Source organism: Myodes glareolus, chromosome 1 (assembly GCF_982192425.1).
Source record: "Myodes glareolus chromosome 1, mMyoGla1.1, whole genome shotgun sequence".
Lineage (NCBI taxonomy): Eukaryota > Metazoa > Chordata > Mammalia > Rodentia > Cricetidae > Myodes > Myodes glareolus.
The window spans coordinates 111,059,902-111,131,990 of NC_142026.1; the positions used below are offsets into that span (position 1 = coordinate 111,059,902).

General features: G+C 41.0%; 1 protein-coding gene across 1 annotated transcript; it reads right to left on the reverse strand.

The window, feature by feature from the left end:
* Positions 1-19,596: 19,596 nt before the first annotated feature.
* Stx7 (syntaxin 7) lies at positions 19,597-59,316 on the reverse strand. Its single transcript, XM_048425111.3, has 10 exons — positions 59,205-59,316; positions 53,213-53,362; positions 32,115-32,184; positions 29,979-30,072; positions 29,155-29,292; positions 28,191-28,243; positions 27,048-27,144; positions 25,777-25,849; positions 23,531-23,613; positions 19,597-20,840 (listed from the first exon to the last, which is right to left on the reverse strand). The coding sequence occupies exons 2-10, from the start codon at positions 53,295-53,297 to the stop codon at positions 20,748-20,750; spliced, it is 786 nt and encodes a 261-aa protein (XP_048281068.2). The 5' UTR covers positions 53,298-53,362; positions 59,205-59,316; the 3' UTR covers positions 19,597-20,747.
* Positions 59,317-72,089: the final 12,773 nt, after the last annotated feature.

Below are 72,089 nucleotides of genomic sequence, written 5' to 3' on the forward strand. Positions count from 1 at the left end.
CTGTGTTTCATTTTTGGCAATTTTAAAATGTGGGTAAAAGAAATAAATATCTCAGAGACTGTTAGGAGAAAGTAAAGTTATCCACAAAATTCTCAGAGTATGGCACACACTAGGAAATAATATAGCATGTAGTCAACAAATTAACAACTAACCCTAAAGACAAAATTCATATTCACTGTTAGAAATAGTTTTCCTAGAAGAGAGACATGGAAAGTTCCTGAAGACACCAGATTTTTCCACTGGCCCACCCATACTACTCCCCTTCTTGCACAACAAATACATTGTTTCTAGAAGCTGAAGTTAATTTCTTTTTATCTGTTGAATTCACGTTTGTACAAGTTCCAAAAATTGCCTACTGCTTCCGTTGATAGGTCATTACTGAGAGGCAGGGCTTCTTCTCAAATTAGATGGAATGAGAGACGGATACACCAGGGGTACCTTAAGGTACAAGCAAAAACAAATTAATTACAAGCGCTGTAATTAAAAGCATTCAGCGTCCTGTTAACCTTGGCTGGTTCTGATCACATGGCTAGAAGAGAAATGTCTGCTTTTCTGTGTCATAAGCCATAAATAAAGAGGTGAAGAGTCGCAGAGTGAATGATATCAAAAGCAAAGGGAAAGTGTCATGGGCCAAGGGGCCCCACCCTCTCCCCCTGGCCCAGTTAGATGTTACTAACCAATTCCACAGCTTTGATGCTAAGTGTGAATTTTTCTGAGCAGCCCTGCCACATGAGCATGCAAGAGGCTTTTATAAAAAGTCACTCCTGGGGACCAACTAAGAAATCCTTGATATTATATACCAGATGTCATGTGAGCCATGAGACTGCTGTGTGGGAGCCTTGAATGAGGCCCCCTCAGACTGGGAGACTCCCCTGCGGGCTTTGACATCACTCACAGAACACTCACCCTCTATGGGCTGCACCAAGCTGACCTTTGACCAAATGGAAAGATCTAGTTCCTGGGAATTCTGAGATAGCCATTCATTAGTAAGGAAGGGAAAACACAAGCCCGAGAAAATCATCTGGAACTGGTCAGCAATCCTGAGCGTTTCAAGTGGGTATTGTTGTTTCGTCACTGATAAAATTACATGTCACTATGCAGTATCTTTCTCTTTCAAGAACAGAGAAAAGAAAGGAATGGTCAAATGTGAAGACATAGAGCAAGGCTAGCTGTTTTTATTTAAATGTGTCAGTGGGAGAACAGCAGGTTTTCACAATCAGAGCTGTATTCTGTGTGACAGAAGAAAAGGCTTCTTGGGGGCTATTCTGGGGACTGAGTCATTCGTCCGCAAGCAAAGAGGACCACTGGGCTTACCCTGACTCTACCTATTTATAAGCACAGGAGTTTCCAGCAAATTAATTTAATTTACAGAAGTTTTCCGGCATGTAAAAAGATGTGGTGTATAGGATCACGCCTCGGGATGGAGGTGACAGGTTGAGTCACCTCTGGATTCGCTCGCTCTACCTGGATTCCCTCCATAACCTCACAAAACTGACTTTGTGGAGCCTGAAACCCATGAAGAAAAGGGCAACAAACTCTGGACATCTATGATGCCTGTAGAGCGGTGTTCACTTGTTCCACTAAGCTGGGGAAACAAGCCCGCCAGAAGAAAGATGACTTAAATCAATCACACATTCTCCAAGTCATGCTTCAGGTAGTTCTTCAAGAGATGATGAGTGGAGAGAACCATCAAAACAGAGCATCCATGAAAACTCAGGGGAAAGCCAACCAAAGCCTCACCCCAGCCCACTAAGCTACACCTTTAGACTCCTTGTCCCCAACTGAAGCTTATTCTTCAGAAAGGATAACAGCGAAACTGATGGGCCCAGAGGCAGCTTTGAGAAAAGAAGGCCTGAGAGGAAAAGAATAGGCAAAGTGTTGAATGTTATAGATTTTTGCCTTGATTTCTGGTAGTGAACTTAAGCCCTGGGAGATGAAGATTCCTCATTGGAGGACTCACTCAGTCTGAAGACTGGATTTAGGGCCCCTCTTTAAAACTGCCACCTTAGACTTCTGACACCATGACGACTCTTTAGCCTAAGTCCCTCCAGGTCCCTGGGATTCCCATTCCCCCAGCTCTGAGAATGGTTAAATGCAAGGAGTACACGGTGCTGGAGGAAATTCAGCGACCTCAAAATGAAAAGGAGAGAGGGAAATAACAGCAAAACCAACTAAAGGAGAGCCAGGGAGTGATTGTTTGATTTGTTGACCGAGTGTCCAACATGGTGTTGAACACAGTAACAGCACTAGCTCACCCTGATGTGGAGGTGACTTTAAGAAGAATCATCCAGTCATTCACAGTCAGGCTGCTACATAGACATCTTCACAGGTGCATTTTATCTCTTCCAGAAGTTTCTTCTTATCTCTGTCTCACTGAGGTATTTTTACTGTAATGAGGACTGGTCTTGTCAAATGCTTTTCTACACTTACTGAAACAAATAGATGTTCTGCCCAGCTTCACAGGGAAAGAGTTTATTTTCTCATTCTCACATGTTAAGAGTAGGGTGTCCCTGCTAGATGACCATATTGATTATATTACTTATTACTAGTGTTTTACTCTTTCTGTTTGTGCTCTTTCCTAAATTGAGTGATCTTTTTTGTATGTGTTTATTTTATTTTTATTTTTGACTATTTTGTACAGTTACATTATATTATTATTTTAATAATTACTAATTCCAATTTTCTACTGTTTGATTCTGTCACTTACTATTCCTGGGATTCTCACTCAGAATGCCTTGTTTGTTGATGTGTTCCGTGACTTGTTCTCAGGTTTACTAAGTATGTGCTGCATAGGAATCATGGAAGCCATGACCAAAAAACTTGCTCCTTGTGGTCTGAGAGAGACACGGGCCCCATGAACTCGTGTATTTAAACACGTGGTCCCCGGTTAGTGACACTGGGAAGGTGCAGGAAGTCAACCTTGCTGGAGGATGTGCATCACTGGAAAGTGCTTATAGCTTCACTGCACTTCCAAGTCACTCTCGGCTTCCTGCCTACGGTCAAGATGTGATTGCTCTCCCAGCTTCCTGCTTCTACTACCATGCTGTCCACTTGTCACGCCTGCCACCACAACAGACTCAACCCTCTGAAACCAGGAGTCAAAATAAACTCTTCCTTTCCTTAGTTACTTTTAGTCACGGTATATCATTGCAGCAACAGAAATTATACTAATACTTTACTCCAACAGAGATGTCTGGCTACTGGTGCTTCCATGTATCTCAAAGCAATCAACTCAGGACCACTTTACAGACTTTTTTTTAGCACTGGGTTTTTGAATTCTTCAGGAAGTGTAATTACAAACCCAGAGTCATGTGAAAGTCTAACTATGGGACCAAGTCCTTAAAGAACATTCCCACCTACCAGTACCCAAGGCAGTAAAGGTGATAGCCCACTGGGATCTTTTCACGTTCTTTTCCTTTCTCGATTGTCATGTGTTTCAAGCCCTCATTTTTCTATGGATTCATCATTTTGAGGTTCTCATCACATTGCTTGTCTTGTTCCAAATTATTGTCTTTCTGGGGTTATTAATGTGATATTATTTGTAAGTTCAGTGATATGCTGTCTATGCTTTAGACCCAAGAGATGGTAATTATTTATTCCATGATATTTCTACAAAGTTTTTCTAGGCTTTCCTTACTTCTTGAATGCACACCTATCCAGGTATCAGTATTGCACATAGTTTTGAATAGTCTTTAATGGTCTTTTCCTGTTGGTACTCAGATCTTGCTTAACTCCTTCCACTTTGAATAGCTGACCCCTGTGACCATTTGGGTAATGTGGAAATGACAGTCTGATTTCCAAGATAGGTCATCTTACAGCTTTGTTTTCGCCTGGCTCTTGTGCTCCTGTTTCTAAATTTTCAATCTTCCTTTCCCCTTACTCTCCTTCCCTGATTCCTTTCACAGATTTTTATCACTACTAAAGATAGTAATGGCTTTCAACCGTCTGTATTTTACTAGAACATATATGTTACAGAGGCTCAGACTTTGGTCTGATAAGTTTACTGCTATGCTTTGTAACATAAAGTGGTACCTGGAAAATGGTAAGAATCCAATAATGTGTCCAGAATGAGTAAGTGAATAGAAGAAATTTTAACATGAGCCTCATTCAAGTTATTGTGATAGATCTCTCTCCTGGGAACTCTGATCTAACCCCAAAGATTTCCAGAAAGATCGAGTGTGAGGCCCCTGGTCTCCAAATCCAGGGTTGTGTGCACTCTGCTATCTCTCATATTCATTCCTACAACTCTCAATGCCTATAATGTTCCCTGGGCTCACAATCACTGAAAATGTTCAGCTATTCGGTTTCCCCGAGTTTCCTCTTTCGCTTTGGCTTGTTTGATAATACCTTCTTTGCTTCTTAAATCTTGTTTATATGTACCAGTCACCCAGTATTGGAACTAACCCTTTTCAGATCAGAAAGGGAATTAGTCACATAACTTTTATCAGGGTTCAGCATTTCTTCCATATAATTTCAAAAAAATTAAATGTAGACAGTATAAACCCCACTGTCCATGATATTCAATTTTAAAATCTATGCAAAATAACACTGGAAAATTCCACGGAGGAAATGATTATAAATGGTTTTTAGGAATCTCACTTCTCCTTGAATTCTGAACCAAGATGATCTTTTTGCTTTGGCATAAATACCAAATAAAAGTATGTTGATTTGATTGCCCACTAGAAGAAAAAGAAGACAAAGAGAAGGAAAAGGAGGAGAAAATGAGGAGGAGAAGGAGGAAGGAAAGGAGGAAGAGGAGATGAAGAAGAAGGAAAGCAAAGCTGTGATTGTTATAAATACTGGCGAATGGAAGAATGTTGGTTACCAAATAAGACTATAACCTAATTAGACTCATTCCTCGCTCTCCCCTTACAGATTTCTGTTACACCAGCAGAACATGATCAAAGCATGGCCACTTCTGCATTAAAAGCTATACAAAGGAACAGTTGTTTTAACTTAAGCAGTCCTCTCTTAGAAATACCACTCGGAAATATTTACTTGGACAGACTATGGAAGAGAAGTTATTTCTGGTTCTTCGGAGCATATGGATGTTTGAGGTATACCATCAGTCTGCCATTCTGCTGACTAAAGTCAGATCTCCACATGAGAAATGAACTGAGCCAATTGCTTATGGAATGTGCATTGTTTTGAGGTTAATTCAGCTGTCACAGAGATGAGGCACTACAGGAGGAGAACCAAAAGACAAGCAAATTAGCTGTGTATCTACCAACACTGGGGGGAACTTTCTGGGTGAATTGTCATGATCACAAGAGAATTTAAGGAGGAAGTATCGGTCAATTTCCCATTCTATAATCTAAAGATGAGGTGACCAATATCATTGCCATCAAGTTAAATAGAATCATGTATATATTTGTACTATTCATGATTATATACAAAATATCCAAAATTTTCCTTTCTTTGGCATAACTATGATGTTATTTTGTGGTGATGTACACTGAATGACTCTAGACTGTCCCTAACTTACTAGAGATCTATGGCGGGTGTGCAATGGCAACTAGGAACATGTGTGTGACTGTGCTTGTGGCTGAGGAGAGAATACATAAGGACACACCTGTCCTCCATGACTCTTTTTTGCTGCCCTGAGATTAAGTTGTTAGGGCCCCATTTCTTGCAGTTCATGAACCACTTCCAGTGAGGTCGTTCAAAAGCTGTGGCTGTGGAACTGCTCCGGAGAAACCAGTGCATTTATGACCAAATATGCTATTCTAGTAGGTTTTCTGGGAAACCAAAACCATGTTAGTTTAGGATGAGCTCATATTAAAATCTCAATATAGACACGAATCAGTGATTGTTTTGAGATCAGTGATTTGTTTTGAGCCAGTGAGAAATCCCAGATTCAGGTCTCAGAGTTGGGGGAAGGAAAGACTGTTAATCATTCGACCATTCAGATATCAGTTGGGGAGGGGGTGGAGAACTGCAATGAATGTGGGAACATCTGTAAGACAGGATCTGATTCAAGGGGAACCCCAAATCATCACATGAAAATAACTGACTATTGCACTTTGTAGACTCCTCCTACCAAACATAACCCTAAGGGGAACTCAAGATGTTTTCTTGTTTGGAAAACTTTCCAGTATAAGATAAGGGAATTGATGCTTTTTTCAATGCCTGAGAGTACCCTGTGCCTATTCATAAATGCATCTCATAGATACTTACTCCTGGTTCTGTCCCTCTTCTCAATTGGGACTTACTGTCATTTGAATATGAAGTGTACTCCATGTGTTTGTTTTAGGCACTTGGTTCCCAGCCCTTGTCATCATTTAGAACAGGCATTCTCAACCTGTGACTTATAACCTCTTTGAAGGTCAAACAATCCTTTCAAAGGGGTTGCATAGCAGATATCCTGCATATCTGATATTTACATTACGATTCATAACAGTAGTAAAATTAGAGTTATGAAATAGCAACAAAAGTAATTTTATGGTTGGGGTCACCACAAGATGGGGGATTGTATTAAAGGGTCACAGCATCAGAAAGGTTGAAAAACACTGGTTTAGAAGGGTATAGGACCTTCAGATACTGGAGCTCTAGTGGAAGCAACAGATCACTGGTACCTCAAGGTTTATGGACAAGATCCACTTCCTGTCTTGTCTCTGCTTCCTGTTCTCTTAGCAAGAGAGGAGATAAGATGTTGTAGCTGCATCTTCCCGCTGCCCTGGAGCCACCAGCTGCCCATGTCTTCACCATAATAGTCTGACTCTACTCCTTCAAACTGTGAGCCAAAGTAAAGTCTTCCTCCCTTATATTACTATAGGCAGGAATTTTATCATGGCCAAGAGAAAAATGACTAACTTGGGGGCGGGGCTGGATATAACTACGCAAGGCATTTCTTTGTTGATTATAGTACCTCAACTATTCTCTCAAAGCTGAAGACAATAAATATATATATCAACTAATTGCAAATTACTAACTCCACAATTTGGGGGATTGCAAGAAAGCCATGGCTGAAAATGAAAAACACAAGCATAAAATTCAAACTCTAACTGAATTGCTTCTCATTCTGCTTAACTTTTTAAAAGTTCTCTGGCTAAAATGGTAAGAGATTTGCACACATAATGTGTTGTGTTGTAGATATTTAGTGCCACGTCAATTTCCTTTCTTTGAATATCCTGGATATAAATTTTCAATTCATAGCTTTCTTTATAACTATGGACCTGGTATCTTTTCACCTTTGTGTTAAGTTGTAAAATCATCTTGCTTCTGAAGAGAGGCTTCGAACTTAAGTATACCACAGAAGAGAATTACAATCATTGACTGCCATGCACAGATGGTTTCATGTATGCTGTTTACAGTTATTGAACTTTAGGAAGAATATAATTAAGGATGGTAATACGAACATACAGTGCAAATTACCAAAGTGTTTATAAATCTCTTTAAATTTGTGGGAGCAAAACTTCAGGCAGATTATCTTAAATGTAAACAGTATTGATTTTTAAATGTCAAAAGTTGCTACTCAGTCAAGATCTTTGTTCAGAAAGAGTCAAATAAAACAGTTACTGCCACTGACAAAATCAGTTTAAACAAAACACAAGGCTGGAAACAGGAACAGCCCCTTTGCTCTCTTCCTTCTAAATTGTAGGAACATTTAATAGCTTCTGGCATCTTACGTCTGTGCTACGTCAGATACTTAACATCTGTCATTTATCAGGGATGATCTTCAATGATATTAGATGTATAATTCACTTGATTAATCTTACTAATTTCCCCTTTGCAGAACATGTCTACCCATCTTTGTCTCATCTCTAGAGAACTGATTCAAATTAGATGCCAAGTAATATGAACTATTCGATTGTTAAACAGTAAATTTCCTAACTGAGAAAAAAACAAACATGTTCAATCTTTCAAGTTCTGTCTTAAGAAAAATATGTGATAGTATGCTTGAATATATATATATATATATATATATATATATATATATATATATATATATATATATATTCTGTTTCAGAGTTATTTATCCTTTATACATGAATGCTAAAGAACCATAACACCACACAAATACCCTCAAAACTATAAACCAGTTAATGCAAGTTTTATTGGATAACACCCATAAGATTGTAATAGAATCTCTGTAAGCACAGCTAAATGAAGCAAGAGCCACATGCAAGCACAGCTAAATGAAGCAAGAGCCACATGCACCCACAACATTGAAATACATACTTCCAAGGGACCAAAACAAACATGTCCAGTGTAACACAGAGCCTGATCAACTAATTTTACTAATGGACCTCCAATAAGAAGAAGAGTCATCTACTCGCTGATACTTTCCATTAAACACACAATCTGTTTAATTCTAGAGAGACCACTCCTGAAACTCAGAGGAGAAAGTGACCCTTTTCTATGCCAATCACAGGACCTTCTGTCAAGTGAGAGAGCTTGCTCTACAGAGGAAGTTCTGATTCTGAAGCAAAGGGAACCACATGCTCCAATCTGATTAAGGTGTTGAGTTTTTCAAATTACTTTTTTTTTGTAGAATCATACAATGTATTTCTTTATGACACTCTCAGATATCAACGATTATATTATGCCCATCTTCACCTCCTCACGTTGTCCCTCCACATCTCTCTTCTCACTCTCTGTCTCCCTTCCTTCTCCCAAACAGTCCTCTCTCTGCTTTCATGTCAGAGAGAGAGAGAGAGAGAGAGAGAGAACTTTCATAAGAAAGATAATATATATTTCTGTTTCCCATTCTCTTTCCCAATCCCCCTCTCTTTAGCCCTTGTCCTCCCTCATAATCGTAGGGGTTAGATTCCATGTATGAGAGAAAGTGTATTTGTCTGAGTCCGACTTATTTTGCTTACCATGATAATCTTCAGTTCCATACTTGTTTTGGTCACTGTTCTATTGCTGGGAAGAGATGCCATGACCACAGCATCTCTTCTAATGGGAAGTATTTCATTGGGGGCTCACCTACAGATTTAAAGGGTTAGTCCATTAATTATCATCATCATGGCAGAGAGCATGGCAGCATTCAGGCAGGTACTGGAGAGGGAGAGAGAGAGAGAGAGAAAGAGAGAGAGAGAGAGAGAGAGAGAGAGAGAGAGAGAGAGAGAGAGACTCTGGCTTGGGCTTTTAGAAACCTGAAACCCCACAACTAGAGACACACTTACTTTAACAAAACCAAATGTAACCTCTTAATACTTATAATCTTTTCAAATAATGTCATTCCTTGGTGACTAAGCATTCAAATATTTGAGTCTTCCGGGGTGATTTTTATTCAAACAGTCCTTTTAATTGCAAATGACATAATTTCATTTTCTTTTATTGCTGAATAAAACATTGTGTATGTATCCCATTGTGCTTGCATCTGTTGGCAAGCAGCTACTTTCTACTTTGTTCCCACACCTTAGCTCTTGTGAATTCAACCCCTGTTTTAAAAGCTGCTACACTGCCATTGTAAGGGAGATGATGGACTCATGTGACCCATGAAGACTTCAAGTGTTGACACTTGGATATCCATAGAAGATGAAGATGGGAAAGCTATGTCATAAAACCTAGGTGTTTCCAACTGGCAAGAGAACAACAGGAACAGTTTGGCTTTGGGCAAAGAACATGAAAGGTACCCAGGAAGATATTTTAGAGAAATGAAAAATAAAAAACTCAGTTCATCTCATTTCTAGGTATCAAATTGGTAGAGAAATATGATCTCTAACCAGCCATTTAGTTCCTAGAGTCTTGAGCTATGTGTGGTGGATATATGCCCACAGATTGCAGACTTTGCTAGAGCAGAATCCAAACTTGTATTTATAAGTGGTATGCATAGTGGATGCTCACTTGCTTCATCAATATGTACCTTCATGCGTGGACATATGTGTTAACTGATTCTTTTGTTTCAGGTAAGATCTTGTGTAGCACTGACTTGTCTTGTTTTTATTATATAGCACAGGCTTCCATCACACTTGCTGGAATCTTTCTATTTCTGCTTCCCAAATGTTAGGATATAGGCATGTAATATCACTTCTGACATTATCTTGATTTAAAATTTAAATTTTTTAAAATTTTTCTTCTCCCAAAAGTATAGACAATAAATGTAAAAACACAACACCCAAATTTTTATAGCTTATAGTTCATTTTCTTATAAGAGCTAATTAACAATAAATTTTTCCTACAAAAACTATAGCTATAAGAACAAACTGGAATTTGTGATATGTAATTAAAATTATCTTTGATTCTGGTATTGCTCATTTGTCCTCAATGTGAACAAAAGAAAAGCTTTCTTTTCTAGATGTTATATAAATCTACCAAGTATTTTAACAAATTAATAATAAAAGACAACTTTGAATTACTTTCTTCTGAACTCTATAAAGTAAGAGTGTTGACGGAGTTTTTCTGCCCCACCCAGACCCTCAGTCATTCAGTCTCAAAGAAACACACAGAGGTCTACATTAACTATAAACTGATTGGCCTAGTAGATCAGGCTTCTTATTAACTCTTATAACTTATATTAGCTCATAATTCTTGTCTGTGTTAGCCATGTGGCTTGGTACCTTTTTCAGCGAGGCAGTCATATCTTGCTTGCTCTGTGTATGGGTAACAACTGCAGACTGACTCTTTCTTCCTCTTAAAAATATCCTGTTCTCCTTGCTCCACCTCTACTTCCTGCCTGATCGCCCCGCCTTTACTTCCTACCTAGCTACTGGCCTATCAGCATTTATTTAAAATACAAGTGACAGGGTAGAGACCATTGTCCCACAGCACTTCCCCCCTTTTTTAAAACAAGAACTCTGAATTGAATCTCCTTTGTTTAGCTTTTCTCCTAACAATTATCCATAACAATTTGTAACTAACATTCTAAACAAAGATAAATATCCATAATCCATTTTTTTTGTGAATGTGGCTGTAGTATTCCAGGCTACTTCCTCCTGATTGGGGGTGCTGATAATCTTATGGGAACCTAAAAAAAATTTGAGTTATGGTCAAGTCCTGAATGGAATATTCAGTGAGGCTTGGTCATTGTAGCCAGCAGTCTAGAAATTGTTCTGGATGTAGAACTCAGGGAAACTCCAACAGAGGTCCTCTGTGATGCTGGATCATCTGAACTCTATTGGAGATTTTTCAGAAGGTCTTCCTTGATCAAACCTGATTTTTCTTAGCCCAGAATGAATCAACAACCTCTCATTTCTTGTGGAAACAAAAGCAAAATCTTCTCTCTAAAGTAACATATCTTTTGACTTAAATTTTGAAGTCAAGTCATATTCAAAATATATGCGTTAGATTTATCCAGCAGCCTTTGTAACCAAATATCTTTGAGCAACTTTTGTTCCTTCCTCAGCCATCAAACAATTTAAAGACAACACAATAACATAAAGTATCCAGACTCTCTGGTATTTTTCATCTTTATGTTGCTTTATTTTGAACTCTATTTCTTTTATTTTTATTTTTAATTCTGATCTTTTTGAGACAGTGTTTCTCTGTGTATCTTTGGCTGTCCTAAAATTCACTCTGTAGACCAGGTTGTCCTTGAACTCACAGAGATCCACCTGCCTCTGCCTCCCAAGTGTTGGGATTAAAGGTGTGTGCCACCATACCCAACTACTCTCTTTCTTTCTTTTTTATTTAAAGGACTTTATCCTTTTACTTTTCTTTCACAAACATACATATATTTTTAAACATACTTGTAAACCATTTAGAGGTTTTCTTCAACTGAATCTATCTTTACTGTATATCTAACTTTTTCTGATCATAAGTCTTTATCTGCGGGATCCAACCCATTCCTTAGCTTTCTGAGAACCTAGCTTCATGGTGGAGGTACTGGCTGGAACCACGTTTATTGCCACAATGCTATGGAGTTTCAAGGTCCCTGACACCACCAAGAAGTATGCTGTTAGCAATTCATAAACACCATTTAAGTGCCAGTATTTGTGTGAGTTTTATAACATTTTGAATTTCAGTGGAGTTTTCATAGCCTTTACAATGTTGGACTTTCTAAAATTCTCAACCTAAGCCCTAGACAACTCTATATCTGGAGGGCAAAGGCATCACAGGTGAAAGCAAGCTCCTTTACAACTATCTTTATTGTGAGAGCTTTGCCGGTCTCCAAGAACATGTAGTCTCCCAACCCCAGCCTCCCCTCACAGGGTTATGCTGATTCGCTGATCCACAGCTCAATAGCAACACTGTTCATCTTTGCTTCGATTCAGACTGCAATTTCTTTTTAAACTACCTGACCCTTATAATCAGATGGCGAGTGCATCTAGTCATTCATCTTCTCAGGGTCAAGTACCCGGCCTGAACACAGTGTCATTTGTGTTTCTGAGGCCTCTCTGCATCGTGAGGGGCAGAGCAGGAAAACTGCCGATTGGAAAGGTTTGAAAGGAACTTTTCATGCGCTGTTTTTATTGTCTTATTTTTACCTCTGGAACTAAGATACCCAGTAGGGAAACACATCTTCCTTGGTACAAGGATGAAATTTAAAAAGATATTCTTTGTTTCTAAATTAAGTATGAAAAAATGGTCAATCACTGTATTACTGCCAGTATTAGAAATTCATGTGTGAGATTTTGCTCTCATTCAGGGACCAGCATTCACGAAGCACCCAGCAAATGCTTTCTGGATGAATAAAGGAAGAGCTCTACACATTTATGCCTTTGTCTGGAAGATGTCTTTCACCATGAGGATGAAAATGTTTCCTTAAGTTCTTGCTTCACCATCACAGAATGCTGTCTAAATCTTGCTCAATTTGCATCACAGGTTGGAGGGAAAGCCATAAGCCGACTTATGAGTCGGCTTATGAGACCTGGCTTCTGCCTATCTCTGATTCATCACTGAAACAAAATATGATTAGACTGACTGGTTCAAGTAAAGCGGAGCCTGTAGTCTTGTCAGTTAGGATGATGTCAACTACACTTATAGCCTTCTAGATAATTATCTACTCACCAAAAGGAAGAATAGAGTTCCAAAAAAGAAGCCGGGATGCCATTAAGAACTGACAAGCAGTAGCTGGAGAGATGGCTTAGTGAGGAAATAACTTGACCCAGAAGCATGAATCTGGAGTTTGGATGTCAGCATTCATGTGAACACTATAGGCAGGCATAGTGGCAGCCTGCAAGCCCAGTGCTCCAGAGGCAGAGACTGCTGAGGCCCACAACAAGCTGGCTCACTAGATTAGCCCAATCAGAGAACTCTGGGCTCTGAGGGACCCTGTGACATTACATAGGTGAAGGAAGATTGAGGAAGACACTCAGTGTTGACCTCCAACCTCCACAGGTACCTACACCTATGTGCGTGTGCACTCACACACATGTGAACACTCGTACGCACCCATGCACTCACACACATGTGAACATTCATACCCATGGACTCACACACATGTGAACACTTATACACACCCATGCACTCAAACATGTGAACACTCATACACTCCCATGCACTCACACATGTGAACATTCATACACATCCATGCATTCACACACATGTGAACACTCATACACTCCCATGCACTCACACATGTGAACACTCATACACACCCATGCACTCACACACATGTGAACACTCATACACACCCATGCACTCACACACACATGAAGAGAACCAGAGCTGAAAGCATGCTATGGATGCTGCATAGGCCACCAAGAAATACTGGCAATGCAATATGTTTTATGACTCAATGTAAAATTAAGGATGTGACATGAATTAGAAATAATCCCACATTTCTTAAGTTTTAATGAAAATCTCCTTCACATTGGTAAGAAGAAAACACTACAGGACTTTTATGACATTTAACACCACATTTCTGTTCTTAAGAAGGGACCCTCAGATAGTGTGGTATCTTTATATAAAAGAAATGCTTTAGATTAAATTGATGTTAATTAACTGATCGAATTGTTACTTAACCAATTAACATTATTTACAGAGAAATTTTTAAGAAAACTGTCTGATTTTTGTGCAGATGATGTTTGCTGTCTTTTGCATATTTTCTAAGAAATCTTTCTGAATTCCGAGGGCTATATACACTGCTATGGCCATTCTTGGTTGTCAACTCGACTACATTTGGAAAGAACTACAATCCAGAAATGGAGGGCACACCTGTGGAGATTTCCTGTCTTGTTTGAAGTAGACGAATCCACTTCTAGTATGGACCTTTGAGGTGGGAAGACACACCTCTGACGGGAATCTTGAGGTTGGAAGACACACTTTCAAACTGGGCCACACCTTCTGCTGGAAGCCTATATAAGGGCGTGGAAGAAGGGAAGTTGTGCTCTTTGCCTGTTTGCCCTCACTGTGCTAGTACATGCATTCTTCCACTGGCACTGGAGCGTCCTTCTTTGGGATTCCAGCATATACGGAAGACCAGCTGAGACGGTTCCCAGCACCTAGATATGGTGGCTCACAACCATCTGTAACTTCAGTTCCATAGGCTTCTGTGTCATATTCTGGCTTCCATAGACATCAGGCATGCATGTAGTACACAGACATAGATACACAGACAAAATACATATTCACATTAATATAATAAAAGTAAAATAATAGAAAATAAGTGTTCAACTAGCACATGATATAACAATTGTACTGTGATACATTTGTCTCATAGAAAGGAAAATTTTATTAATATAAAACCTGCATGTGCATGTTCATAACTATTTCACTCATAATAACACAAAAGGTCAGATGTTTCCTAGCCGGTAAAAAAACCAGGGTAAATGCATACTATGGAACCATAGTCACATTCCAAAAAAGCGCTGGCTGAGTCAATGTACTACCTGGGGTCAATCGTCTAAGAAATTAAATGAAAAATAAAGGCCATATGCTATTATATTATACATATATCAACAACAATAAAAATCTCAATGCATCTCAGGTAGAACTAGGCAAACATCAAAGGTTGTATTATTAAACCATGAACTGAACACCACTGCATATTAAATCACATATTAAAACATGGTAACTGCCAGGCGGTGTTGGTACATGCCTTTAATCCCAGCACTTGGGAGGCAGAGGCAGGCAGATCTTTGTGAGTTCAAGGTCAGCCTGGTCTACAAGAACTAGTTCCAGGATAGGCTCCAAAGCTACAGGGAAACCTTGTCTCAACAAACAAAACAAAAAGCAAACAAAAAAACATGGTAACCATTTTGGAAGTTACAACATTAAATCTGGCCTTAGAATGAGGTCAGATGTGGTCAGGCACATCCAAAATAAACCAAGGCGCTGGGTAATGGTGGCGCATGCCTTTAATCCCAGCACTTGGGAGGCAGAGGCAGGCAGATCTTTGTGAGTTCAAGGCCAGCCTGGTCTACAAGAACTAGTTCCAGGATAGGCTCCAAAGCTGCAGAGAAACCCTGTCTTGAAAAACCGAAACCAAAACCAAAAAAAAAAAAAAAAGTAAAAAGAAAAAGAAAAAAAGCTGAGGTACCTTCATACCCAACCCAAAAGGGCCATAGCGCCCAATTTTTGGAAAATGAACTAAGTCATGATACATTCCTCTTTAAAACATGCTATATTTCCTGAATCCCTACTGATGGAAAGACTGGCTTAGACTGGAAGCTTTCACCACTTCTTCTTTAGTGATGCAAGATTTTAAAAGAATAAATCTTCCATGTTACTTGGGTTAGATCCCTGACTTTTAGACTATCCTTCTTTGTCAAAGTCCAGGATCAACTGTTAAATCATTGATACGAAGCAGGCATTCTGAAGAGAGACCAGGAGCTAGCACACCTCAGCTGAGGCTCAGTGAGTTCATCTCTGAACGTTCTGCCCATGCCCACAGTCTTTGGAGGGGCAACTACTGTCTAGCGGTCCTTACTGTAAACACTTAAAACTTTGTACTTTGGGTTGGTCCAAGTGGGAAGTGATGCTCTTTCAAGTTTATTTAAATACTCGGTTCAGTTCTAGAGGACTCCCTCGAATACAAGTAGGGGTGTTATGCATGCAGGGCCGGCACAGGAAATCTGGTTTTGAAAACAAGTAGGGGTGTTATACACACAGGGCCGGCACAGGAAATCTGGTTTTGAAAACGTCTACCACTCACATGAAAAAAAAATGCTGTCACTACACGGCCGACAGGAGCCCAGTCTGAGTAATTAAATGGCTGAATTCTTAAATCCCTGCCAGAAGCAACAGGGTCAGCTATTTAGCTGGATTTTAGTGTCTAAAATTAGAATTACTTAGATAGTAATGCTTATTGGTTAACTGTTTGTATGTGTGTGTGTGTGTGTGTGTGTGTGTGTGTGTGTGTGTGTGTGTGAATCCCATTTTGGTGGGTGTGTCAATCACAATAAAATGATTACAAAGACAATGTTTTAAAAGCAACACGTTGACAGAATATGTGAATCGCAGGAATTTATGCTGGCATCAGCTATTAAGTGAGTCTTCACCCTCCCTTGCTCTTCCTGCTCTCATCTCTCTCCTTACCTCTTTCCTCCCTCTCCACTTTCTTGTTGTTTTTAAGACAGGGTCACAGGGTCCAACCTGGCTTGAACCTTTCTATGTCATCAGTGGAGGCTAGTATTAAATCCTCACCTTCCTGCTTTCGCTTCCCAAGTGCCAGGACTCCAAGTATGGATGACTGCCTGGCTGAGGATTTTCTTCTATGCCCTCTTCTCACTAAAGACAAAATGAAACAACAGCTGTTGAGGTCGGGGTAAAGTTAACTTTAAAACATTGTGGTATATTTTGCAAGGCGCATACTCAATGTATTTGTTTGAGGGCACTGCCTTGCAATAGATTCTAAATTCCCCTTGCTTCCTTCCTTACATAGTTCTGCCCTCTACTGGAAGCAGTAATTCTGTGAATGTCTTATAAACATAGGATCTGTTATTCCAGATACAAGTTTAGCCTCAGACAGAAGAGCAACTGTTTCGTGGCTTTTCAGATGGACAGTCAAAATGGATTCTTTCTAGGAAACTTGATTTTCTAGAGGTCTTCATGAGGAAAGAAAATGAACTCAACTCAGTCACTTTTCGAGTAGGCAATAGGAACAACAAGAGAGGCCAGTCCCGAGAGCAGTATGGCCAACTGTTTAGGTGCCCAGTGGCCCCAGAGTGATTCATCCTCGCACACTCCCTTTCTTCCCTTCCCTCCTCCCATTTTCTCATGATACGTAAAGTGTAGCCCAGGCTGACCCTAAACTCACTGTAGTGGAACTTCTGATCATTCGGATTCCACTTCCCGAGTTCTGACTGGTTTATGTGGTGTAAGGGTTGAAGGGGAGGGGAGAGGAAGGAAGGGGAGCAAAGAAAAATGTATAGCTCGATAAATCAATAATAAAAAAAGATTGAGCCCATGGCCTTGTGAGTGATACATTAGCATTGTACCAATTAAGCCACATCCCCAAGCCATATACTAAGTGCTTTTTTCTAAGTCAAGTGAAAAGGACTATATTCATTTGGTTCATTCATAATCTTTATGCCCAGACATGTAGTGCCCTGGCAAAAAACTGACCTCAAATTATGCCAAATTAAGTTAAGTATCTGCTGAGAAACTGTTGTGGGGAGGAACACAAGGAAGGGAAGTAGAAAGAAACTGCTGGATGCTGCTGTCCTAACAGACACACAGCTTCTTGGGGCTGGAGAAAAGGTCACTGCTTGCTCCAGCACTGAGGACAATTCCCAGGAATGGCTGACGCACTGCCCAGTGGAGGTCAACATCAAATTGGTTTCTTACATGTGGCAATGACTCTTTATTTTTCACCATGAACTTCACGTCTCTGCATGAAGAAACAAAAACTATACAAAGTTCAAAATATTCTGAGTGATTTTTTTTTTTTGCTAAAACCCATTTTATGAGTCAGAAGTGAACTGAGACACTTTGTTTTCATGATAGACTTATCTAAACATATTGGTATTTAAAACATTCTGGATACAAAATTTTACCCAAAGTGGTAAGGACCATGACTGGCCCCAAAGGTGGTATCTTCAAGGCGTGGTGTTAGCAGTCACCTCTAAAGATGCTGTCATGGTCCCTGGCATGCTCAGTTGACCTCCTCCAGACAGCGCTTGTGGCTTCTTGTTCCATCCTTCGCCCTGATTGCACCCACATCTATAACAGGAGGTGCCATTCCCACTGAAAAACACTGCGCTATATTCAAAGGGAACAGTTAACCTTTCACTATCAACTCTTATGCAAAATTATTTTTTATTATATTTTAATAACCTAAACACTTTAATGTTAGACTGTCTTTCAATTTAAGAGGCCAGGTAATCTCACTCAGTCCTGTGTGAGAACACTGGACAACATGGCACTCAGTGGGGAAATTCCTTCAGCTTGAATAAGACCCAGGCATACTCAGTCATAAAAAGCTCTCACTTTATTTTCCAGTATGAAGATGCACTGAAGTGTAAGAGATGGAGGACGGGGAGGAAAGCTGTGGACTGCTGTGTTCTGGACAGGCTACAGCCATGAACTCACAGCAGCTGGGAACCCCTGCACCGGAGTGGCATGTGATCAAGTCAGCCAAACTACCACAGGCAGGATGGCCGATCTCTACATCCCACTCCTTACTGAGAAGTTAATGGCAGCTTACAGTTGCTAGGGGTGAAGGTGATCTTTTTTAAGGATGTGGTCATGGGTAGAATTCCATGATCCCAAAGAGGGCTCCACACTCACGCATCTGTAACTAACAAGACTTTGTGAGCTATAAAAAAATAAATAAAATGAATAATGAAAAAAATATATACTGTTGGGATGGAAACATGTTATGAAGAGGATATGAGCAGAGTTAGTGGAGCAGATAGAGGCTAAATATGACATACGACAGATTTCATTGTATGTTTATATGAAACTCTCAATAATAAAAGAATTTAAGACAACATTTCAGAAAAATGATAAAACTGACCAGAGGGAAACCCCCAGCTTTTTGCTTTCTCACTTAGCTCTTCTGTTATATTTTGAGTTTAAATTGTTTCAGTCAAAACTAAGTTATATGTTCTAAATTTCTTGTAAAACTTTCCTCAAATTAGCACTCTTTAGAAGAATACAAGCAGCTAAGGCTGCTAAGATCACTGTTCAAGGACCCATCTAAAACAATAACTTAAGATCAAGTCTTAAGTACAGTGGCTAAGGTGACACCCATTTTGTGAAAGCACTCTGCTGTTGTGGGGCACTCACTATGAAGGGCACAGCAGGAAACGGGCACAAACTTGTCAGTGAGGAGAGTTGGCACAGAGCTGTTCAGAGATGCCACCGAAACTCTCTAACGGCAAGAGGGCAGCTCTGCCACAGCGCATGCTCCAGGCACATCTGGGAGAGAAGACCGTGTGGGACCAGGCCTGGGGGGCTGGCACTGACCTGGCAGCATCTGCATGAACTCTCCTTGGATTGTTCATCCTAACCGTGATGTTGTAGGAGGCTGAAGCAGTCTGAGTCTAGCGCCAGAAAGTCTCCGCATTCCCACCAATCTCTCACAAAAAAACATTTTCTGCTGTCGCATTTACAGAAAAAAAGAAAGCTATATTACGATGTGAATCAACTTCTACTTATTAGTAAATGACTCGTTTGATACTCAGAAATACAAAATGTTAACCAGTGATCCAGAAATGTAGAGAATGTCTCCCCACCACCACCACCAAAGTGCATGTGTTTCCTTCAGCAGCAAATGTGAGGGAACCAAGGTTGCACAAAAGGAGTCCCCAGGAGTCAGAATTAGCAGACATCTCCGAAATCATCTTTATTCTGCTTGCAAGGATACAACTATTTAGTTACTATTTCATTGTTCCCATTTAAAAGTTCTAGAGCCTGCCACATTCAACAACGCCTTCACTAGGAAACTGCTATAACATGGCATTATAAAAACACAAATGTTAAACAAGATAACCCCTTTTACAGCATTCAGATTACTGCATTAAACATTGATTTAAAAAGGCAAGTGAGTTCATTGGCAGACATCTGATTCTTATTCTAATAAAATATGGTAAAAAAAAAAGAATGGCACTCTCAATAAACTATAAATTTCAGGGTCAAAACGTGTGCAAAAATTAAGTCCCAAATCTGCAAGTGTGTGAAAGGTACTTAGTGATGATGCAGAACCACAGTATGAAGACCGTGCAGCACAATAAGAAATTGGAATCTTCAGCATCTAAACAGAGTAGATATTGGTGTAGATTTTTCAGGCAATTACTCCAAGTTACACCAAACATTCCAGTCCCTATGCATTCCTCAGGACACATCGAACTGAACAGCCCACATGTGAAGACAATCTATCCTAACTGTCTTTCCTACATAAGTCACAGAAATGTATATACACAGTGCGAACTGGTTCATGGGTTCTATTCAGAGAGGACAAAAGCAATCTGATAATGAAAGATCAATAATGATCAGCACTGCTGTGGACCAGAGGGGATAAAATGTCCCACAAGTAGGTATGGTATGGTTTTGATACTGAGAATAGTGGCTGGACAAATCAAATTTAAACCTGAATTTTAAAAAAATAGCACAGTCTGGGTTCATGTTACACAGTGCAGGGGTGCAAGCCGAATACACATACCAATCAAATAATTCCCCAAACTCAGTCAAACAATATAAATAAGTTATAAATGAACGTCATACACAATGTGAGCAAAATCCAACAGTTGTTGAACTAAAAAGCATGGATGCTACACCAGCAATGGTATTTCGAAAACCCTTCAGTATTAGAAATTATCAGATTGAATCCAAAAGAACCTCCTTCCCCCAACAAAAATGACATAGTATGGAGCCATCCTTTACACCACAGCCTTAATAATAGTAGAAAGTGATCACGAGAATCTGTCTCCATAACCTAGACGACGTCATGCAGCGGTCCACTCCTTCCCGATTCAGCCTCTCAGTCCCCATATGATGAGACAGATAATCACAATTCCGACCACGAGGATAAGAATGATGATACAAAGGGTTTTCCTGGATTTGCGCTGCAGAAGCAAGAACAAGACACAGTGACAGATTTGGTGAGGGCACTCCACGGGAACTGAAAGTAACTCAAGTCTACTTCAGGAACAGTTTGCAGCCCTGGAATTCGGGGATGCAATTTTTCTTCTTAAAAACCTATACAACACCTTTTTTTGTAAAGAAATATTTTTCTTGAATAAATGTTGCATTTCAAGGAGCATTTTTTTCTATTTTTAATTGCTGGTAGCATTCCTGGGAGTATGGCTGAGCTTAAGAAAGAAGACACTGGGTCTGGAAAGACGGCTTGGTGGTTGAGAACACTGACAACTCTACAGAGGACACAGGTTCAATTCCCAACACCCACATGGTAGCTCACAACGGTCTGTAAATCATGCATGTAGTGCACAGACATATGCAGGCAAAACACCAACACATGCTGTCAGAACATGGTCCAAGAATAGAATCATGGGAGGGGAAATCTGAGTGCTTGTGAGAAAACACCAAGAAAACAAGGTAAGCGTTTTATGACCTTACTTCCAAAAAAAAAAAAAAAGAAAGAAAGAAAGAAAGAAAGAAAGAAAGAAAGAAAGAAAGAAAGAAAATACCATGAAATGGTATTTTTCTTGAAATGAGATTTTTGTGTTCCTCCCAGGTGTAGCATATAGGAGTGAGTTTACTTTAGATTATTCACTACAACCGGCTACTGTTAATTGTTTATATGCCTCTATTGAAAAACATGTTTTGTCATTTGTGGCTTGTCTTTGAGATTATACACCTTGCTCAGGTGATTCTTCCTAACCTCGAGAATGAATTGCCTGGTTCTCTGAATAAAGCTGGCTACTACACTAGACTCTAGTCCGCCTCACTTTCAAGCTTCAATCTCCTGGATTTAATCACCTTTAGAGCAGTAAAATGCACATAAAATAAATAATAAAATTTACAGATAGATAGATAGATAGATGAAAAAAACCATGTCAGGTACACATTGTGCAGTGGCAAAGCATTTGCTTAGTGTACAAGGCCCTGGGTTAGATTCCATGTTCTCTTTCAAACCCCCATAATGCAAAAGAAGAGAGAGAAAAAGAAAAGCTACTGGTTTAAGAGGTACAATTTATCCCTAGGAAAAAGGATAAAGAATAGCCCCCCAAATGCACCAGTGTTACATAGTGCCAAATACACAGTGGTTTACTTGGTGAGCAAAAAAAAAAAATGGCACTCACTTACATTTCCAAGTTAGAGAAGAGAGTAAAAGGCAATGGAAAATATCTAAAAAGTCACAATATTGTAGCTACAAGGTCCACGAAAGGAGTAATTACAACAACAAAACTTGATGTGGTAAGAGGGGAGCCAATGTTGTGTTATGACGGCATTCAGAGGCTGCAGAAGAGATCTGCCTCACTCTTAGTGAACAAAGTTCTACATACTGTACAACTGTTAATAGTTCACAGCCATGATAGCTGTATAGTATCTGAAGCAAGGTTTATATTTCTCAGACACATACGGACTCCCCAAGTTAATGAGATTACCTTGAGAAACAAATTTATCTCTATTTGAAAAGCTTCTGATACACGATGACATAGTATGTAATGATTAATGACACTCCTAGCTAATATAGCTTCCAGAGACTCTGGAGAGACCTTCTAGTACAAGGACGTCTGTCACTCAGTCTGGAGTACCACTAACAAGAAAGAAAAAGTGGTGGGTCAGGCAGGAGTGATTACACACTTTTAATCCCATGCAAAGACAGGTGGAGCTCTGAGTTCAAGGTCAGCCTGGTCCACTTGTTGAGTTCCAGGACACCAAGAGCTACATAGAGAAACTCTATCTTAAAAAATTCAAAAACAAAACGTAACAGGGAAGAATGGGAAACGAGGGGAAAGGCTACCCAAGAGGTCTCTTCAGATGTTGGGCTGTCACTGTCTCACCAGAGACTATCATGGGATGTAGAGGGCACAGCTTACAGATAGCACTAGAAAACCCAGATTGTTAAATTCACAGATTGTTTTTTTTTCTTCTTCTTCAACAGAAGAAACTAACACTGTTTTCCATGAAGAAAGACATGAATGGGCAATGTTACTACCTGGTAATCATCACTAGTCTGTAAAGCCAGCCCTCGTGGAATCCACCAGAATTCTGAGAGTTGTTTGTCAGCCAATAGAACCCATCTTTATGTGTAATACAAACCCTTCCTCCATAGGCCCAAACTCCTGAGCACTACTTCTCAGCCAATAGAACTCATTCTTGTGTGAAGGTCACAGGTGCTTTGCTAAAGAGATGAACTTTAGGGTAGCCACGCCTGAAACTTTGCTGTGGTATTTCTCACCTGGAAACTTTCCCCCAAAGTTTTACTGTGTTTAACTATCTGAAAAACAAACTGCTTAGCATCAGGCTCCAGAAGTTTTTGAACCAGTACCAGTTAAGTTGTGCTGACCCGAGTTTCATTTTCACCTTACCCAAATTGTTCCCCTGCCACCCGTGATGCTTGCAGGGACCCGCACAATGGGAAAAGCATGAAGTAGTAGTCTCTTGCAAGCCTTCTGATTTCCTAACTCTGTGATCAATGTGAGAATAAACATGTCCAAACCAATTTACATTGACTGGCACATTTCTGATCCTCCCCTTCCACAGAATTCTAAAATCAGCCTACACAGCTACTTCAAGGATGAGTCAAAACTCTTTAAGTTGTAAGAAAATGGATCACAGTTAATCTTACCTGATAATCTGCCGCTCTTGACAGCTGCTGGTTCGCCTGTTGAACGTGTACCTCTGCACTTTCTACATTGGCTTCTATGCTGTCTTTAAAATAAAATGCACACACAGATAGAACTGTTGAACACAAACTGATGTGACAATAATAAACCACCAAATTTCATTCAGCAGACATTTAAGAAAAAGACATAATCCAACCAATATACAAATGCATAAACAATGACCTTAATCATCTTCTCTAGCTCTACTGGACCCAACAAAAGTACTGCCATTTTGCAAATATCAGATCAGCACAGCAGAAGTTCCTGTTGGTTACTAAACCTAGAGCTTGTACTATCTCAAGACCAATGTGCAAAACAGATCAACCCTCTTTTCCCCAGGCCCAAAGATTTTCGTCATCACATAGGAAAAAAGCTACCTCAGCTTCCCAAAGAGCAGTCCCCTCAGGACCAAGGAAGGATCTAAACACTAGAGTTCAGTCCTTTGAATATTTATTTATTCGAACTGCCCTACTAGTTCTTAGTGTTCCTCAGCTTTGTATTTGATTGCAACCCACCTCAAATCATTCTCCTAAACACAATGCTCTACCTACTTTGCATAGTACAGGGGTCAACTCCATAGCAAGACTCTGATAACTCTAATTTATTCTGTTTTCATTAACCTGACAGCAGTGAAGTGTAGTTCCCACCCACAGGCCTTCATTGGACGGCACCCTCCTTTCTGCTTTATTCTAACCTCAGGGTGGAACAGAGACTGACTTGTGGACTGGAGGCTCTTGCTCCTCCCTACTGACTCTCAGTTTTAAAGGTCATTGTGTCATATTCTTCAGCCCTCCATGGCAGCAGACACTCAGAGCTCTCATAGCTTCTTCAGTTCTTGACTATCTTGACCCTTGACTCAGGGATGTTCTTTCCCATCTTTCTCCAAGTGTCACAGCTGGTTACTGCATTATTCAATGCTGAGCCCTTTTAACCAATACCCTGGTCTCTTTATAAACCGACCACTTACTCTGTGTGTCCGTGTCCATGTGTCTACATATCTGGTGTGCACATACTTGTGCACATGGGTGTGGAGGCCATAGGTTGACTTCCAGTATCTTCCTCAGATGTCTTTCTCATGACTTTTTGAGACTGAGCCTCTCAGTGAATCCAGAGCTCATTAATTCAGCAAGAATAACTGGTCAGGGAGCTCTAGGGATGCCCTTGTTTCTGCCTCTTTAGTCCTAAGATTAGGACAAGGGTAGCAGGTGCCCACATTTTACTCAATCTTTTCATATAGGTGCTAGGAATCTGAACTCAGGTCGTCAAGGTTTGAGAACCAAGCTATTTTACCAACTGAGCCATCACTCCAGCCTTACCATACTGTGTGTGTGTGTGTGTGTGAGTGAGTGCACACGCGTGCATGCTGTATGTGCATATGTGTATTTGTGTACATGCATCTGTGTGTACAGAGGCCGAAGAAGGACGTCTGGTGTCCCGCTCTATCAGTCCCCACCTTGTTTCTTGGAGAGAGGGTCTCTCACTGAACCGGAAGTTTACAGGGAGCAAACCTCAAAGATCTTGCTTTTGTGCTTCACTGTTCTAGGATTAGGAACATGTGCTGCTACAGCAGGCTTTCTCTCCTGTGAACTCTCATTTCAGACCCCCTGTGCCTGCACAAGAGCTCGTACCCATTGGACTCTTCCTCCAGCTCCCACACTTACTTTTAAACAACCTTGTCTGTTACCCCACCCACCCACCCACCCATTTCCATGGTTACATTCCAAACCTTAAAGCTTTAATGCCAAGGGTCTCGGTACCCTATCATCTAAATGAGCTACACTAGTCTATAAAAAACTATCTGGTAGTTGGTCAGACTAATGACCAGGCAAATAGCTAACTATTTCCCATAAATCAAGACAATATATGCAACTACAAATATCATGAGTTCCCCTAGTCCTCAGCATGATGAGCACCGGACGTGGATAAAAAGAAAACTGAGGCCCTGGAAGTAGGCTAGGGAACCACACAGGCCTCAGGGACTCGGCAGCAGGAGGTTCTGATTGAGCTCCTAGCTTCTGAAGAGAGTGAAGTTTGCTTCAATCAGTAGGATCGCAAACGCAGGCAAGGGCAGCAAACCGTGGAGACTATGGTTTTGATTTCAGAGGAGCCCAAAGGGACAAAAAGGAAGTGGTTTCTTGCTTGAGAAAGCTGCTGCGGGTGAACTCGGGTAACTTGTTCCCACCTCACAGTCCACACCAGCAGGACTTACCAATCACATCTCCTTGCTCATGAATCATCATTCCCAAGTCTTTAAATATTTCATTAATGTCCATAATATCAGCCTGAGACATAAAAATCATGCATTATTATACATTATTAGAAATTTAGTCCCCACTCCCACAAACGAGAAAATCCAAAGAAAAAGAAAGGAAGAAATTATCCTTATTCATACATATATAATATGTATTTAGAATCAATATATAAACTTTGGGAGCATTAGAAAATACACTACTCTAAGCAGCCCTAACAAAAGAGCTCCTGGGTGGTCACCAGTTGTCCAAAGTAAATCTGCGGCACTTGCTGTATCAAGTAAGGTAGGATGGAAATTAAGGACCTATAACGGAAGAAGGTCATGGGGTACTAAGTCCAACCTGATAAGCTTTCTTGTTAAATGAAATATTTTTTAAAGAATATTGATACTCATATTTCAATAAAAAATCACCCATCAAATTGACAATTTCAATGAATAGAACATTATGTATAAATGTAAAGTCCTACATTAATAAATTTGAATACCCAACAGACGACAGTGAAATTAGAAATGTCACTAATGGGTAAACAAACTATAAATTTATTGGCTAAAGAAACTAAAGCTTTACTTTTCTTCAATAGATACCTATTTCTTTGTTCCAATTACAGACTCTCTTTATTTAAGTGTGTAAGGATTTTGCACACCTATCGTGGCCTTAGTTTCCCCATCTGTAAAGGGCTAGTGATAATGACATAGTTAGCAAGTGTAAGGAACTTTTATGAGGACAGAATGAGAAAATTAACAGTTATCACAGTGCCTTGGCACACGGAAGACCTTCAGTGAACTGTGGCCATTGGTAACTAGTATTAGCCCACTTTTGGGGGGCTGGATCAGTTCCACAAGAAGTACAACTTCAGAAATCATCTCTGATACAACAGACACCCTAACACAGTTCTTTCCGTGCTGCTGTAGACATCTTACTCATGGAGGGATGGTGTGTGTGTGGTGACGGATGTCAGTTTCCCCGAGTCCCTGGACAGATGCTTACTTCTAGAACGGTGTTTTCTCAATGTGAAGGAGAGCTGTGAATGATTTAACAATGTGAAAGCAATATGGTCTCTTGCCCTAGCACTAACAGCATGAGTTCTGAAACAGGAATTATTCCAAATGCTATACTAGAAATTTCACCAAACTGACGGATGTTCTTAGCGTTTTCTTCCCTGGCTTCATCCAGGTCTGTGAAAATGCTCAGAGACAGAGGAGCAGCTGGGTAAGGCTGTGAGGCTTACTTCCAGCTGCCTGATTGAAGACTCTCTCTCATGAATAAGGCGGAGGTCATCCTCTGTAATTTCTTCATCTTGGATCTGCACTTGAGGCTGTGTTTGGCTAGAAAGAAAGGAAGAAAGAAAGAAAGGAAGGAAGGAGGGAAGGAAGGAAGGAAGGAAGGAAGGAAAGAAAGAAAGAAAGAAAAAGAAAGAAAGAAGACAAATTATTCACTAAACAGGACATTTTCATCCTCAAGACCAGAATATAGCTCATTTTAAAAAGTGTTGAAATAAGTTAGGCATTGTGGTACATGCCTGTAATCCCAGCATGCAACAGGTTAAGGTAAACAGATCTGGAATTGAAGGTCAGTCCTAGCTACACAGTGAATCCCAGCCTAGCTACACAGTGAGATCCTGTCTCCAAAAAAAAAAAACTCAATAAATAAACAAAAACTTCCAAGTATAAATAGATATTTATTCAAATTTTATTCCATTTTCATTATTGTAATATTAACTGGGTGTGTCATTCCAGCCCTCTAACACCCCTATATCCAAGAAGTCTGGGATGAGTGGAAGCCCCTGGCTTGGCAGTTGCCCTGGCTTGGACTCCAACTCCCAGCCTGCCAAGCGGTGACCCCTCCCTGGGGAAGGTCAGGACCACTCCCCAGGCTCTTTAGGCTTGAACTGGAAAGAACGCGTGGTTTATGGGTTTGTGTAGATCCCCTTCTGTATCTCTCTCCCTTGCCAAGCTCTCCTGGCCACCAAGAGTGCAACATTGATTAAACATGGGCATTTGATGTGTTTTAATCTGGTCTGATTGGATGTCTGCACTGGCAGAGCAGCCTGTCTTAAGATTTTTCCTAACAATTATACTGATGATTTAGTCATATATAGGTTTAGAATCACTTAAGTGTCAAAAATTATACTTGGCAGCTTGACATAAGAATATTTTATTCTTAAAAGTAAATAAATAAGTTTATCTGGGTGATCTATTTACACATTATATAATACCTTATAATTATTTAATTTTTCCAAAATTTACTATTTTTTATATATAATAAGCTATTTATGCTATAATACAATAAAAGTTCTCATTCTGCTTCATGGACTATAATATATAAAAGTTGAAAAATTATATGTTGATTTATAATTTTTTTTATTTCTTACCTTTCCCAGGACACAAGATTCTTTTCTTTTGAGCTATCTTCAGGAAAACCACCCTGAATAATTTAGTTAGGAGAAGGAAAGAAAGCAAGAATAAGGACAAGTAAACACTTAAATTTTCCTTAAGATGACTAATCTGTATTTTAGATGGGTATGTATTCATATGTGCATGCACACATATGGGTGTGTGTACGTGTGTGTGCACACATATGGCTGTTTGTGCATGCATATGCATGTGTGCATGTGTGTATATATATGGTGTGTGCACAAATGGGTGTGTGCATACATGCGTGCATATGCATGTGTGTGTGCACATATAGGTGTGTGTATACATACATGTATGTGCCTGTATGTGCATACATATGGGTGTGTGCATGTGCAATAGGAGCAGGGAACAACAAGTTCTTGTTCTAATTTTCTAGGTCAACTGCTTAAGTAATGACAAAATAATATATTAAACTGACAAGGAAGGAATTCACTACAAGGACAAAATAATAAATATAATTTAGCTAATACTAAATTAATGACTTAATGTCATTGTGAAACCTCTACATTAAAGAGTGAAACGTCAACTAATGGTGGATCCTGTGAGAATTTAAGACTAAATTAACTCAAAAGTTCACTTCAGATAGCCTTTCCAGGCTCATATCCATTCTCAGAATTCCTTGGCATATGTGTTACGTTCATCACCGCGCCCTGGCACACACCCAGGCACCAAACTGACTTGCCATGAAAAGACCGCCTAGACTTGACATCTAACCATTGATAAAAAAAAAAAAAAAATGTTTTCCATTTTTATGTAGTCTACACTCTGCCAATGCTCCACAAGAAGTAACTACAACAATACACAACACTATTCTCCTTAAAACCCAGGAGAGATTCCTTAAAACAGTCCCAGACTAAGCAGCGTCACAGACACCAGGACACTGCAAAGGCCACGCCTTTACCACGGCAGCCCAGTACTCACCGATACTCTGGAGCTGGCTCTCACTCGAGCCACAAACTCTTTCTCTCTCTCAGCAGCTTGCCTCTGGGCCTTCTGAAAGTTTGTCAGAGATGTTGTGAATTCCGCCACTAACCGGTCCTTCTGGATCTTTCTTTGACGCTAGAGGGAAGGGAGAAAGAAACAGCCTGCTGAAACAAACTGAGAAGCTCCCTAGCATTTACAGAAGCCTCTTCACTACTCTGGCTCTTCAGGTGATTCTGAAGTTGTCAGTCAGTCTCCAGTTACAGACACTATCTGATGGACTCTCGGGCACCTTTCTAACGCGTGCAAACACTTGCACTTTTATCTTGAGGCAAAAGGCCTGCCCTGCAGGCTTTCTCACCTTAGACTTTCATAGTGGCTGATGAGGGGGTCATGTTCTTAAGGCTAATTTTGGGTAATCCTCCTTTTAGGCAAATAAAACCTATACCCTTATATATACAATAACTTGCAGTAAGTAAGCAAGGAGCTAACTGTCCCCTCAGGCACATCTTAAGTGTGTACATGCTGAGGGTGTGTGTGTGGCAAGAGCCCTGCAAAGCCAGGAAGCAATTAAATAGGAGGCATTTTCTCAGCAAGCAGTTAATTATGGGCCAGAGCAGCTACATGGAAATAATTTCTGCTTTATGCAACCACATGATACTACCTGAACAACTAAATACAGTTTTGTGTTCTGGTAACTAATCTCAAATACCATTTTTTTGGTTGCCTAACTTCCTTTGTAGTATCACCGTTCAAAGATCCGACCATGCACTTAATTTCTTTTACATTCAGTACATCAAAACACGGGTCTGGAAGCCTGGTACCTGTTCACTGGGGGTGGTGGGCAGGGATCCAAACTCCTTAATGTACTTATCTGTTTCCTTCGCAAGCTGGTTGGTATACTGCTGCTTCTGCTGCCTAAAGTGAGATGAGAAAAAGAGAAACGGAAGGCACACACATTATAGCCAGAGAAAATCTCTGCCACATGTATTAGCCATAGTAAATGGTTGTAGAAAAACTAGTTTTTTTTTGTCAAAGTATTTATAGTTTCAAACTATAAACTGTAAAAGTACTCATAGTTTTCTGAACGGGCTGTCAATTTCTTCTTTCAAACCATATCTTTAGGTTCTATTTTTTTTTGTCAAATACTATGACATAGAAGAGTCTTCATTCACCCAGAGTAACCATTACTAAAGAAATACCATTACTAAAGAATAAAGAAAAACCATTTCTTTTAGTAACCATGCTAAAAGAAATAAATAATAATTGCAATTACCTATAAGTGAAATCATTAGGTATGAATAAAAATGCCTCCAGTAAGAAGGGCGTGTAGTCAGGACGCTGATGGCTATCGGTTCTTTATATTTGAGACACTGAATATGTGTACAGCTCTTATCTGTGTCTCCCCTGGGAGAGCATCTAAAGAAGAAAGATTTTTTTGTGCATTGCCTAGGTGTGAGATATATCTTGCATGTTTTATTTCTTTGTGTGAACACTTATGTTCCACAGACACAAAGGTGGAGGAGAAGCGGCGATAGTACAAATTTACTAAGTTAAACTTGATGCGGAAAACCTAACAGGGCTTCCTTATAAACAGAAGTGGATATAAGGAAAGGGATAAATTACACCTATGCCTGCATCTTCCTATGTATCTTATGGAGGGAAAAGTACAAATTTTAATGGGAAGACTTGATATTCAACAATATAATCTTTCATTAAAGGGGTGCTTAGAAATGACACCAGGGCCTTCCTTGTACATTCCTTAAGTTACACATGGAATAAGAAGATGCTCAGAGGCAGATGGCTGCACAGAGCTGGAGAGGAAGAATAGTAACAGCTCCCAGCTGTAGACACCAATCGCCCTTGCTTAGACATACTTCTCTATGTCTCTGGAACAGGAGAGTCAAAGTTCTCAAAAGGCAACCTCTATGATCATGTCTATGGACTCAGAATTTCCACTGTTAAGTCCGCCAAAATAATATGACTATTTAGTATGTATCTCCACTGCATTTCATGTCAATGAGTGATGGTGTATCAGCTATGATTCACCCCAACATCTATTCTATTGTAGAAAAAAAATATAAACTACGGACAGCTACAAATACTTCAAATGGAACCTTTTGAAAAACATGAGTTTCTAGTATATATCTTCTCATATCTTCTTGGTACTTTTATTCTAGCTAATTGTTGTATGGAGATGATGCTGTGTGTGTATATGTATCTGTGTGTGTACATATATATGTGCATGTGTGTTTGTGTATGTATGCATGTTTGTGAGTGTACTTGTGTGTATGTGTTTGTGTGTCTGGATGTGTATGTCTGTGTCTCTGTGTGTTTGTATCACATATAATCTGAAGCTATTAAAGTGCTGAGGATTTAAGGGGTTCTGAAAAATATTGGGCAAGATCAAGGCCCTGAAACAGAGATTTTTCTATGAGAAAACTAGAAATGGTTCTAGATGTGTACATCACTCACATTTCACAAAGTGCAGATGAGAAAGGATGAAGAACACTATAAAATCTATAAAACACACCAGGTAGCATTATTATTCCTCTACCGGCATATTTACTGAAACATATGTAGTGTGTGTGTGTGTGTGTGTGTGTGTGTTTAAGTCTTGAGACCGAGCCTCACTGTATAGCCCAAGCTGGTCTGGAACTTACTCTGTAGCCCAGGCGGGCTTTAACGTCTCAGCAATCCTCCTGTCTTATTAATTTTCCATAACTTTTTCCAATAAAAAGCCATACGAAAACAGGTTCTCTTTTTTTCTGTCTTAAAACAAGCACAAACAAAACCAACAAGCTGGCAGTGGTGATGCACACCTTTAACCCCAGCACTCCAGAGGCAGAGGTAGAGATCACTGTGAGTTCCAGGACACCCAGTGTAGCTACACAGAGGAGCCCTGTCTTAAAAGACCAAAAAAAGCAAAAAACAAACAAACAAAACAAAACAAAACTTACAGCTGTTGCCTCAATTCTGGTGAATCTTGAGGTGTTCCAAGTTGATTCAGAGTCCTTTGTATGTCCACAGCTATCATAATAGAAAATTAATGAACAATTGTTATAAAATTACAGTCACAGAAAATATTACATTAGAAGCAATTGTGCAATTAAATGATGAAAAGAAAGAAAAACAAAGGCATAGTGATAGATAATAATAATCAAAAACAGAAAAAGTGACTGGTTTATTTCTGTCTAATCAGTAACAGCACAGACTGATTTCCCAAGGGAAAACTGAGTGGGAACACTGACGTGAGAAACTGTGCTCAAGACCCCAAATGGCAGTCCCTTTTTTGTGCTACAAAGACTGCACTGAGAGGAGTACATGTGAGTTTTACTCGAATCTAGCATAAAAATTACAGGATAATTAATGTGGCAATGACATGCTTTATTTTAATATAAAGTGAGTATTACAGCTTTAAATGGGAAATACATAACAAAATTACAAACGATTCCAGTCATCTGTCTAACAATTGATATAGGTAAGAGTAACTAAGGAATGCTAAAACCACAAGTGGTCTCAGCCATCCCTGGGAAATGATATTAAAGAGATAACCTTTCCATTGATAAATTCATTGCTGAAAACACAAGCTCAATGTCGGCATCAACATGGGACAAAATGGCACCGTGAACCATGTGACAGAATGTGATGAGAGAGAGTCACAACAGTCCTTACATAGTTATTAATTTTGCCAAAATGTTTAACTCAAGTCTAACCATGAGAAACAAATCATACCAATCTAGCCTATTTGTTAATCTATAAAGCAGCTGGTCTGGACTTAAAATATCAAAGACGCAGGAATTGTGTGTGTGACAGAACCTATCACAGCCAGTAGTGTGTGACCCAAAGATCTAGGTTTCCAGACATTTGTGGCCACTACATTCTTCCCTGTCTTACTCCTGTGAAGATTAAAGATACAGACATTCCTGGAAGTATGTGAAGTGAAAGCCTACTGTATAAAGGAGAATTCAGAAAAGTTAGAAATTAAGGAAAAGTGAGAGAAAGTTCCGAGAGAGGAAAGAATTTCGATGAGAGGAAAAAGCCTTTGAATTCCTTGTCTAGAGTTTTTACACAGTTTTGGCAGAAACTGGACAAAGGTGAGGTTGTCCTTAAGCTTGGTTACTTCTCAACAGCCAAAACAATGGGGGCCCTGGACTCTGCATGTCACCTGGCCTACCAGATTGATCACCATGCCCTGTTCATGGGCTACCTACTAAGTTTAGGGATGTTGAAGCCCCTTTGTCCATTTCTGACATGTGCTTTCTTAGCTGGTAACGCTGACTGTCTGCAAGCTGTTAGTCCTGGCCAATGTTGCCATGACTGATCTTGCAGGTGTCTTGGATCACACATTTACATGATCAACTTGTAGCTTTACCATGGCAGAGACCTAACTATATCCCAGCCACCAAGCTCAGTCCTTCCTGACCACCTCCTACTTAGCTCTTTGTCTATGGGGAGTCGGGAATGGTCTCACAGGTAGAAGCCTATTGTTCAAAGCCATCCTAACCCACAGTTTTGTCTGTCATAAATAGCTGCATTAGGATCAAGGATGTGCAAAAGGAGAACAGTGCTTTCTGTGTGCTCCCCTAAAGTGTTCACGGGGCCAGCTGGCCCCCTTAACTGGTTGAGAATCCTGTTTTAACTATTTGCCTCCTGCCCTATCCTTTCTCTCCACTGTTAGATGCAGGGTGTGCTGGATACAGGTTACACTTAAGACTCTGGTCCACAATCTGAGGAATTCAGGTCTACTGGAGAGAAGGAATGTTCAACTAGAGATCACTCACTAGGGCCTGCACTGGGCATATGGACAGAACAGGTCTTACTTCGGTGCCCCTGTGGAAAGAATAAAGAAGATCCAGCCTATGAAAAGCAGAGGCAGTATGCCACATAAGAACTTTTCTTCTTTATATGGCTTACATTGGGGGTTTTGTTTGTTTTGGAAATCGTACTTATTGTGGGAAACAAAAAGGATGAGGCATAACGGAGACTTACATCTGGTCTAACACTCAAAAGTCTTATGATAGTGTTTACTTTTCAGTTTGGTGCATCATGATCAATAAAAATTAGCATCAGAGAACTAATCTTTGAGGAGAAAAAATCCTAACTGTTAAAAGTAACAAACTGTTTGGAGACTTTTTTAGAGGAGCCTCGTCAGATGAGTTTGAGGGGAGTTCTGGTGGCTACCACAGACGGAAAAGACCAGAATCTTGTAGTGACAGTTAGAGCAAAAGGCTTTACGCACAAATTCCTTACAAATCAAATGCCTTGATGAAAAATCCCCTTCAAATCTGAAGTAATTAAGAACCATGCTATTGTCTTAGAGGATGTATTCAAATGAGTGCACGGATGAAGGCTAAGGGAAGACACAGGACACTCACACAGCATCCACCCCAGAGAAGGAAAGAAGAGTATCATGAAGACCGAAATAAAAGATAAAGAAACAGATGCTACAAAAACTGAGTCGAACAAGGACCTAAAAGATCTGTGTTCTTCTGGAGGACAATCCCCAAAGCATCAATGGGGTGGCATCTCTATTACTTGGAGTAGGAAATAGAAAAGTAACCTCTAGTTGGGAGACTTAGCTATCTAATTCCGTACTAAGATGCAGAGTGAAATGGACAGATCACCTACTATACATCACAAGTAGAAAGGAAGCTCTTTTTAGACAAGGACTAGAACTATGTTTTATCCATTTCTGTATTTACAGGATTGACCATACTACTGATACTTGACGAATATTTTTATAGCATAAATACAAAAAGTACTGGATAGATTAAATTTTATACACGAAACTACATGCATCTAAACATATAACAAAACCTAAATCTAAAGCATACAACAAAAGTAGAAGGTGAGTCTAAAATCGCTAAGTGCTCAATTGTAATTAATTCACTCAATTCTGTAATGACTGGCCAGACACTGTGGGAGGCTCTGGATATGAACAGCAATTCTGTGGAGTCTTTTGACTCAAGTAGGTGTATACTTGAAAATCAACTAAATCATCAAACACTGGATAAGGTCTACGAAAACATACATCTGAAATTACCAAATATATATATATATGTGTGTGTGTGTGTGTGTGTGTGTGTGTGTGTGTATATATATATATATATATATATATATATATGGGGAGAGAGAGAGAGAGAGAGACTCAATCTCATTTTAGAAAGACACTGATAGCCATAGAGAATAACTGATGTCCAAGAAACTATATCTAATTTGGTAAAGGAGCTGGGATTAAGAGAGTGATTTCCTGGTTTTCGAGGTGGTATTTTTCCAGCGTGACAGAACTACCAACAAGGTCATGTCCAAGTTTGAGTGTTCGGTCACCATGAAGGAGACAAACGTCAAGTGCGTGTAACATGAGGAAGCAATAGGAATGAGTCAAGTGGAGGATGTGTGTACCCAGCACCCTGCGTGAGTTCCACACACCACAAGTCAAGTGGAGGATGTGTGTACCCAGCACCCTGCGTGAGTTCCACGCACCACAAGGGGATAGCAAGACCCACTGGATACAGATGGAGCCAGCCTGCTTTGTTTCCTGTGGTGCTATGAACTAAGAAAGCACTGGGTCGTCATTTTACACACCACTAGCACTAGCACTATCCCGTGTCAAGGCCATCAGATGCCCCATGAGCTTGGGATCTGGTTTTGTGCAGTTCCCAAGCTAAGAAGGCTATTAAATATAAAGAGTAAACACAAACAACAAAATGAAGAATGGGTAGAAAATTGTACAATGACTGCAAGAGTCTAAAATATTTACTATTTGATGCTTTAATAGCAAAGCTGACATCCCGCTCTGATTATTAAATATTAACTAAATTTTGTATTCACAAGCTCCACTCAGTACTGAGTGTTCTAAGAACTCCTTATGTTACTAAGTCTATTTGGCATAAATACTTAACAATATGGCAAACTTTCCACAAAGGGCGCCTAGGCATCAAGCTGAATCCCTGTAATTTTCCCGAAAGTGTGTGTTGCTAATGCTTGGGAGGCGCAGGCTGGGGCAGGTTATTCTTCTCCACTATGTTAATTTAGAAGCTGGATTACAGTTACTCTGCACTGCTAATGAACCTCGTTGCAGAAGACCCCGTGGCTTGCACAGATGTTTTTCTCTTGCAGAGGAAAGGGGATAGCTGGCTTCGGCCCAGCTCAGCTGCCCTGGGAGCATGAAGATGTTGGAGGGAAAATGTACGAGCAGAGAAAGGGCAAGATGACGCTAGGCTGAGGGCCAGCGGGCTAGAGAGCTGAGCAAAAACCCATAATCCTCTCCATCTCTGTATGGTTCCTTTCAGTTTATGGTCTAGGGGTGTTCTGAGTTTACAGGACAGTCATGATCCATTTCAATTGTTATAAATTCAATTAAAGTAAACACGGTGCATAAACACTAAGGAATACTTTTCAAATTACTAAAGGAAGTCTACATTATTGTAGAATACAAAATGCAAATCAAGACTTCTAGAATGAAATAAGGAAATCACTTCTGCCGCTGTCTGCCATTTTGCACCATTTGTACAAACATTCTACATTTTTCATAACAGAAATATTACATCATATCCAACAAACCCACCCAAAAGTGCTTTATTGTTTCATCAAAACCAAGCAGTTCCTACCCTCTCTTCCTGTTAAGCACGTGTGGGTGTGCTGCCCTCTAGTGGACTAGGGCTTAAATTCTTCATAACAAAGTGGATGCAGGTGGGGTTAAGTGGATTTGCAGCCTGGGCAATGTGGAGCTCTGGTAAATGTTTGACAAGTAAGGATAACAGGCTGTTGGGGACTACAGATCCTGCTCTAACCCACACAGAGCACCTCGAATAACCCCAAACAGCCAAGGGCAGAATGTACCGTCACTGTTAACAGAAAACATCTCTATCACTGAATCCAGGATGACACAGTTGCAACAAGAAGCAAAATGGCTGGTGCAACCCTGGTGTGACCCTGATGCTCCCCAGAGACAGATGAGTCCGCCCGCACCTACCAGGAAAGGCCACCTGCAAGGGCATCTGAGTCAGCCTGGCTTGGAAATGTGATTCCACTTCCTGCTGCTGACTCTGGGCATTGACTGCATCGCTCCAGCCACAGCTGCTTAGCACTCTCAGCACAGAAACCACCCAATCCCCAGGTGTCATTCACTTTGACTGAAAACAAGGCGGAGGGAGAAGCAGCCTGTACTGGAGACAGCCAGAGCCAGCCTGGGGGGTGGGGGGGAGAGCCCTACCGGAAGCAAGCCATGGTCTTGAGTCAGAAGCAAAAAGTAAGAATATCCTTGCTAACCATTGCGACTCATGCTTGAGGGCAATTCGGTAGCTCTAATGTCTTGGTTAGTTTTATGTCAACTCGATACAAGCTAAAATGATTAGGAGGAGAGACTCTCAATTAAGAAAACGCCTCCATGAGATCAAGCTGTACATTTTTAAAAGCAGGGTTTAATGTGAGAGGCCCCAGCCCATTGTGTGCGGGGCCAACTCTGCACTGGTGGTCCTGGTTTCTATAAGAAAGCAGGCTGAGAAAGCCATGAGGAGCAAGCCAGTAAGCAGCACCCCTCCATGATCACTGCATCAGCTCCTGCCTCCAGGTTCCCATGTGGTCCGAGCTCCTACCTTGGCTTCCCTCAATGGACTGGGATTCGGAATAAACCAAAAAGGTCCTTTCCTCCCCAAATTGTTTTTGATGGTGGCATTCCATCACAGCAAGAGCCCCCTAAACTACAACAAATAACCTACAATATACTGCCAAACTTACTGGAAACATAAAGACAGCAACCGGAACATATGAGTTATATCCCTTTTTGCTTTTTTTATTAAGAATTTTTAATACAATATTTTCTCATTTTACATAGCCATCCCTGTTCACACTCCCTCCCTTCCTCCAGTTCCACCCTTCCCTCCACCCCAACCTCCCCCATCCACTCCTAGAAAGGGTAAGGCTTCCCATGGGGAGCTAGCAAAGTCTGACACTTCACTTTGAGGCAAGACCAAGGCTCTCCTCCCTATATCTAGGCTAAGCAAGGCATCCCTCCAAGAGAATGTACTCCTAGACGCCAGTTCAAACACTAGGCATAAATCCTGGTCCCACTGTCAATGGCTCCACAGACTACCCAAGCCTCACAACTGTCCCCCACATTCAGTGGGCCTAGTTTGGTCCTAGGCAGGTTGGCCTGCTATCAGTCCAGAGCCAGTGAACTCTCACTAGCTCAGGTCAGCTGTTTCCCAGAGAACACACACAGTGGCTGCTGAAAACTCAGTGACCTCTTTTCAAAGTGCTTTATCTCTTGTCCTGTCTTGTGACTTCATAGAAAGGAACTAATCGTCTAGCTGGGCAAACCAAACCATGGTGGCCATTTTCTAGTAGGGAGGAAAGAAAGCCTCTGCCTCCAGAGGCTCAGTTCCTAGTTTCTGGCCCACTGCTGCCCAGCTCAGCATCCCTGCAGACATACCACCCTTCACCCTTTACCCTTCGTCTGTAAAGCAATCTCAGGTCTAGAATGTGTCTAGTTTCCTTATCAGCTCCTCACCCCAGGCAGAAAGGCACATAAGTCACCCAGGTATCATATACCGGGAGTTTACTGCTATGCTGGATTAATGGAGAGTGATTCTGTGGGTCTGGATCTTAATAATAAAGCTCAAAGCAAGTGGGCTTTGTTTGCTTGTTTCTGCTGGCTTTGTTTGCTTGTTTAACCGGATTTCTAGATGAGCAGACACAACAGGCTGGACCTCTTGACAAGGATATTCTGCATTCCTGTTTTCACACATGCACTGCTGAGATGCTCTGACCTTGGGTAAGTTGCTGAGTTGCTTGGTGAGATCCTGGTGCTGCAGAATGGAACTGGGGAGGAGGCCAACAGAGGAGGACTGGGCTGTGGGGATGTTCTGCACCTTGCAGTAATCCAGCATCTCGGCACATGATGCTTGTGACATCCCCGGCTTCCTTCTCTCACACAGGAGGGAGCCCAGCCACTCCGTCTGAAAGCGGCAGCAGAGGACCAGCTATGTCACCCCTCACCTCAAGCACATACGGCGATGATTTCTGAACTCGTACCTCTGTCCCAGTGGCTGAGCTCTGCTCACTGCCAAGATACCACTCAGGTGTATCTCAGTTACCGAAGACTGAGATACAGTCTTCTTCTTTAGGACTGCTTCTTTAGGACTGCAGCAGAAGCTTGATTCCGAATCCTTTCCTGCCTTCCCTCCTCCTATTCAGATGCACAGATTAGATGCAAACGGTAGGGTAGGGAATCCCCATGAATTATATTTTTAGAAAAATTAAAATAAACTTAAGACTGGATAAACACAGGCCAAAGGAAGAGAAATAAACAGATACTGGGCAGGTAACAACATGGATGGGCAGGGACCACAGCGAATGCTGAGTCAGGTGAAGGAGCAAGAGCTGCTGTCACTCACAGATGCTCAGAGTGAATGAAGCATCCCTAATCCGAATTCAAAGCTCATGCTGAGTACGTGCACAGTGACACAGAAGAAAACTGTACACTATGAAATTTTTTCCTGAACAAAATCAGTATAAAAATACTGTATATAATTATCTTTAGATTACGTGACGTGTTCAAGGTATATATGGAGCATAATTAAGTGCCAACCTGAAAGAGGACGGGAGAAGAGAGAGAGAAGAAAGAGAGAGGTACCCACTCACTAGCTACTGCTGGGCAATAAAAAACTGGGCAGCCTGCCAAGGCAGGTGGGCAGAGGAGGTTAGAACTTAGACGGAAGGCTAGCTGTTCTCTAAAAGGAGAGGAACAGTTGGGAAAGAGGCGGCTGTGTAACTTGGGACACTAATATTATGGAGTGATCAAAGCTTAGGAACAACCCTCCAAAACCAAGACAATCCTGGCAGGAAAAGAAGAAAGTCATTAAACCACCCCCACCCCCTGGGCGGAGCACAGACTGGGGAAGAGGGGTCTTTGAGCAGAGAAAACTGTCATTTTCTTTTCCACATGTCAACCTCCTGACAGGAAAATCAAAGTCACCCGCATCCCGCTGTAGGATGACAAAGAGGCACTGAAACTACACGAAAGATGATCCTAAAATGTGGGAAGGAAGACCACAAGAGAACCAGAGACCTAGTTAAATAATAAGCACTAAAGAGGTTAAAACTAGAGGCATGCAGGGAAAAAAGGAAAAGAAAAGAGAAGAGAAGGCACATTCCGAAATGAAGTCTGAGTGAGTACCAGAGGAACTGATGCACAGAGAGTGCCAAAACCCATCTCCTACATCCAGGGCAGTTTTAGGCATTCTAGTATGTTGGCCACATTTGCCTCTTTTGAGAGCTGTAGCTCTTGGCTCACTCTTATCTTGCTCAGCCAGACTCCTGTCTTAATTCCTGAGGATTTCAATACACTAGTGGTTGAGCCTTCCACTGCTTCCCCAAACGATTCCACCCTTAGCGTGGCTGCATGCTCCTACGGTGTCACGTGCTGTGCCCCCCCCCCCGCACAACTCCAGCGTCATGCCTGTGCACAGGGCTCCTTCCCTCTGGCATGCTGACTCCACTGATACAACACGCATGTCATGGCCCATCTACTGTATCTGCTCACTTGCACACATCCTCTAGCCCAACCACTCTGGCACATCTGAAACCATGTTATAACCCTTGTTATAGCCATGGTAAAAGACTTTTGCAATGGCCTGTGAATCCGATCTAACGTGGTACTGGTCCTCTTCACTCCTAATACCTCAAGTGAGCTGTTATCTGAACAGACCTCTCTCTGTCTTTTCCCCATTCAAAACATCCTCACACTGCAAGATGCATTCTGCAAGTTGCTTCAATGATAAGTTCAAATATCAGCTCAACCATTAACTCCTCAGCAAGCCCACCTGGCCCCCAGGTATTGTCCTCCTAAATATAGTCCCCTGTAGCATACAGTATGGTTTTCTTATTGCTATTGTTCAAAGCACTTAATCTTTCCTTTTAACTCACATCTTTATCTTATGTCTTTTCTCACTAAACATTCACTCTACAAATGCAGACATCAGTTTTATTACTGGCAGACCTCTAGCATCCAGACTGTCCAGCACACAATAGATGCTTCATATATTGGGACATATTACACACACACATACACACACATACACTCTTAGATAATACAACAAGATCTAAACACGTAATGTTATATGAATCAGAGTGTCCTGAGACCCAACACAAACTTCCTATAACTGTATGAACTTGAGCAAGTAACTTAAGCATTCCACAGACAATTTTTCTTATCTGATAGACTTGATGGTAAAATCTGATAACAACATTTTTAAAACACATGGTACTTAATAAAAGACACAGAATATACAATGTAAAGTGTCTTAAATGTCTAGGTTAAGGGTGGAGAGCTAACTCAGTGGATAAAATGTCTGCCACACAAGCATGAGACCCTGAATTCAAATCCCTAGAAGACATGTAGAGCAAGCACAGGCACACATTTCTATATTCTCAGTGATCCCATAGCAAGTTAGAAGGCTGAGACAGGACAGTCCCCAGAAGCTCACTGGCCAGGGAGTCTGGCATCTGCAGCACACAGCAAAGCACCTTGTTCCCAGTTAGTTCCTGAGGTTGTCCTTTGATCTCTACACTATGAAACATATGCCTGTACTTACATACTTACATACAAACACACACAAACATGCATACACAAAATAAAAAAAAATAAAATACTAGGTTAAGGCATCAGATGCTATAATCTCAGCACTCTAGAGGCAGATGAATTACAAATTTAAGACCAACAGGAACCACATAGCAAGAATCACTCTCAAACAAAGAAACACAAAGAGGGCTTAGAGACCTGCCTGAAAGACAATGTAACTAAAATCGCCAGATATTTCCTGACCAACCTCCTTCTAACTCGTGCCCAGCAGCAAGGCAACATTCTGAGTCTTCCCAGTGAGCAGGCCTCAGCTGCACTGTATTAAAGGCAAAGACTTCCACATGAAGCAGTGGTTCATGACTACAAGCAAACCTTGGTTACATCTGTGGGCAGGCTCTTTGACTTCACAAGGGATGAAGACAAATTCATCTCATAGAAGTAAACGGTCATAACTCACATCACTAATTCATTGCTGGTTTCTTCAGTGATCATGATAACTATACCATAGAAGGAAGACTAGGAACCATAAATACACCAAAGCAGAACACTATGCATGTCCTATGTGGGTTCTTCCAAAGCAACTAACAGCATCAACTACTTTACGAAAAACCCTGTTTGGTACACACATAAAAGGCAATAACTCTATAATGAAACATACTGCTCAGGAATTGGTGAAGAACAAACAAGCAAACAGTTTGATTAGGAAACAAAAACAAGGAAAAGAATTGTCTAAATAATTCCAGGAAACAAACACTAGTCAAACCTAAAGAATAACTTGTCAACTTCCAGCCAACCAAATGCATATGAGGCTATTGCACAACTAGCCACAAACTGTAATTTCATAAAAGGGAAGCAACACTGTGGCTCAACCAAGCACTGGACACAGATTATACTCATGATGAATAAAGCTAATAATAACCGGAACTATGTAAGTAAATGTAGCATCATATGGGCAACACTGCATTTAATCTATGTAGCTCTCCAAGGAATGCCCTGATACAGACGGCATACATGTCAAGATCCCCAAACTCATAAACATACAAGGAGTCTTGGGAAAAAATTTCCATGAATAAGGGATTGTTAGGATTGTTAAAAGGTAGGTGTGGCATCCAATAATGAACCACATGAAGGTAGCAGAAGCAGGAGAAAAAGTAAATAGTGAAAAAATAATAATACTTTTTGTATATTATAACCTTATTTTTTTAGAAAGAATTTCATATAAATATTTTGATGGTTGTAACATTAAAACCCTTGTCTCAAAGACTAACATTTTAATGGGGGACACAGGGAAAAATAAATAGTAACCATACTTTAAATTTTTCTGATAAAAGACACTATAAAAACAAAGGAAGCTGATCAGGAAATTATTAGAGAATAGGTCGAATAAGACATCACTAAGGAAATGTAATGTCCCCAAAGGAGCCATTTGAAAAGAAAGCAAACACCACAGCCCTGAGGTTAAAGAGAGTCACTCCAAGAAGGTGCAGAAAGAACCCAAGGGAGATGATGAATGGGGGCAGGGGGCAGATTAAGGTGTGAGCGGTACAGGGTTCCAAGCTTGATTACAGAGCCAAGAAAGTCACAGATGAATTTTAATGGGGGGGGGTGTTGATCCATAGTTTTAAAAGTCTACCTTGTTTATGCTGCAAGAAGACTGAGTAGGCAGGAAAGGAAGCAGAGAGAACAGTTTGGAGGTTGCTATCATTTGAAGCAGTGAGAACAATGTGGGCCTGGGGATGGTGTGGAAATGAAGAGACATGGTCGAGATGACACACAGAACCAGTGGGCTGTGCACTTAGAGTAGATCCAACCAGGGAAATCTCCCAGATCAGAGTACACTAAAAAGAAGAGAGTTCATGCTCAGGGCATCAGCCCCTACATGAGTCACACCCAGGGAAGTGAGAAAGTTCCAGGAAGTACCTTGAAGCCACCCAGTAAGAAAAAAAAAAGAATTTAGTGGATAAAACAACAAATAAGAGTGTGTTCATGCCTCACAAACAGCAGGCATGCTCTACCTGCAGGACAAGTCACCAACCAGAGAAAGAGAGAGAGAGAGAAAGGCATCTTTCTCTTTAAGATTCCCATGGATAAGAAATATTCTCCTACCTACCTCAGTACTGTGTCAACAATTAAGGAAAAATTATGACAACACCGAAGCTACTGGTATGCAAGGGGGAAATAATCTCAGCCCTGTATTTTCCGACACTGTGGCAGGAGAAATGGGGGTATATTGGACTGCACAGGAGGAGGGAAGGGCCGAGTTTCCAACTCCTTTTCCTCCACTAACCACCTTCTCCTTCTGCCAAAAGACCCCTGCAGAAAATCACTTCCTGTTTCTGAGTAAACACGGCTCCAGCAAATATGCTCACTTCTTGGGACTGGATTGCTTTTTACAGGAAAGCTTGCTCAGCTCCAAAACGAAGTCAAAATACTAGCGTCTTTATATGTCTCTTTACTAGGCCAGAGAGTATTTCTCCCAGACCAACAAAAGGACCTATATTTTGAAAAATAATTTTATTAATTCTTAGAGAATTTCACACAACGTATTTAGGCTAGACTCATTCCTAACTACTCCCCAGTTTGCCCAGCCCACTCCCACTTAAGAACCTATAGTTTTATAGAGATGTCTGACTTCATTTCAAAGTCCTAAGAACCTTGTGGCATCAAGTACTAAGCAGAGATTCTTCTTAACAAACAAGAACAGCATGTATGAAGTTAGAACAGTTACAGAACAGCATGGAGACACTGTGGTTCTTCTAGAATTCTAATCAATATTATGCTTAATGAAATAGTTGACTCTGTAGCAGGCATATGACTTAAAAAATACCACAAAACATGTTTCTATTATCTTCTTTTAACATTAATAGCAAAGGCTCAAATTTTTACGTGTACCTTCCCAAAGAGCTTCAGAAATCAAACCTATGTGGAAGAGCAACTGTGATTTTATTATGAGGCTTCAGCAGAAACTGCTGTACTCAACTTCTGATAGGAAGGCTTTTTAAATTATTTTTCTTTCTAGAGGTGTTTGCTTTTTATTTTATGTGCATGAGTGTTTTGCCTCCATGTGAATCATGTGCCTGGGGGGAGGGGTGTCAGAAGAGGGTGTTATATCCCCTGAAACTGGAGTTTGTGCATCACCCAGTGTGTGCTGAGGGCTGTACCCCAGTCCTCTACAAGAACAGCATGTATTCTTAACTGCTCTTAGTCCCTGATGGAAAAATTTGGTACCAATGGATTTGATTAGTTTATTTTCTTAAAGTGTTTAGCCACCTAAGGTCTCCTTTAAAAAATACTTATTCAAATACCTTTATTGACAAATTTTATTCTTTGACAATTTCACACATGTATATAATATATCTGGCTACTCCCTCTTCAACCTCTTACTTCCCTTCTGCCTTTGCCAGTCACTCTTCTTTACAGAGCTCTTTCTACACCCTTTGCTTTTTGATTTGTCCCATAGAATGTAAGCAGGGCCATCTGTGTGTTTCTGGGTGATGGGGAACCTCCCTTAGCCAATGACCTTTCAGAGGCTGGACCAGATTAGGGCATGACCTTTTGGGTATCCAGAGAAAACTGCTGTCCCTCCCAGCTCTCTCTTCCCTCCTTATACACCTTGAAGTTGGACTTCTCGTTTCCTGTTCTGTGAGTTTTCCCCTTACAATAAAAATAATAACTAAAATCTTTTGGAGTTAGCTTGGGATTATTTGACTTATGTCCTCACCCCACTTTTACGTGTTCAGTAACATCTGGGTTTGAAACTATCCATTAATGGCATAGACTTAACATAACAACTATGTATGGACACTTTCCCCCAAAATACTGTTTCATAGTTAGTTATTCTCAATTCTATTCATCAATTTCCTTCCATTCTTAATTTAATTAATTCTGCCATGACTCACTCTAGAAACATTAACACCTATCATAAAATGCTCCATAATCCTTGTGGTATTCTAGACCGGCAGTTCTCAATCTGTTGGTCATAACCCCTTTGGGGTCTGATATCAGATATCCTGCATATCAGATGTTTATACATTATGATTCATAATAGAATCAAAATTACAGTTATGAAGCATCAATGAAATAATTTTATTGGGGGACACCGTGACATGAGGAGCTGTAGTAAAGGGGCACAGCATTAGGAAGGTTGAGAACGGCTGCTCTAGTTGCTCTTATGAATGACTGCTTCCATTATGGGATCTTGTATGCACTGCATAATAAATATGCACTGCAGAGCTCAGGAAAAATGTGGAAAAGTACTACCCTGTCCATATAAGAAGGATTCTCAGGAGTCCCTGAGACTCTGGCTGTGATGCTATATAAAGCTGGAAGAGACCTAACCCACCCAGAAAACCCAAGAACACCACACTCTAGAAAAAGAGCTTCTTCAAGCTCACACTCTTTGTCTCCTATTTTAAACAAGGTACACATGGCTTGCTGGATTACAGAATGTTCTGTCCTCTGAGTTTCCTAACAGCTACATTCTCAAAAAAATCCTGATTCAAATTAGAGAAGTGCAAAGTAAGCCACAACGAGTTAAAAATGTTGCAGAAGTGGACAAGATTCCAGGCTGTTCACGTTGGAGAGGAATTGGAACTATGTCAACTCTGATACACCTGCTGGAGAAAGCAAGCACTTCAGGAAGCTTTTGTTGTTTCTACTAACACCAGGCAAGCACACAGCCTAAGACTCACCAGCTTAGTAACAGAAACAGCATTCTTATAACAGCAAAGGGCAGAGACCAAACAACAACAACAAAACGTAAAAATTTCAAATGCTGGCTGGGCGGTGGTGGTGCACGCCTTTAATCCCAGCACTCAGGAGGCAGAGGCAGGTGGATCTCTGTGAGTTCGAGGCCAGCCTGGTCTACAAGAGCTAGCTCCAGGACAGGCTCTAAAGCTACAGAGAAACCCTGTCTTGAAAAAACAAAAAACAAAAAAATTCAAATGCTTGCAGATAAGTAGAAAAGGTAAACTGGTATAAATGCTTGAATAAGGAATACTACAAATGGAAACTATTTTTCATTTGTTAAAAAAATGACCTACAGCCACAAAGATGAATGCCCCAGACTAAGAGAGTGTAGCTCAACAAAAACTGGAACACACACTTAACTCTATCAGATGAGCCTTAAGAATCAGGTAAATTTATCGGCGATGCTGGAAACTCGGGATCCTGCTTATCTTTGATGGGCATGGAGGGCGTGCAAGCAAGTGCAGGACTCTGGGGCTCAGAATGGACTCCACGATCTACACGATATGGTGGAGGAGAGTGACTGGACTGCACACTCGTCAGGCATATACACTATGTAATAATACATGTATGCCAGCTGTTTAAAGAAGGAATGCTATGCTGAAGGTTTCAGTATATTTCTCCTGTTCTTCAAAAATGCAAGTTCTCTTTGTTTGTTCTAAAGACATTCTTTTCCTATGAATGATCCATGTAAAAATATCATCCTCTGGTCAGCCCACAAAGGCTTGTCGACCTCCTACATCACAGATAGGAGTTGTCTTGAGGAAAATAGGGAGGACGAGAGAATGTAATGAGTGGCTATCCTAATTCCAGATATTCCAAGAAAAATGCTACTTTTGACCGCAATCTCAAGCTTTGAGAAACTAACTGTGTCATTTCTGAGATGCGTGCTGAGACCTAGGAGACTCCTTTACATAGCGACTCTAGCCTGCTGGGAAACCTTGAGCTGAGAAGGACTCAATGCCACATCAAACCTCAGACAGAAAGCACTGCCTGTAGCACACAGGCACAGGAGGGAGGGCTGGTAGCACAAATGTCTGAACAACTCTGTGAAAGATCAACAGCCCACAGCAAGGGATAAAAATATCTGCTGCTTCATTTCAATGCTCCATGCTGGAGTTCACATAGAAATCCATAAAGTTCTAGCTTGTTCCATCTATTCAACCTGCCGTTGAAAGGTCAGATTGTTTCAAAGTAAGTAAACATCTGTAATGTGTAGCACATACATGTTACATCTATGTGAAAACACTTATGATGTGCAAATATTTTGTTTACTATAAATTATATCCCTGCCATAGCTAAGTGTTTACTACTGGAGCAGATTTATAACAGTATAGATCCTCTTCAACAAAAAGTGAAGTGATTGAACAGGAAAACTACTTAAGTTTAAAATACTATGTTCTGGGGCTAAGGATGCTGGAGACACAGCTCAGTGGCAGAACACTTGCTTCACATGTATGAGACCCTCAGTTCAATACCCAGTACCTCATAAAAAAAAACAACAACAAAAACACAAAACTCATCTATCCTATGCTTCACAAAACAGAACTTCCTTCCAGAACGTTGTTACAAGAAAACAACACTATATTCTTGCTGTTATTCTTGGGTTCCCCAATAATTTAAAAAAATGATTGTTTTCTCTTTGGAATAAAATAAAGTACAAGACTCAATAGTAGTATAAGTCTTTATTTATCTGATCAGGACTAGCAGGAATATAAGCTTTTCCCACTGCAGCCCCAGGAAGCCTTGGATCCTGCTTGAGCCGATGCCCGCCTTCCAGCTGCCTTACTCACAGTGGCTTCCTTAGACTCGTTTATAAAATCAGGTACTCTGGAAGGACAAGAGTGAGAGGATGCAAATGCTAGTGTCAAGGAGGAGCACCTATGGTGCAGAGAAATCGCGCCTGTCTGTATTAATAGCACTGGGGGAACGGGAACTGAAATCTCACACTTCTGCCTTTCACTTCCACATGGGTCTGCACAGCTCTTACAGGACGGCAGGCTAGGTGGGAGGCAGTCACGGGCTTCACTCTGAACTTCCTTTAGTTCAGACACAGAATTTCAGAATTAGAAAGCAAGCACAGCAACGTCGGTCTCTACAGACATGGCCAAGCTTCAGATTTGCATTCTGCCAACCAGTCCCCACTTCTCTACCTCCCTCTGGACTGCACCTTCACCATCTCAGGTGTGCATGCCATATTAGCCCGTCTCATTCCTCCCTTTTCTTATCGGATTCTTTCTATTTCACAGAAAGACAAATGTACTTAGGAGCAGACGATGCTTCCACCAGTGTGATGCCTGGCTTCACCTTGCAGAGGAGGTGAAAGACGAACCACTCTCTAGATCAGTGGTCCTCTACCGTCCTGATGCTGTGGCCCTTTGATACAGTTCATGTTGTGGTGACCTCCAATCATAAAGCCATTTTCATTGCTACTTCATAACTGTAATGTACTGTAATGAATTGTAATTCTACTGTTATGAATTGTAATGTAAACGCCTGTGTTTAAAGGTCTTAGGTAGCCCCTGTGAAAGGGTCATGACCCGCAGGTTGAGAATTCCTGCTCTAGTGACACATTCCCAGGCCCCTAAGGCCTTGAAAGACTTTTCATTGAAAATGACATTCTAAAGTTCTAGAGTTTTCTAAAGTTCTAGTGACTTCCAAGGCAGAGGCAGTTAGCTGTCTATGAAACAGTGGTTCACCCTTTCTTTCTCAAGTAGGACAATCCCCAGATCAAACTCACTCCTGGCAGAGAGCTAGCTTTATCTAATGCATAAGCATGGGAGAGCAGAATTCTGGGATGTCTTTTTAAATGGACAAAACGGTTCTTTTTACCCTGCACTTGGAATACATAATGAGATTACTCTTCAGTGCTGTTTGTCGAACATAATTCTCTACTCCTCCCCCATCAGTATCTCAGATGAGGTCTCAACATTCTTCAAAGAGAAAGTTACCTCATCTCTATTTTCTTAGTTCTATGATCACTCAAATCCTTCATGCTACTTTCTTCCCGACTTCCACGGTTCTTAACGCCCCCCATCCCCCAGTCATGGTCTCTAAATTCTTTCCGACTTAATTCAGATCTAAGGTTTTAAATACCACTTGTGCTGTGATTCCAAATTGTGATAGCATTCCCAATTTCCAAATTCATACATCTCAACTGCCTGGTATCTCCATTTAGAGGTCCAAAAGACATTACAAAATTTACTTGACCAAGGGTGAAGTGGTCCAGTGGTAACATACTTCCCCAGGACTGTAGCAAAAACTACAAAATGTACTAGAGGGAAACATAATCCTGGCTAACTAGTCTTGGATGGTAGTGTTTCTCATCTTGTTCATGCTTGTCATTAACTCCTGTGCTCTGTGCAAAAAGTATGACACCTCTCCTTGCCTCCCAGGCCTGCCCACATATACCTGCAAAGTCCTCCTGGCTCTGTGCCTAAACACACTCTTCCTGTCTCTCCATCCTCATCCATACAACCCTGACACATGACAAAATCTCTCAGAATAGACCTCTATAAAGACCAAAAGATGCCCCCTTGTTCCCCTCCCAACTGTCCCTAAGCAGCTATCCGAGTGATGTGTCTCATCTCCTCTTAGGCTTTCAGTGATTCTGACTGCCTTGTACAGTGAAATCTAAGCCCCTCCAGATCAGAAAAAGCCTGAGGTAACTCACCCAGCCTCCTCTCATTTCCCCTCGTGAAACTCTAGCCTCAAGTCCAGTGTTTTAGACACAGAAGTTTGTTCTTCCTCCCTGGGTTCTGAGCAGCTCAAGCTCCAGAGTGCTTTGGGATGTTTCCTGCTAGTGAGCTCCTTCATGGGACCCGCTCCTAGAGCTGTCTCTGCCAGGCCTTCCTCCTACCTCAGGGTGCATCTAAACAACAGAGCCCCCCCAACTAACTGCTTCCTCATCTCTTTCAATATGGTTTCCTCACAGGAGACCATGTTGCTTATTAACTTTTATACCATATGTTGCTACCAACTCCACTATACTCTATGAAGACAGGACCATAAAGGTTTGTTGACAGCTACATTCACATTCTCTGAAACAGTGCCCAATGTGTAATAGATACTTGAGGAGCTGCTGTTCAATGTGTCAAACAGAATATCTCAATTAAAAGTCACAATTAAACATCATTTAAATATTTAAACTTTTGGATAAATGACTTGGGAATTACCTGACCACTATTTCTTGCTTTTAAGAGGCAATGCCATTCTTTAGCAATTTGGGTTATACAAAAGCCCTTCTTCTTTCTCAGCTTGGGATCTAATTCCCAGGAGATGTGAACTTGTGTAGTGGCCCCCAGTGTATAGTACATGTAGCTTCGGTTTCATACTTGACAAGACAGTACTTTGCATATCTAAAGAGAGTGACTAGATCTTTCCTTGACTTAATGATATCAGTCTTTACTAAACAAATTATCATAATTACTGAATTGAATCTAGGGCTCTGTACACTCTAGCTGAGGATCCTATCATTGAACCATATCTATAGCCCTCTTTTTACTTTTTATGTTGAGTCAGAGGCTTCACTAAGTTGCACAGGTTGGCCTTGAACTTCCTCTGTAGCCCAGGCAAGACTTGAACTTGTAATCTTCTTGTCTCAGACTCCTGAGTATCTGGAATTATACGCCTGGACCACGGGGCTCAGCTTGAACAGTTGGGGGAGCCTTCTGCACAACCCAAGAGTGCTATAGACTGTAATTAGATTGGATACTCAGTTGTCATCCACACTGCAGCATTCAACCGTGGCTCAGATTACCACGTCTCATCGGGCTGGAACAATTGATCTCTTTCGTAGCAAGCACGGCCTGATTTAAAGTAGCCCTTTCCTCTTTCCAGCCCAAATTTCCACAATCTCCAGTTCAGGCACCTCCTGTTCTGTCTAGTGTTTACCTCTTCGGTAATCTCAGAGTGCAATAGTCAATCCCCAGTCTTTTGAATGCCCGGCACCACTTAATAACATGAGCCAGGAGGATCTACTCTATCTTCGCATCCTTTCTTGCAAAAGGTCTAGGTGTTCCATGTGTGTAAACTGAACTATCAGCCCCCTTAAACTTTACACCGATAATTACATTAGCTTGAGGCTAATCAGTGTCTTGTATAACAAGCAGCAAGGAAGCCATGGGGAGATCAGAGCAACCTGAACCCAGAAGAGCAAGGAGTTGGAATGGTCTTGATGAAGCTCTTAACTGCCTGTCATGAACAGCATGATGATAGTCAATGATAGTAGCCAAGGAAAACACAACTCACGCTAAATCAGAACGGACATCAGTGCCTTCTAGAGACATCTTTACTGGAACTTTATTCCCTTCACCTTCAAGGTACACTGGCATCTCATTTAAATCACTTGTGTAGGACAGTTAATGATAAATAAAAAGAAATTGGTAAGATCATTTGAAAGCATTCTGCACTTTAGTAGTGTGTTAGCATGTTGTCAGGGAGTCCTGGTGTCTTATGTGGTGGCGCATAACTTTAATCCCAGCACTCCAGAGGCAAAGACAAGCGAATCTCTGTGATTTTGAGGCCAGCCTGGTCTGTATAGCAAGTTCTGAGCCAGATATATATATATATATATATATATATATATATATATATATATATATAATCAAAAAAATTAAAAAAAGAAAAAGAAAAAAAAGTTCTGGCAACATCTCAAAGCACTGAGAGAAAGATGCCTACAATAGTCTAGAATGTGTGATTAACTGTGATTCAGGGAATTAAATTGAAAATCAAAAACCTATATGCCTATGAATATGCACATGCATACACACGTACATGAGCTTATGGGTAATTGGGTCTGTTGGCTTGCTTTCTCTACAGCGAGGGAAGTTCACTGGGGAATCTATACCATCTTCCATAATATCTCCACAGATTAATATCCACTCCTGTTATAGTCTAAATGTCATGTTGAGGCTTGATCCCTAATGCGGTAGTGTTGGGAGGTGGTCCTGAGAGGTGATTAATATATTTCTTGGTCTCTCTGAGCTGGATTAGTCCCCATGATAGTGGTGGACAGACAGTAAGTGTGGCTACCTCACCTCACTCTCCTGCTTCCCTTCTAAACAGGTGACATCTTGTGTTGACAGGTTCTCACCAGACATCAAGGTGATGCTGGTGCTGTGTTCTTTGTCTTCCAGAACTGTGTCTAAATAACGCATTTCTTTACAGCCTGTCCATCTCATGTATTTTGTCTTCCAGAACTGTGTCTAAATAACGCATTTCTTTACAGCCTGTCCATCTCGTGTATTTTGTCACAGCAACACAGAAAGGAACAGAGACACCCTCAGACTCCTTTCCTGCCTCTTTTCATTTCATGCCACATATTCGCAAGCACAAACTTAGCCTAAACACTATCTGCTCAGATTTTATTCTTAATAAGCATACAACTTTTGACCACTTAGTAGTGCTCATTCTATCTTAACCTAGGAGACTAAGTCAACGGATCTCAACTTCAAGATGCAGGTGGTCGCAGAGTAAATACAAACATCGACCTGTAAAGCTTTACTTTATTAATGAAACAAAACAACTTGGTCCTGTGCTGGCACTCTGCTCTTCTTTTGAATTGTCTCTATACTTCCTCTAAAGAGCTCTAGCCTCTTCAAATGTGTTCCTAGAAGAATGCTCCTTCGTCCCTCCTCCCTGGACTGCTAGAATTGTATCAAGTTTACCACCAAGTTCAATGAAGAATTGAAAGCCACAGTGAAGGCATTTTGAAACTGAACTCACAGCACTGTGTGATCTTCTGGATGTTAGAAGAGATGCGCTGCGCCAACTGGGCAGGGTCCCCAACGATCCCCGGAGTGTAAGACATGGCTGCTTGGCTGGCCGGCTGATTTCATCAGCTGCAAGTAGGCTATATGGTTTTCTAGGAGTCACCTGAAAAATACAAAAGTTGTACAATTATATTTTTTGAAAATATAGGTGTCCATTTCCCAAATTACCCACTTGAGTGTTCAGAGTGCTAAAAACGGAAAATTACTACTGCTGCTATGTTCTAGAAAACATTTCTAAGACATAAACATGTAAGTTGTATACTGAGGTATGATTAGTATGGAGAACAAAAGCTTAGACGTGAAGACCAATTGGACAGATCTAGAACATGTGGGAGAGACCGACAATATTTATCAAAGGATGGGCAAGCTGTGGCCAGCCCTGAACCAAATGATTCATGCATGGCTGGTATCAGCGGGAGGCAACCCAGAAAGGGAAGGAGCGGAATGACCCAACGGTTACAACATATCCGTGAAGTAAAAATCCTTCACACCAGCTGTCTAACTTAACTTCACAACCTCCCCTTTAAAGTCCTCCTTCACGGTTCTTTGGAGCAAACTGTGGCTTATAAAGATTAAGTAACTGGTCCAAAGTAACAAAACCACCCATTGATGAAGGTGAGATTTAAGCCCAGGGTTCAGGTTCCAAAGTCACCCATGTTTGCTAACATAGAGAATAATTATCTCAGAGGCGAAAGTCTTGGTTTCCAGGTTTAGTTTGACCATAATCCAGTACAAAACCACTGGGATTGCCAACGGATTAGTACAAGGATACTAACATCTGGCTATGCTCAAGTGTCCTAGGCTTTGCACATAGTTGTTACAATGTATCATTTAGGGGACAAGTTGTAGACAAGAAACCTGCATATTTGTCCTATACTGATATAACTACGATATTTTTGATGCATGATGGGCTGAATCTACAAACAAGAAACATGATGGTAGAGGAGGCACAGAGGGACAGTGATTGGAGGAAATGCAGCAGCTGAGCTGACATGACTGGTTAAACCAGCTGGTTCTACGCCTTGTAGAATGTGCCTGGAAAGTCTTGGGAGCTTTGGTATATTCTCCACTCTTCTCCCATGTTCCATGCAAACCAGGTCCTAGAAACAGACTCAAACCAGTTTTATTAAAAACAAATTGGAACCTTAACAAACAGCTGACCTAGAGCAACAGGGTAGGAGGAGAAAGCTCCCTTTCAGGAACTAGGACTGCGGCCATGTAAAGAGTTGGGAAGCAGGCTGAGTAAGAGCAGATCTGAAAAGGCAGGTATAATGTATCTTTGTAGGCCCAGCACTGGAGTCACCAAATCATAAGGACCTTGAGTTTAAAAATTAGCTTAGGCCTGGAAGTCAATTCCTCCAGCACCATTTTAAGCATTCTATAAACCAATTAGATTTCTCCATTTCATATCACTAAATTTTTTTAGCATTTATTTGTATGTGTGTGTGTGCACATGTGTGCGTGTGTATGTGTATGTGTGCATGCTACCGTGAATGTAATGAGATCAAAGCACAACTTTGAAGAGCTGATTCTCCCCTGTCACCGTGTGAATCCTGGGGATCAAACTCAGGCCATCAGGCTTGGCAGCAAACACACTTACCTGCTGAGCCAACTTGCTAGCCCCATTCTTTTAAAAATAAGATCTTTATTAAGATAAAATTCATACACTATACAATCCAGCTATTTAAATAAAAACCCAATAAAACCCCCATGGTTTGTAATACGCTACCAGAGCTGTGAGGTAATCACCATGTAACTTTTGAAACACACATTCCTCTGAGAAGCAGGTCCCCCTCTTCTATTGGTCCCCAACCTTCTCAGCCATAAAAGCATTAATCCACTTCGTATGCTTTTTCTACTCCAAGTGCTTCACATGAGTAGAATCATGCAATATTTATTCTTTGTGACTTGTTTATCGTCCTGGTTTATCAACCATCTCCCTGTAGCATCTATAAGTACCTCAATCTTTTTAATTGACAAATAATATCATAATAACTGGATAAAGACCATTTTTCTCCTGGCTCAGTGGCATCTTTCTATCAGTCAGGCTTCCCAAGCACCTGAGTCTTACAGCCACCATAACACACTGGGGATGACTCCTCCTTTAACCATGGGCACAAATAAGTCTCACCCTCATGTCTACAAGTCACACTCTTCTCTCTCTAGTGTCTAAATGCCTTTAAAATTACTAGAATTCACCAACTGCCTGTTCAGCTGCCAGTATAACCAACAACCAGAAGTCTCTACCTTGGGCAAGACACTTAGCATCTGGGCCTCCTGCCCGGATCTGACTAAGATAATGCATGTTGGGGACAAAGTGCCTTTCCACCGTATGCAGAGGACAGATCTGATGTGTTCCCGCGCCTGCCCTCATTAGAGGCACACAGTCACACACTGCCCTGAAGTCTAATCTCCCTCCCACAAAGAGACTAATATCAGAGTCCTGCTAACTCAATGCAAAGCATTTTGGCTTTCTCTTACCCTCAAAATCCATGGACATACAAGAAGCTCAAACCTTAGCGTTTTCTTTTTTATCTTTCCAAAAAGTAAGAAAGTCGGTTACCATCACAGCCTGCTGCTCTCATCCCTGGATTCAAGCAAGCTAACTGGATACTTACTGTCCCTGTAGGTGACACAAGGGGGCTGCACTCATTCCAAGTTCTACACACTCTTCACCTCTTCAGACTTTGCCAGAGGAAGGTATGGAGGTGACCACCTCAGTGTACTCGAGTGGTGTGAACAGTGATCTGAGAAAAGGCTGAATATTTCCTGTACGTGGTGCCTTGTATGATTCTTCTTCTTATGCTCCATATAAGGATCATTGGAGTTTTTCACAAAGAAACTGAAGCATCGAGGTGGGCGGTGGTGGCACATGCCTTTAATCCCAGCACTCGGGAGGCGGAGGCAGGTAGATCTCTGTGAGTTTGGGGCCAGCATGGTCTAAGGAGCGAGTTCCAGGACAGGCTCCAAAGCTACAGAGAAACCCTGTCTCGAAAAACAAAACAAAACAAAACAAAACAAAAGGAAAAAGAAATAAAGGAAAAAAAAAAAACCAAGGCATCACTGAGAACTTGTTTATTTATGATAAGCAAAGGACCTAAAATCTGAAAGTAAATCTGGGAGCTCACATTTTAGCAAACACTAGATGAAATCCTTCTGCTCTCTGTATAACAACTTAGAACAGATAGACCAATTCGACTACCCGGCCAAAACCTGCCACCTTCCTGCAGGCCCCCAGGTAGTTTTGCTATCCTCACTCCTTCAACAAAGAAGCATAAGTGGATGGAGGGAATGCCCCCGAGCATTCCCTTTTCATGCCACTCAGCTAACAAATGAGCGTTGAAAAGACAAGAGTTGGCTCTTCTGATGAAATACAAAATAAGAGGGACGATGGCTATCTTTGCTGTAAAGAAAACACGCACACAAGTACATAGCGGTCGATAAATGACTTAAAAGGTTATGACTTTGGCGGTGAGCTAATTAATGCTAGGTTTATAAAATGTTTGTGCTCTATAGCCATCCATGCCCCGGTGCCTAGCTTGAGCTGTACTGCACCAAATTATTTTTGCTGGAAACCCATTTGGAATTTCTAGTGCCTTTGACAAAATAATTATAGAACTCATCAGGTGCACCTGCGCCCCTTGTAGAGCAACCACTACGACACTGACTACTAAAACGACTACTAAATGGAAGTCACCCAAGCCACCCTCCAAGTGCTCAGAAGTTATATGTGGCCAGTGGCCAGAGGCTTGGACAGCTTGCATATCTGTTTCTATCACCACAGAAAGTTCTATTGGGCAGTGTCCAACTCAACATCTTAGCAATTATCTTTCTCATGAAGATATAGAAACACTGTAAGGTGGAAGAGGAGAAGGGAGATCAAAGTGCAACGCCCACAATGAGAGCTGTCTAAGACTGCGTCTAAAGAACAGAAAAGAAATGAGCAGAGAAACTTTTGATACGGAGTGCTGAATGTAAAATACTGCCCTGCCGTGACTACTGGATATACTGTTGAATCTTTAAGACTGCCGCTGAGCAGAAACTGGTTTAAAGCCTGCTCAAAATAAATGGTCACTTTCACTTTCTTAATCGTGAACACCAGCCTAACATCCTGGACTTCCTTCTCCTTTGGTCCCTGGGTTCTCACTTGGTGGTGTGAGGCGGAGGGGAAATTGTGGACCGGTTCTATTCTCTAGGACTTGGCTGCAAAACAGGCCAGGAATCAATGTTTGTGGCGTGGAAGAAGAAGTACACCCATTTACTGAGAATGCATCCCCAGCCTCGGAGCAAATATCAGCATTCCTAAAACGCTGCATTTCAGGCGTATTGCTGCCTTGGCTTTTCTGGTTGCCATTTTCCTGCCTCTAGAAGGCCCTTGCCGTGGTCCTCACGTGACTGCTCCTTTTCTCAGCAAGCTGTTGTCACATGCTAGAGATGCCAGATCCGAAATGAGAAGTCACTACTATTGCTCTCTGTCAATGTAACTTCTGCGTCAAGCCACTTATAGTCCTTAAAAGATCCAAAGATACACACTACTTATTTTCAATCCCTAAGACAAACAAGAGAGGAATCAATCATAGGGGATAATCATTGGACACGAAGGTGCTCAATCTCCTGGAAGGTTATTTTTGTTCCACAAACTACTAAAGTGCATTTCAGCCCAGCTTCTTCATCAATTAAACTATTATGCTACACTAGTTTTAGCTTAGTTCACCAAAGATTTCCCTCCCCCATGGTTTTACACATTAATAGTTCAAGTTACAGTGAACCACGGAGAAATTCACTCAGACTTAACTGTAGGTGTTTGATCTAATAGGAATAGTGGATATTGCAATAGTATTTAGTAGTGCTGAGGACTGAACCAGGGCTGGGTGTACACTAAGCAAGTCACTGAGCTACGTATAGCTCAATGTAATTATTAATAATTTCCAACCAGCAGCACTTGGATGAAGCTTAGATCATAATCAAAATTAGAAACAACTGTTAATCGGGAGCAATGTAAGTAGCAAACTAGCGGGAGGAAAACGGCACAGATGAGTTAATACGGTGTCACATTAACTTCCCCAGACACTGGGAAACTACCGTGGAATTCTTAACTAGCCACAAGCTTGGGGCCAACTTCGGAAGCGGCAAAGCCAAAGGCTTTCGCATCACAAGACACAATTTAACAGTTTTATCAGTCTCTGCGCAGTGCCGTTCAGAGTACACCTAAAAGAATGCCTCCCTCCAACAGGACCACACAGGGTTTCACAGTTACTCCTCTCCCCTTTACTTGATTGTGGACCCCTTGAAAATGATAATTATTGCCAGAATACAAGATCTGAAGTGACCAGAAAAAATGAGAACTGTCTATAAAATCCAAACATATTTTTAAAATTAAAAGGAAAAATTAGTATTTGAGTAGAAGGCTATCTTCCTGTCTCTACCCTTACCCACGCCTTTTATGAAGGCGGGAGGGGGGCTTTTAACCTAGAAAACACAGATATGAATTCTTCAAATACTTTTGTTAAGGGACTTGGGGTAAATCATTTAAAGACACGCACAAGGTAGGTCAAAGAAAGTTAGCTTGTGTAAGTCAAGGCCAGTAGCACAGCAAACTCAAGGGGCCGCAGAAAGAACCTGTGGCCAGGTGATCAGGGCCCATTGCTTTTGCTTTTCTGTTCTGGAAAGGGAAGTTGACAGAGAATGCGGAATAAGGCAGTCGCCTGCTGAGAGCTGGCGATGGGGTCCGGCCCCCAAGGCTGACAGGCAGTCCGTGTCCCCTGCCGCGGGCCCAGCAGTGCACGCGCGTTGCGTCCCCGAGTCCGCGGCGGGGCGTGGGAGCACGAGAGGCACCGTTCAGGCGACCCAAGGGAGTCCGTCTCTGCGCACCCCAAAACAGCCACCGCGATCTGCGCTTCTGGGATGCCCCTCCCGGGCCCTCCGGCTCTGCAGCCTCCTCTTACCTTAACCTCATAGGCTTCCTTCTCCTCCTCCGCCAGCCGCTGTCACCCCGGGGCCCAGAGCCCTCCGCTGCTAGTCTCAGCTGATGGGCGGCGGCGCGAGCACGCCCACTGCGCATGCTCGGGGCACAGCCCGGGGAAGCAGGAGGCGGGGCTCGCTTCTCTCCCATTGGCCAAAACAGCTAAAGCTTGAAGCGACAGACAAAATTGCTAGGGAGCCCTGCTTAGAAGCCTGCCACAATGATGATAAATGCATACGTGCAAGAAAAGAGGAAAGAATAAGGAGAGCTGTCTTCTTTTTTTTTTTCATTTTTTATTTAAAAAATTTGCTTTTCATTGTATATACCAACCCCAGTTTCTCTTCCCTCCCCCTTCTCTTGCCCCCCCACTTTCCCCCTTTCTATGCCCTATCCACTCCTCAGAAGGGGAAGGGCCTTCCTTGGGGATACAACAAGGTCTAGGATACCAATTTAGAGCAGGCCCAAGTAGTCGTCCTCCAACCCCCATCAAGGTTGAGCAAGGTATCCCATCACAGGGAAGGGGTTCCAAAAAGTCAGTTCATGCACCTGAGATAGACCCTGGTGCGACTGCCAGCCCTCCCCCCAAAGATAAAGCCACATAACTGTCACCCCCATTCAGGTTCCCCAGCTGTCAGTTTATAGTCTGTGAACTCCCACTAGTTTGGGTCGGCTGTCTCTGTGGTTTGTCTTATCATAGAAAGCTGACTTCTTTATTCAGTGGCGACTTCCCTGCTGGACTCAGACCAGTCAACTCTGGTGGGTCCTGTTTCCTAATGGTCAACTTTGCAGTCGACTTTATTTACAACACCACTTTAAAATGTCGCTGCAAAAACATGTCAAGGCAATCCTAGCCGACCACGAAAGAACAAATGAAGAGTCACCTCTGGGTGCCCATTTGGGAAAAATGTTTTCTTATTTTATGATCGTCCACGCATCCTTGAAATACAGGATGCGTTTTCCCCAAAATGTTCCAACAATGGGAAGCATCAGTTGCTTGGGTGAAAAAGATTCTTTGCCAAATTAATTAGAATCTAGATTGCCTTAACCTTTGCCTATATTTCAGATGGCGTTATTTTCTGAGAAAAGCATGAAAACACATGATTCCAAAAGCACAAAAGAATTTAAGTGTGTGTTGGCGGGAAGAGGGATATCCAGAGTAATGTGAACCAGGACCACAGAGCAAATTGTACATTGGTTGGTTTTACACATGCAAGCATACATAAACGATTTGGGTCAGACTGAAGCACTTCCTCTTCCAACTAGGATCCACGTGGTGGAGTGAGCACACTGGTCAAAGGATATACACCCATTAAAAACAATGGGGTTCAGCTGGAGCCATTGTGAACTTTTGAGCTCTGCTTCATTTTGTTGGGTACTGGGGATTGAACCAAGGGCCCTGCACGTGGGAAACAGGTGCCTTAACTGTGTTCTGTCTCTCCAGCCTTTTGTTTTTGAAACAGGGTCCTCACAGGTTGCCCAAACTTTGATCTCACTCTATAGCAGAGTCAGACCTTGAACCTGCAATCCTCCTGCCTTGTCCTTCTGAGTAGACAAAACTACAGACCTGTGTCACTTGCCCAGGTTATTTGAGGTTTTGTTTTGAGGTGCTAGAGATCAAACCCAAGGCCTCACATTCTGAAAAGATGATCCACCGCTGAGCTATACCCGTGCTTTCCTGTGCGAACTTTTAGAAATATTAGCCCAATATAGTGGCATTTTGTTTTTCAAGCTAGTGAGGAAATTCCACTTTCTGTTTGAAGCCTCTCTGTTTTCCAAAATAATTACAATTTTAAAAATCATTCTTTATCAAGACAACAACCTCTGCAATAAAAAGTCATACTCACTGTTAAAGCAACAGAGTCCCTTTCATACAGCCTGGCCCTGTGTCGTATTACACAGATTAAGGAACCTGAAACACCAAACACTTCCAAGTCACAGAGATAATTCAGACCAGCACAGACTTGAGTCCCAATCCAGACTCTAGAGTCCTTCCTACGGCCTCACTCCTTCAACAGATATCTGCAGGGGGTCTGCCCTGCACAAACTATAAAAGATGGCATTTTCCTATGAGGTAGTGGTGTCCTTCACACGACATCACAAGCTGTTCTGTGATGGAGACTTGTACGGAGCACAGTGCACCCCAAAGATGGGTAGCCTTACTGTGGAGTAAGGAATGATCCTTGAAGTGGAAACAGAATATTTGAAGGTTATATAAAAGATTCACCAGAAGGCATGATGGAGAAGGGCATTCAGGAAAAAGAAGGCATGTGCAAACATGTATAATGTGCATAAATACTTAGTTTATTTGAATAAAACATGGTACACAGTACACCTGAAATGGAAGTGTGTTAAAAAAAAAAAAGCCTCTGACCTATGTTAAGTAACTGGTGAGAGCTGAGCTTCTACACAATTTTAAGGAAAGGTATAATATGTTCTTAATTCCATGCCACAAAGGAAATGCGGGGAGAAGCTAGAAAAATTAAACGAAAATATGACACAGAAGAAAGGCACCTAGGAGGTGTTTGTGATAATTGCATGCCTCGCTAAAAAAATTAATTTGTGTTGGAGATCTCGAAGGGCTGCACTAAGGCAAATATGATAGCAAGGATGGGAAGGTTAACGTGATAAATATTTAATAAATCTTGCACATCGACTAGTTTAGGAGAATGAAAGAGAAGATTTGTGTACTAGAGCTAATATCTTAGTGTGCTTTTTATATGCCCTTCTGAGTTACTTTTCTAGAGTCTTGGTCTAGGTAAAGGGGGCATGGGGCCCTAGAAAAGCCCCTGAGGCTCAGAGACCTCTTTAGGTTGCCCTGCTTGCCACTGACTATACTGGGACCAAAGCTCTCAGCTCCATATCAAACCCTGGGCTTGTTCCAAGTAGTCATTTTAAAAGACATGTTATAATTGAATTCCTTCCTGATCATTTTAATTCAAAGAGAAAAATTAAGTGTAATACTCTATTAAACGTAGAATTCCAGAGATAAGTGGATTCCAAAGGAGTTCCTGACAATTATGGTACTACATTTTATTATTTAGCTGCTAGTTAGTGAGGTTCAGACAGATGTCCTAAGCCCAGTAAGGCCAATACTTCTCAGCTAGTGATTAAATCAACAAGGCCTTAACAAGCAAACATCTGACCTCTCACAAAGTAAATTCTTCTACACTTCTGGGAGTCTGTCTTAGTTGCACTTCTGTTTCTGTGAAGAGACACCATGACCAAGGCAACTTACGAAAGAAAAGATTTAATTGGGGGCTTAGTTAGAGTTTCAGAGTGAGTTTATAACCATTATGGAAGGGAGCATAGCAGCAAATAGGCAGGCATGGCTCTGTAGAAGTAGCTGAGATCTTATATCTGATCCATAAGAACAAGGCAGAGAGAGAGAACTCACAGAAATGGAGTGGGCTTTTGAAACCTCAAAGCTGCCTCCAATGATACAGCTCCTCTAACAATGCTGCATCTCCTAATCCTTCCCAAACAGTTCCACCAATTGGGGACCCAGCATTCAAACATGAGCCTATGGAGACCATTCTCATTCAGATCACCACAGAGTCCATTACCTATGGCCAAAAAAAAATAATAATTAAAAATTAAAAATGTAATTTGGATTTCTCAGAGGTAGTTTTTTTGGAATTTTTTTGGAAAGAGTTTGAGAGGCAATGAGAGCAAGCCATTGGATAGCTGTCAGCACCCTTCCTTCCCTACACAAATAATCTTCCTTGCAGGCTAGGGAACCACAACTACTCCTTTCAACTGTCTCTGAATAGCATTCTAGTGGATGGAAATAAATAATAAATAATGGCTTCCTTTTATTTACTATCAACTGAACTAACAAGCAAGATTTTAAATAATTATAGTGTAATTTTGTGGAAAATCTAGAGAAATATAAGATATAAAACTGTTGTAAGAGGCTTCTTGTTTGTTTCCTGGCTGCCAAGACTACCAAAATAACCACACAGAAACTATTAATTAAGTCATTGCATAGCTAATTAGTTCTAACTTTTTATTAGCTAACTTTTACATCTTAATTTAACCCATTTCCATTAATTTATATTTTACCACGAGGCTCGTGGCCTACCAGAAAGGTTCCAGCATGTCTATCTCGGTCAGTGGCTCCATGGTTTCTTCCTGACTTAGCCTTCTTTCTCCCAGCATTCAGTTTAGTTTTCCCTGCCTATCTCTATTCTGCTCTGCAGAGACCTAAGACAGTTTCTTTATTAACCAATGGTATTCACAGCATACAGAGGGGAATCGCACATCACAAAAAGTTAATCATATATAGCAAATCAAAGAATGTATTGATAAGTGAGACACACAGTTTGACTTAAGAGAACTTATGATTTATAATATAATGTGAGAATCATGCTTGCTTTTAGATGTCTGTGCCAGAGAAAAAGGTTCTTGATATTTAGCAGGTGAGAGTTAGTTTTGGATACCGTAATTTAAAGTTCCTTGCAGCCTCCTGGGGCCGACTTATTTTCCACATCACACAAGCACCTTGATGAAGGCTGGCACGGGTTTTTCTCTGCTGTTGAAACCCTTAGATTATAACTAGGCATCTAAAATGGACACTTAAGTCAGGATAATCTTTATAGTTACATCAGTCCATATTTGATACTATAAAAATGATAAGACTGGGTGATGTATAAAAAGTAGACGTTCACTCAAGCTTATGATTCTGGAGTCCCTTGAGCCTGAGACCATGGTGCTTTTTCATTAACTTGCAAATCCACACGTCAGAGGCCTGGAGAAATGACTCAGTAAAGACATGGGCATCATTCTATTTGTTCCCATACTCCTGAACACATCTCACTATGAATATCTTCACAGTTACTATGTAACTTTTGACATTTTGCAGATTAAAGAAGCATGTGCAAGACAGCAGTCTTCATAAAAAGCTATTAGTGCTTTCATGATCTTTTCTAAGCCCAGTCATCTCCCAAAGTCCTCTTTAAGCACCATTAGCATAGTGTCTTAATTGTTTTTTCTGTGGCTATATAAATCCTGTGGCAAAAGCAACTTTTAAAAGGAAGGGTTTACATGGGAAGTAGAAAGTAGTAAAAAGACAAGATCTCCTGAGCAAATTGGGAGCATGGGGATCATGGGGGAGGGTTGAAGGGAAAAGGGGAGAGGCAGGGAGAGGAGCAGAGAAAAATGTAGAGCTCATAAATATCAATTTAAAAAAAGGAAGGGTTTATTTTGGCCTACACTTTGAAGTTACAGTCAACTGTGACAAAGAAGTCACGGCTGCAGGAACATGAGGCAGCTGGTCACGTTACATCTACAGTCAAGTAGCAAAAAGTGACAAATGCTTGTGTTCAGCTCACCTTCTCCTTTCCAGTACAGGATTTAAGTTCAGGGAATGATATCACCCACAGTGAATGGGTCTTCCCACCTCTGTTAGTCAAATCAAGATAATATCCCACAGGCAGGTCCAAAGGCCTGTTACAAGGTAGTTCTAAATTTCACCAGTTGAGACAAGCCATGACTTGTATGAACCAGGGACTCAATTTTCTAACACACAAACCTTAGAAGACACATCAAACCATAGCCACTTGCTTTTATCGTTAATTTTCAAACACTGTTTCCATGAGCCGTCTTCTTTTTGTCCATCATTGTCCATTCACTGTCCACTACAGTAGAAATGAAAGTGGCAAATCCAGTTCTGCTCCATTTATTTATTACCATAGCAACCACTCACCTCCTGGAAGCCTGATCTGGAAACCAGTACTCCGTGATTGCAGTAAACCCCAAGTGTACTGCTTCAAAATGGAAGGGCTTGGCAGTGAGAGGCTGGAACTTCGAGGGTAGGTGAAGGAAGCTGAGAGTTGGCCTACGGAGAAATGCTTGAGCAACATGTGACATTTTGAAAAGGAAAGAGGGCATTGCCCATTCACAAATCAGAGACCATGAGAAGAGGCTTCGGAATGAAATAGGCATGACATTATTTGATTCAGTATTTCTGAATATATTTCACTATGAATATTTTCATACTTATTATTTGAGAAGAATTTTGTGCTGCCTTGTTTTCTGTCAACTGTAGGCAAGCCAGAGTCATTTGGCAAGAGGAAATATTCATTGAGAAAATGCTGCCGCTAGATTGGAATGTGGGCAATCCTATGGGCAAGCATTTTCATGATTGATACTTGATGGAGGGAAGGCCAAATTCACTGTGGGTGATGCCATCCCTGGGCTGGTGTTACTGGGTTGTATCAGGACTTATCATGAGTAAGCTATGAGGAGTAAGCCAGTGTACTACATGGCTCCATGGCCTCTGTATCAGTTTCTGCCTCCAAGTTCCTGCCTTGAGTCCCTGCCCTGACTCCCCTGGATAAAGGAGTACAAGCTATGAGATGGAATAAACCCTTCCCTCTCCAACCTACTTTTGGCCATAATGTTTTATTACAGCAATAGGAACACTTAATAAAACTTTCAAGTATTCATTATAGAAAACATCACTCTCAAAATGAAGTCCAAGGCTCATTATCATGGCAAGCTTTCAAAATGATGCCCAAACTTCTTATAGTAACAAATCACATCTCCTTTGTTTTGGACAGAACCAAACGTTACAAATGTTTTGGTTCCAGTATTCTGCCTGCTGAACAACCCACTCATTCTTAAAGGTGCCCCAGTTCAGACCAGACATTGTTGAGTCACCTTACATGTGAGGACCGCATGCTTTGGATCTTGACTTTCCATGCATGCACTGTAATGCTTAGCTTTAAGGAACTTCTCTGTCTACTCTTCTCTCTTTCTTGGCAACGGCACAACCACACAACTGGGGGTTTTCTTATTCCTGTCATTGGCTCACAGTTATCTTTAACTATCATCTGCTGTTCCCACTTCCTCATTTTACAGGGGTATATATTTTTTTAATTTTAGAGTAATTTTAGACATAGGAAAGTTGTAAGCTGAGCATGGTACTCACATCTGAAAATCCCAGAACTCTGGAGGTCATGGCAAGAAGACTGCTGTGAATTTGAGAACAACTTGACCTTCATAGAAAGCTAGAGGCCAGGCCAAGCTATAGAGTGAGACCTTGCAAGTAAATAAATAAACTAACAAATAAATAAATAAATAAGAACAGGGGGAGGGAGAAGGCATTTGCCATCAAGTCTGGCAATGGGAGTTCAGTTCTCATACTCAGCATGGTGGAAGATGAGAAGTGACTCCTACAAGTGGCCTTCTGAACTTCACATGTATGCATGATGCATACACAGTCAATAAATAAAGAAAATGTAGAAGGAGTTTAGAAGAGTCCAAAAGATCCTTCAGAATTTGTTTATGATGCTCATTCAGATGTTTTAAGGTAATCAACTTACATGATATTTGTCAAAAATAAGCAATGAACCTATGCACAGTAGTATCAATTAAACCACTGACTTCAGCTAAACAGCTCCACTAATGTCCATTTGTATTGGGAATCAATCCAAGAATGTACACTGTGTTTATCCAGTGTTTCCTTTGTCTCCTCCTGTCAGCTTCTGTTTTCCTTGTCACGACTTTGTTGCTTTTTAAGTCAAGCATTCTGCATAGCAGAATTCTGTTTAGCTTTCTCTGATGAGTTCTATGATTGGACAGTATTCAAGGTGTTTGGAAAGCAAACTGGAGAGAAAGTGACCCTCCCTTCACATTATGTCACCTTGTACAGAAGAGGACACAGGCATGACCTGTTGTTGGCGAGGACAGTTTCAGTCTCTTGGTTAAGGTGGTGTCTGAGTTTCCTTCAAGAGAAAAAGGACTATTTCCATTTCCATACTACATTAGAAAAGCACTCCATGCCTGTTTTATGATCTAGGGATATAGACGAAACCCCATATTTAGAAGGGAAGACTATTAACTTAAAGGACTGGGCACATGCCTGAAATCTCAGTACTTGAAAAGCTAAGGCAGGAGGATTGCTGTGAGATTGAGGGCCAGCCTGGGGTCCATAGTGAAGCAATATCTCAACCACTACTGCCAACAAGAATAACAAAGAAAGTGTACGGGAATATACTGAAACCACAATACTACTAACCAGTCATTGAAGATAAAGGCTTTGAGATGGTGCGCATAGCTCACATTTACTTAATCTTGTAAATCAATTGAAAATTCATCGCTGTGGTTTGAACAGCATTCATTAGAACTCTTGTGATTATTTCCCTAGGGTGGATTTTCTATTTCTTCCTATGCTTATCTGAGGAGGATTCTGTCAGTTCTCCCAGATTTATTTTGTAATCATCTATTTGTATCAGCATGGGTTTGTGGATCTTTATTTTATGCTTTATCCTTTAAGTCTCAGTCATTCCATCATTTGGGATTTGTGTGTGTGTGTGTGTGTGTGTGTGTGTGTGTGTTGTGTGTGTGTGTATACATGGAGAAGGGTACATGTGCATGCACATATGTGTGTATTTGTATAGAGAAATAGATCATTGTTGGGTATCTTTTCTGATAGCTCTTCATCTAATTTTTTGAGACAAGATCTCTTGTTGATCCTAGAGCACCTTGATCCTAGGCTAGTTACTAACAAATTCCAGGGATCCGCCCCAGTGCTGAGATTACAAGCTGCTGTGGCACCTGGCTTTTTCTGTAGGTTCTAAAGATTCGAACTCAGATCCTCCTGTTTGTTTGCATGGCAAGCACTTTATGGTCCGAAGCAGACATCTCTCCCACCCGCTGAGAATTTTCTTCAGCTCGCTACCATGTCCATTTGACAGGTCCTTTCATTTTACTTCTTATTTGCTGGTACAAGATGTTCCAGACTTACCTTCAACTTTTATTTCCATTCTGGCTCTACACTCACTCATTTTACTACAACGACCTGTTCTTTTTTAATGTAAATAATACTTAGAAACCATGATCAGAGAGCTTACCGCTATGGCAATGTATTTTCTTGGAGATACATAAAGCTAGGAAACAAATGTATTCTATAAACGCACCCATGCACACACATATATATAATTCCATTGACTTTGTCCGTATCTGTGAATAGGCGTTTATGCCCATCTGTTTTGCTTTAATCTGGTACCACAGGCTTCACCTTAGCTGGTTCTCCGTGTTTTGTAGACTTCTTTTTCCAGCAAGGAAGAACCTATCCACCATGAGCTACAATTTATTTGATTATTAATGTAATATACATGCTGTTTCCAAATTGCTGGAACATATACATGGGAGGAAAATAAAATCGAGAATATAATGCTCATAGGCAATTCTTTTTGGCTTCCAAGAATTAAGTCAAAACAATGCTTTCAACATTTATCAAAGTCAGTTCTTTGTCCCTGCCTGCTTCAGTGCAATGTGACACATTTGTTTTGCAGATAGATTTGTTTGTTGTGTCTGTATTTCTTCTTTAGGTACTCAAGCACATTGGCTGATTTTTTTTTCTTTTTTTATTTGTGTGTGTGTGTGTGTGTGTCTGTGTGTGTGTGTGTGTGAGAGAGAGAGAGAGAGAGAGAGAGAGAGAGGGAGGGAGGGAGGGAGGGAGGGAGGAAGGGAGGGAGGGAAAGAGGAAGAGTGAGAGACAGAGAGAGAGAGAGAGAGAGAGAGAGAGAGAGAGAGACTAAGCAGATTTTTGACAAACACATGATTCTTTTACCTCCTCAGTGTGGTTCAGACCATTTCCATTGCCCTAAAAGTTTTTTCTACACCCTTTAATACAATTTGTCTTCTTCTCTAACCAAAGCAGCTATGGTGTCTTCTCTTTCTAATGAAGCAGGATAGAAAGACAAGGAACTCTATGCGGACTCAAGAGGGAAAGGAACCAGGTTGAACTCACCAGCAAAGAAGCAAGAATCCAAAGTGATTAGCAGCTGCTCAGGGCCTTTCTCCCTTCCCAGCAGGAAGTGCTGTCTTCTAGGAATCTCACCAGAAACACTATTTGCAGGAAGGTTACTAATTCCTTGCGCAACCCTAGTGACCTCTGGTTCTCGCTTATCAGATTATAATTCCATCTGAACTGTCTCTGGAGCCACTTCACATAACTCAGTTATTGAAATAAAGGAAAGTATGTGTATGCAGGACATTCTTAGTATCCTTTTTAGATGTAACTTGAGAACCAGCATATCTTAAGACAATGAATTGCAATACTCCTTCAGGAACCCGTACCCACACTGGGGTGTGTCTTCCTGTCTGGGACTGTTCTTACAGAAGTCTACACCCAGGCTCTCAGGTGTGTTTCGCTCATCTCCTGAGCTCTTGTCTTCATACCCTAATCAAAAATCTTCAGCTCTGCTTCAAACTACATAGCCAGAAATGCTTTTCTATATTGAAGCCACAAATTCTAATTTGGCCTGAGTCAAGATCCCTAAGAGGTTCAAGCAACTCCTTAGGTGAGAGGACAGTGCTGTTTCTGGTCCCATCACCACTGACTCCAGGACAAAAATGGAGTTGTACAGTGTATCGCCCTTTCAGTCTTGCTTCACTCAGCAAAGTGTTTTTTAGATGTGTCCACATTGTTGTATGAATCAATACTTTGTTCTGTTTTAGTTAAATGCTCTGATATGATACAACATATTATTATTATCAGATAGAGACTTCTAGTTTGGGGTTATTATGAAGACAGTATCTATAAATACCAGAACACAGTTTTTTAGCAACAATATTTATTTCTTCAATTGACTAATTATCTAGAAATGGGGTTAAAGGATTAAATGGCACACACACAAATAAAAATGTTAAAATGAAAAGAAAAGAATAAAGCTACCATCAGAAAGAGTGGTTTACAAACATAAGTGAGTTCAAGATGGTTCAAGTATGCAAGGAATTTACTGATTTTTCTACTTCCTTCTATCATCAGTTACTAAAAACCAACGATCAAAGTCTCCAATTAATTGTGATGTATCTATTTTTCTCTCTGTGCCAGTCAGGATTTCCGTCACAAGTTTCACAGGAAAGATACTATGTGTATGCCAGGGTAGGGTGGCTTTGGCTTCTGGTAATTGATCTTGTATTATTATGCAATGCCCCTTTTTTCTCTGTTATGGCAATCCAGGGTTCACTTTACATTCATTTTAGATCCTTTAGCTTTCATTTGGTTGAGATTTACATGGTCTACCATCTTCTCATCTAAAGTGTGTGGTCTGTAGAGAGTATAGTCTTTCTTGACGTCTGTCTTCAAATCCTTGTCTTCTAATTAGTACAGGGTACTAATAGCACTAATAATTAGCACTTTTAATTAGTACATCCACATGTGAAGTCATTGATGTGTTCGCATTCCATCTCCCTACTTGTCTATTTGCTCCACTTGCTTTTTGCTTATTTTTCCTGAGTTTCATTAAAAATTTGTAAAAAAAAAAAACTCTGTATTTTATCTCTACTAGTAAATTATTATATGCGTTTATAAAAACAAATTTATAACTTCCAAAAATGTATTCCATTTCCTTCAAACCAAGCGCTTTAAGAACCTTGTGGCAGGTCCTTCTCAAGTCTGGTTCTCATTCTTTGAGCTATTGTCATAGACTATACTTTAAAAACCCAATGTGTTTTTAAACTTTCAAAACCATTAATCTTTTTTGAGTTCATTAAGGAAAAATGGGTTTATTGTATTTTCATACAATCCGTTTGTTACTTTCTTCAATTCTACATATAGAACCAAGTTTATAACCTCATTCAGAGTTCTTTATGTACATTGTGTTGTCTCCTTGAGGGGTAATGGGCGAGAAAAGTAGAAACTTCACAAATGTGCAGACACAACACCAAGTGAACAATTTCTCACTAAAGTAAAAGAGAACATCTATATGTATGACACATGCTTTGTGCTCTCTTAAAAATATTAAAGAGACACACTTCGCGCAATAGTTTCTAATGGTGCAACAAGCAGACTCCCTTTCATTACCATGGCAGCTAATCCTTCATGATTGTTAAGTTGAAATCAGTTTGGCCTAAAATTGCTTCTCTACATATTAAAATTTGTCTTAAAGGTTTTTGAAACCAGAATTTGTTGTGATCTTGTCTTTTAATGGAGCAATTGATCAAAAACATTCAAACAAACAAACAAACAAAAAAACGGTGGGGGCTGAAGAGAGGGCTCAGTGGTTAAAAACACTTTCTACACTTACAGTTGACCTAACTCAGACCTCAGCACCCTTGTGGCAACTTATAATCAGTTATCACTCCAGTTCCGAGGGATCTGATGCCTTCTTCTGAGTTCTGAGGACATGAGACATTCATGTGGCATGAATACATGAATACAGGCAAGACTCTTACACATATATAGTAAAAGCGAACAAATATAAAAGAATAAAAGCAGCAAGCAACTAAGAACCAATCCTGCCGACTTCTCTGGAGAATTGCTGTTGGTCCAGGAACAGCTGCCACATTCAGAGTCACCATCTCTTGATCCAACTGCCCACTCTACTTCGGCCTTGGTTGATATTGTTTGGGGGATTTAACCTGTTTTCTGACTACTTACTTGTCCAGTTAGTAAGTGAAGAGTGACGAAGTTTCTAGCTGTAAGTGGACCAGCTTCCTTTCCTTCTCTGTCTATCCTGGTATACCTCGAGTGTTTTGAAACAGTTTTATGATGTGAATATACACTTGGGGTTGTTATGCCTTCTAGTGAATTAGTCCCTGTATCTGAACTGGTCAACATCAGACCCTGGGCTTACAGTGGAACTGTGAAATCCATAAGTGACTCCAGTGTTCACACAGAGGAGTTTCCTTGTGAAGAAACAGGACCGGAATAGACTGGGTGTGGAAAAGTGGAGTGAATGGGAGGGACAGGATCAGATAATGCTTGACCCCTGGGCCTTCCTGTTCTCGGAAGGGCTAAGAAGGCTTGGCTGTTAGCTCTTAGGACATTAGACACACACTTAGAACATGGAGAAAGAAGTTTCAACTGAAGGTTCATTAACATGAGTTTACTTCTTGTCCATTAGTGGAGAACAGA

What these genes read in the sequence shown, in the direction of transcription:
- Stx7 (XM_048425111.3), bottom strand. Translation starts at nt 53,297, where the DNA reads ATGTCTTACACTCCGGGGATCGTTGGGGACCCTGCCCAGTTGGCGCAG. An exon ending in CCAGAAGATCACACAGTGCT is followed by an intron (nt 32,185 to 53,212) that starts GTGAGTTCAGTT and finishes CTATTATGATAG; the next exon opens with CTGTGGACATACAAAGGACT. An exon ending in CCACCACCCCCAGTGAACAG is followed by an intron (nt 29,293 to 29,978) that starts GTACCAGGCTTC and finishes CCTTCCCTCTAG; the next exon opens with CGTCAAAGAAAGATCCAGAA.